At 40.0% G+C, this 72,089-nt stretch overlaps 1 protein-coding gene across 1 annotated transcript; it reads right to left on the reverse strand.

Annotated features, from left to right (window-relative positions):
- Window positions 1–2,701: 2,701 nt before the first annotated feature.
- On the reverse strand, window positions 2,702–55,339 carry MEOX2 (mesenchyme homeobox 2). Its single transcript, XM_086468273.1, has 3 exons — window positions 54,829–55,339; window positions 15,862–16,034; window positions 2,702–2,926 (listed from the first exon to the last, which is right to left on the reverse strand). The coding sequence occupies exons 1-3, from the start codon at window positions 55,337–55,339 to the stop codon at window positions 2,702–2,704; spliced, it is 909 nt and encodes a 302-aa protein (XP_086324399.1).
- Window positions 55,340–72,089: the final 16,750 nt, after the last annotated feature.

Below are 72,089 nucleotides of genomic sequence, written 5' to 3' on the forward strand. Positions count from 1 at the left end.
CTTGCTTTGTGAAATGTCAGCTCAAACCTGGCTGATCCCTTTTCAGATCCAGTCATAAACTTTTTGTGAAAGACAGCTACAAACAGTTCTGCAAACCTGATGCCTGCATTCAGGGCTAAAGTATACCAGTCACCTGACAAGCCCTCACCAGCCAGAGAAGGGAATTGGGAAAAGGAGAGCAGACCCGTGGGTGGAAGTAAAACAGATTGAACGAAACACCACCAATACCAACAGAGATAGACAGTTATACTCAGCCAAATGAATATCCAGTTGCCACAACCAACCAGAGAGCAGTCCTCAGGAGAAACCAGAGGATGAGCAGGAGGAACCCTCCAAGAGGAACCCCACAGGAGCTCCCTCTCCTCACCAAACCTTCCCCCCCCTTTATAACGACCATGACATGATGGATGGGCTACCCCTGCAGCTCACTCAGGGCAGCTGCCCTGGCTGACTCAAACTGCTAACGGCCTGCCTGGCATGGCTGGGATGGGGTTCGGTCCCAACCAAACCAGGACACTTGAAAATGCATTTTTGGCAAACAGGTTATTTGAAAGACCATAATCTTCTCTCCCCTCTTTACTAGCAAAACAAGTCACGTTATATTTGACTAAATCTCTGGTTTTAAAAAGTGTTATTTGAAAGTTCAAGATGGTTTTTTTCAACCTTTCTTTCTAATTTTTCATTTTGAAAATTTAGCTATATTTCATTTAGGAGGGAAGAAAAAAACCAGCCAAGAATAAAAAGCTTTAGTCTGAATCGCTGAGCATTTTTTTTTCTGTTTTGATAATCACTACCACCCAAAAAACCTTTCCCATCCAGCCATGAAATCAAAAATATCAAGTATTCACAAGAAGTTGTCTTTTCTCTATCCTACTTCCCTTCTCAGCAATTTTGTATGACAAAGGCATTTGAAAAAGAACGGAGAAACAAATGCAAAACCCCTTAACTGCTGGAATCAATAAAATGCTCTGAAGTCTTTAAAGAAATGAATTACCCATTGCTTGGATATTTTAAACTAAAATGATCATGACAACAATTAACGTGCAAGAAAGATCAAACCTATAGAGGAAAGGATTTGGAAAACAGACATGGAGTTCTTGATTACATTTAACTTTTTTGATGCCCTGCTGCTCCACATAGCAGAGCTCCAGTGAATGCTCACCAGCATTTACTAGGATATGCACATTTCTTGCTTGCTCGCTCTTTCACACAGCTCCTTCTGTCTCACTACCCAGTCCAATTCATCTCTGAATTGTTTGGAGATATTTTGTTTGTTTCTCCTGAACAGCTTTATTGAACAGAGGCATATTTATTCCCTTTCACCCATTTCAAGAAGGTCCAACAAAATAACCCTTTATATTAGCTCTAAATCTTGAAAAATGGTTCAACAGATCATTAGCTGCTAGATGCCTTCTTCCTGCTAAAGGAAAGTGTTTCCCAAATGGATCAAGGTAGAAGGTTTATCCAAGATCAAAAGCCTAAATTTGAAAACACAGCTTTGTATTGTCCACAGACAGACTGTTCTGCAAGACCTGAAAAAGGTAGAGCTGCTTAGGTCTTTCACAAAAAACACTTCAGGTATCCTATGAAATCACTGTAGAGAGACCAGAATTATTTAAAAATGATTATTTATTAAACATATTTCTTTACAAAGTACAATCAATGGTTTGCATTAAATTTTGGGGTTTGGTATTTGCCTGTATGTACACAAAAGCTTATAACAGAAAATGTGTCGTGATTTTACACTTGGGACACAATGCTGAGTTACCTTCATATTTTGACTTCTACCAACATAAGCAGTTGATAATAATTTTCAGCTTATCTGCTGTTTTTTTTTAAACTGCAGATGAAGCGACAACATTTCTGCAGAGTGTCAGTATTTATCAATGTACTCAATTATGACAAAGTAGAAATGAATAATCCTTTGGGAAGTTTCCACCGAGCATGAGTGGAACGTGACATTTTTCGGCAGGTTACTGGACTATCCTTATGATCCTAAAAATCGTTTTTTGCAGTTATAAGATAAGAAGAATTGAGGAGCTAGGTAAGTTTAATAATACCCTATTAGCAGCAGTTGATAGTAAATGCAACATAAGGTTTGTTTTGTCTGTCATACAAGGAGGTGTCCTAGCAGACACTATTGTATTGTTCTCTACTTGAACAACAGTATCTGCATGTATTGTATGTCTTTGGAAAACAAAACAAAAATAAAGAGACAAAAAGCCATTTATTGTCATGAGTGACTATTGCCATCAGCTAATATGAATGCATTGCTAAAATTAGTGAAGACAGGAAAATGCTGTAAGGTAAATATATACAGAGTTAAAATACATTTCTTATCCACTAGATAGTGATTTTGTGGCACTGTGGTTTTCAGAATATAACGTCTGTTGAGAGCAATGTAATTTTCAGTGCAAGCTAAAGCAAAAATACCTGCCCGCTGTCATAAACATGACAAACAAATCTGGAATGTTCAAGGTAAGTTCGTCTTCCACTTCTCCACGCTTGAGGCACCTTTAAGACATGGCACTTACTGTAAACCATCTAAAAATCAAGAAAAGCAGACATAATAAGCCTGAATTTTCCTTAACAACTTTAAAAATCACTGCCAGAGTCACTTGCATACGTAAACGATGCCTGTGTAAGGCTTGCCAGCAAAGCATCTTTCCTGAGAACGGAGCTGGGACACTCTCTGTGTGTATCATAAGTGTGCGTGCTCAGAGCTGTGATCGCTGTCGTGGCTGTCGTCGTTGGCTAGTGAGTCCCCCGTGTGCTGGAGACCAGCTGCGCCGATGCCAGAGAGCTCGGAGGGGAGCAGCGTGCCCTTTTTCACATTCACCAGTTCCTTCTCCCGGGCCGCTGCCCCTTGCTGGCCCCCTTTTACCCGCTTCCACTTCATTCGTCTGTTCTGGAACCAAACTTTTACCTTTGCAGAAGACAAAAGAAAAGAAAGATGAGGTCATTGAAGGTAATAATGATTTTTCTAGCTGTAGTGCAGCATTTGGGGGTTTTTTCCTTTCCTTTTTTTTTTTTTTTTTTTTTTTTTTTTTTTTTTTTTTGATGTGCCTTTCTGTCCATATGGTAAAAAACTTAGCAAGACTTCCCTGAAGAACAGGTAATCCAGTCTTGGATAGGACACAAACCCCAGGGATGTGAGGATAACAACTGCAAAGGAGGGAGCGGGGTTACGGCAGGAAGGCAGCTGGGCTATCTGCAGCAGACAGCTCCACGGGAAGACCTCAGAGCCCTTTAGAAAACATTAAAAAGCTCACCTAACTCTTGAAAAATGTATTAATGCCATTTCACAGGCAGCGAAACAGAGGCAAAACGGTTCCTATCGAGGGACTGCACAGAAGAACCTACCTTTTGTGTAATAGAGAGCCAGTCTGGTGGCAGGGACCCATACTGCTGCCCCTCCTGCTCACAGTGCTTTTAATTACCCTTCAAAGGGGGGCAGTTACTTTGGAAAGGAACTTGCACTGAAGAGTTTGCACTGCGTTCTGCACGTTTGTTTCTATAAACTGGTGGTGAGTTTCAGGTGGAATGCTTTAAAAGCCGTTTTTTTTTTTTCATTTACTTGCTGAAGTATCTTTCAGACATTTCTTACAATCAAAACTTACGACTTCCCTGTCTGTTTCACAAAAGTATTGAAGTGATGCTTCACTCAATTCTCCTACATTTAGCCATAGACCCTGGTCATTTTTTTTTTTTCAGAAAAATGAATATCCCCAAAGCCAGAGGGCAAGGTATTTATAAATTTGAGTCAAAATCAGCAAATAATTTCCAATGAGAACGGAAAATAAATTTGTATTATGAAAGATTAAAAATGTATCTGTATTTAAGTCACATTAAACCCCAAGATTTTACTCCAGCTGAAACTCATTTCCCTTCCTCCCCTTCTCTGTATAGAAATATATGGGGGGGGGGGGGTTAAACCTAAATTATTTGCACAGTTCTAAAGTACCAGCACGGCAAACCACAAGAACTTTTTTTTTTTTTTCAATAGCCAGAAGAAAAGAAAAAAAAGAAAGATGTGCATAGCATCTGTCAAATATATTAGACCAGATTAAAGGCTGATTTCAAATCGACTTAAAATATTGTCACTGAAAACAGTATGAATAGAGGACTGTTGGGTTTGATCCATTTAGAGTTAATGTTGCTAAAAAACCTCGTGCGTGTGTGTCTGTGCAGCTCTTCACATGAAGGTTCCACAGAAAAATAAACAATGCCTGCAACTTTTCACTTGGAAGGAAAGCAAGAAAGCTTGCAATGTTGGTGTATCCTCTGCTGCGTTCAGCAGAATGTGTTTCAGCGTTTTAAAAGAAACAGCAAGGAACAGGCACAGCAGGATATATTGTACAACATGAGTAATAGAGCCACAAAAATGCTGTTTTGCTGAATCTGTCTTACACATCCAGGAAACATCGCAGTGTTTAACCTTTACTATCACTTTGAATTTTACATTAGAAATTTACTACAATTGAACTGATAAGTTAACGTCACTATGTGTATGTATGTATGCGGGAAGGAAGAGAGGTATATTTATCTTTTTATACTCTATATTCCTGTTAAAGCCAATGTTAATGCCAATCACTTGGGAACAGAGCAAAATGATTCCAGGTTAGTTAAGAGCCTCAAAGCACGGCACATCCTTTCCTTCAGTCAACTCATCAGAGCCAAAGAATCTGGCTTGTAAAGTGAAAAGAGTGTAAAGGGGAAGGTATTTATTACTGGCTGCTGTGATGTTGGGAGTTATCATACTCGGGTCACGTATCAGAGGTGTTCATGGAAACAGTGTCTTCAAAAGGGTACAGCATTCATACAGCCTTGGCAGCTTTCTGGGGGAAGTGAAGATGTCACTTTGATCATTTTTCTGTTTTAAGACCATGAAGTTTCTCTTCAAAAGACATTACTGGTGCGAAACGGTGCAGTAGAAGCAACTGCAGTCATAATCTAAGTACCAAAAATCATACACTTCAGATTCAACCCAATACCACAGAATATTATCACTCTTCTTCTGAAATAAGGGCCGAGAGAATTTTATTTGTTAAGAAGAAATTATAAGATTGGAGTAATGTTTGGAAGATCTAAGGAATTTTCTGGATATTTTGATGTCCTTGAACATTCACAGAATAAGCCACAGCAGTGAAAGCCTCAAACAAAATAATAACGTATACAAAAAGTGGTTTCAAGAAAAATGACAACGATGCATTTGAAGCGAAAATTTCAAAGCACAACCTAGATTCAACCTATTTTAACTTACTGGAACAGGAGAGACCCAGGCAAACCACCTTCTGGATGTGTCCATTTCATTTTTGGATACTGGAGAAACTGAGGCTAATACTCCTACAATCATTGTCAGAAACTGTTCCGGCTGGGACAGAGGTGAGCAGGATGATTACTGCCCAGCTCCTGATATAGGTGCTCCTTACTTTTCTCCTCTCAGAAAAGTTAAACTCTCACATCTGCTCACCTGATATTTTTTGACTGTTTTCTACTCCAATGTAATAGATTTATTCTTTTCTGTTTTCCATTTTTTTCTACTGCATTTTGTTGCTGCTGCTTCTTATAATTCAGGTCACTTCACGAAATCACGGTCGAGAGCAGGCTCTCTCCTTGAGCATTAAACCCAAGTGAACCGATTAGCACCAGCTTCCAGGTAATGAGTAGCTGAGGACAGGCTGGGGAGTACCTCTTCACTCAGATCACCTGCCCTCAGACCAGCTCATCCCACCATGCTCTGAAATGCCTCCACCAGGGATGAGTCTAGGTCAGTGTCTGTATATTAGCTGATATAAATCAATTAAAGGATGGTGATTTCCCTTTTCAAGAATAAGCACAAGATAACATTTATAAATTCCAGTGTGCGATGCTACACCTGCACATGACCCCCATCTGGGAAACATGGCATTTAAGGAAAGTAGGGCTGAAAGGACTCCAGCTACCTTTGCGTGGACTCTCAGGAGGAAGAGAGTAACCCTGAGGCTCCCATAGGAGAATATATACTACTGACTGGCCTACAGCCAGGCAGGCTTCCCATAAAGAGAACAATAAACAATTTAAAAAACAAAACCAAAAAAAAAGGTTAAAAAAAAAGCTTTAGGCTTTTTCATTGATGGCTTCAAATAATCTGTGTCTGATTTACTTAGAGAATATCAAATAAGAAATTCCTTTATTTGGTATGTCAAAGATTATTTTCAAAAGCCACAAATCAATTACAGTGACGTTTATCATTGAAAACATTACGATTTTGATTTGATGTCATTTGCTGCATCAATGTACAGCAGGACTCTTATACAAGGGAATACGTTAGGTATTTTTGATATATATTTCTTTATGTCCTCCATTATAAAATACTGAAACCCACTTTTGACCTGATCCAAAGTACACTAATGTCAATGTGAGTTTTTCCATAGAGTTCAGTGGGCTCTAGATGAAGACTTTAATGCTCATGTGCTAATAATGTGAGACAGATCCTTCACTTGTTATTTCCTCTAGAGATCAGATTCAGATATCGGAATTCTGAACTTCCTTTGGAGCTGAAGAGTCAATTATGGAGGGTATAGTTGTTACTGATATGTGATCCATCTATATTTTAGTAACGGGAAGGAAGTGAAGCAAACTTCGTGTGAAGTACTTCAGAGTGTCGGTTTATCCGGCTTCTTGGAAAACTGTGCTTTTCAAGTGCACAACTCATTTGAAACTTATGGGTGTTGCGCAAAACAAGCATCAGAACAAAGCACCCTGAGAAACAAAAAGGAGAGAGGAGGAAGAAAGAGGAGAGAGAAGAAAGTGAGACAGAGCAAGAGTGAGAGAAAGGAGAGAATGACTGAGAGAAAAATAAAGAAAAAATTAAATTAAAAAAAGGAGAGAGAAAAAGCCCTTACTGAAGTGAACTTGAAAAACTCTTGAACTTTTTTCCAGAGAAAGCTTGTGCCATTTACAATGTTTGCAAAACCGATGTCCTTTTCGAGTTAGTTTAAAGATCTACTACGAGAACTTGATACCGTAGGTTTTATGCACCTTTTAATGCTGTTTTTCAAGTCCAAGTTAGCTCCAGGAGCTGAGTGCTCACCACCTCCCAGGATTAGGTCCTGATTGCCTATTACTTATTAAAATGCACTCCCTCTTCTCCACCCTCTGACTAGCATAACTTAACTGTATAGAGCAAGCATATGTATGTATGTATGGAAAACAAAGGAAGTGGAGGGAAATGAACTATATTAAAGATGATGGTAGCATTAACAGCTGTTTCTAAATCAGCACTTATGAGCCAGTCTATTGAGCACATCTGCTTACTAGCACGAAAGCACAGTTTCTTTTCCCTTAGTCAACAAGTTGTTTAGCATCTGCATCTCCACATCTGATGATTAGGCTGTTACTTAAGATACGAGTAAATGATTTCACATTGTGCATCTCCTGAGGTAGAAACTGAATTTTTTTGCTGAGACCACTTTATTTTAAGGTCTACTCTGTAGGAATCACGGGAGGAGATTCCAAACAAGGAGGCTGACATTATCGGTGTCTACATTACTACAGTAATCATGATACACTTATGATATATAGGTCCTTAGTAGGCTTAAGGGCCTCATAATGTGCTGTCTCGCATGTATATTTTTCATACAACCTCATGATGTGGACGTCAACACATCATTTTGGTTCCAAATGAGCATATCACCTAAATTTCTGATTTAACACTCATTCTTCAGCAGAGCACTCCAGTCACATTGATTTTAAGAATAACTGACTTCTACCATGTTCTGTAGAATGCAGGTACTTCCTTTTGACATGGGATTTTAGCGTTCTGTACTTACAGAGAAAAGCTAAACAGATACCTTCTATAATTAATGAATATTTCTTAATAAAGACATTCTCATGTGAAAAGTTAAAGCGTGACTGACTTCAAATTACCTTAGTTGCATTGCCTGCTGTCTTTCTTCTTTTAAGAAAAAAGACATTTCTCTTTAAAAAAGATCTTTTCTAAAATCAAAGATTCTTTCCTAAAATTAGGTTTTCTATTCCAGGTTTTAGTGGCATGAGTCCCAAACGAGATTAAATTTTGAGGCCTGCTATCTTGCAAACCTTAAAAATTAGAAGAGCACTGTGCCAGTTGAAACTGTTATTTTGCTATAAGGCATGCATATTTCTAAGTATGAGTCTTTGAAGTCAGTATCCCAGATTCCATGTTTTATTATACCTAAATGATGTGTCAGGAAGACCAAGCCACCAAGCCTTTTAAGCGTTCTGCCCCTGGTCAGCCATTGTCCGTCTTCTTTTATTACTATCTTTGTTAATCTGTCAGTTTACTTTCCTCTAATGCAGACAAACATATGGATAACAAAAAATAAGCCTGTCTTTTAAAATTAAAAAATTCAAAAAGTTTAATTCTCAACTTACTTTGGCTCTGAAAACGCTCCCGTTATTTTTAGATAGTACACTTATGCTGCCAAGTTTTAAAGAAAGTCAAACTTCTGAACTTTGCAGAAATCACTGGTGTTATACAGCTGAAACTTATCTTTTTTGCATATATATAGGTAGTATTTTCATGATAGTTTGTTCAACAAACTTATAAAAGCAAATAGGAATGTAAAACCAGAAAAGTTTCTTTTCCTATTCTAGACTGAATAAATACAAGGGTTGGAAGAATCAAATCTATTAGTTTAAATTATTTACAGAAGTAGCAGTCAGAGTTATCAGTTCACTTCAGTAACTAAAGATAACAAGATTTTAAATAGTTCAACTGGATTTCAGTCATGATGGATACAGGGGAGAGTAAGTTAATGTAGTTTTATTCAATTAAACTTAATTTTCTTTCTTACACGATTTAAAGGAATTCCAATTTCTGTTCCAAAAAAGCCCACTTAGAAATCTTAAATGTATTTTGAGCTTAAACCATGTTTAAATAAAGCTATTAAATGTCTTCTTAGTTATTATAAAATAGTACCAAAATACATCAGCTGGAGAAAATTAACTTTTCTTTGGAAATTAATGAGTGGCACCAGAACCTTCTGATTAAAATTGCCTAAGTCACCTGCTCACTGATTTAAAGCAAACTGCTCCGTGTTACGTTACAGGACTTTGCACTCAATGTGCACAAGTACTTTGCAGCAGCTGTTGAGAAAAAGGGGTGGTTTTGGCAGGTGCACAAAGGACAGCTGGAGCTTTTGGCACCCAGGAAGGTGTAGGAGTGAGTTCTGGTTTTTCGTTACATAGAAGTCAGTTGAGGTTTGGGTATTGCTTAGGTGATACATTCTCCTTTCTACCTCCCACGTTTAGACAGGGATGGAATAGACATTATATTTCAGAGGAGAGCAGTGATAGGAGTATTTCATTCCAGTTTCAGAAGTCTTTGAGAGTGCTCAGTTTACCTCCTTCCAAAGCACTGCCACCTTCTCCACCATGATCTTCAAAATTCATTTCATGACCAAACAGCTAACCCTTCCTATTCAAAACCTCTCTCAACTAGGTTTCAGGGTTAACATACCTTAAGCAGAATGGGATACGCTATTTCACGTTCTTTCCTACTCCTGGTTTGTTGTACATAATCTAAGGGAGTATTTTTTATAAAATTCATCTCTCTTTTTTGTCCAGAAGCAAAGAAAGGCAATCTGTGGGGCTGCTGCTAGAACTCCCTCTACTTATTCTCCTGTAATATATCTTTTCAGAATCTACCTTCATCCAATTTCTTTGCATATATATAGAAATCTACGAAAGAAACATATGGTGGAAAACTGATTTGTGGAGATCACCTTTAGCTAAACTTTGCCTCTGCTTTGTATAGGCATTTACCTGCAAGAATTACTCACATGTAGAGCATTTTATTTCATGAGCAAAAAGTTCTAACATGCATCATTCTGCACCCATTTTGTACCAGTCAACTGAGTGTGGTAGTTAAAAGACAGTGGGTAATCAAGACTGGCTTTTGGCTGAGTATGTGGATGCTTTTTTTTGCTTCTTTTTTCTTTAACTTCAGTATGAGGAAAGGCAAATGTCAAGAAGCAGGACTCAGCAGCAACCAACCTCTGACTACTGGCCTATGACAACCCTCCAGGGCTCTATGGCTATAGAAGCCATCTCCCTGCCCAAGGAAGAAGCACCCTCATTTGTATTCACTAAGACTAGTTCCACAGTTCATGACTTCAATTCTGGAGGGACCTTTTTGCCTTCCAAACCAAGCCAGTCTTGAGTCTTTTGATAGCAAACATCCAGTTTTAAAACTAGCAAGCCTCAAAAAGCTGCAGCTGTTTTCAGGAGGGCCTGGCCTGAGGAGAAGAAATTAGTGAAACCAGAAAGAGATTCTACATTTTTCAATGCCCTGCATAAAAAAAAAGGAAAAAAAATCATCTCCTTTATTCTACATGCTCATTTGTACCTCTCCAACACCACTTATTCCTCACTGATCTCTCTGTTTTTTATAGCAACTGTAAATGACAAACCTGAAAAGCTCCTATCTCCTTAAACAGGTGACAGAAGAAACCGCATCTTTCTTGACTTGTGTCTAAGAAATGGCAGGGGTAGGGGACAGCAGAGCCTTACTCGCTTTTTAAAAGCAGCCGTAGGAGCTGCTAATATTTCTGCCTGTATCACGTACACTGCTTGGCACGGACAGAGGTTTCTCCCCACCCAGAACCTCATGGGGTTTCTCTGCAGGTGTAGGGTCCACTCACAACTAACACCTTGAGGCACTTGGATCTTTGCACATGGAATTGCTGTTTGAATTCAATCAATACTGCAAAAGTAAATAGATGTTTGAAGTTTTGCCATATACTTTTTAAAAAAGAATTATCATACAAATCAAAATTACGCACGAGTTATAATTAAGTTTGCCAGGAGCATTCTTTCCTAAGAAAGAACAAACTGAGTTAGCGCAGTAACTCTTACTGCTGTATTTATATTAAGACAAATATAAAAGTATTAGTGAGTTTTATTTTATTAAGAGTGTTACTTTAAATAAAACAAACAATCCAAAGGATTTCAAGCCACACAGGCTCATTATTATAGTGTGTATAGCGAGTGCTTAACACATAGAAGCTTGGAATGAGCAGCTGCCTTTCAGAGAAGACGTGACAGCCCAATAAATCAGACAGATATGGTCAAGCTTGTCCTATCAGTCCATTGTTGAAAGTATACAGGGGAATAATTTCACCACGTAACATTAGCAATCTAGCTTCCTAAAGCAGGAAACTAGTCGTGCTGTGTGATACATGGGGAGACATTTACTCTTCCAGAGGTGGTTCAGAACAAACACCTATTTGAGGAACATTGAACTCCCTGGTTTCTCACCCAGGTGACTAAGGGGAGCTACTCTTACTTTAGCAGTCAAGCAAAAAAACTGCAGTGATTAGCCTCCCCTGAGCTCTGTGATGCTGGAAAATATTTTAATCAAGTCACTCTTGATGAAGGATTGCGGTGACCAGGTCTGGAGGAAACTTTTCTAATGGAAAACTTCATTTATTATTTGTATAGTCATAACGCAGTGCTACAGTGTGGGTTATGGTACTGTACCAACATTGCCCAAATGCAATGCTGCTTGCTTCTCTTCCTGACAGAAAAAGGCTTTACAGAGCTTCTTCCTTTGTCACTCGTCCCGTGTTGGCACCACATACATGGAAGCCAAACACAGATGCAAAAGCACTCTTCGTTTTGACAGAATTTTGTCCTTTGTCTATGCAAAATCAATGGCTTCAGGCCTTTTATAAACGACTGGTGGCTTCTGGGCGGGTATTGGAAATTAAAGTTCCTTCTCGTTGCCATCAGCAGAATTTAATCTGACTAGGTGGGATTTTCCATTTATGTTGGCAATCAAAAGCATCACATATTTGGACTGTTTATTCCGGTAACCTTAGCTAGCCTGCAGAACTGCAACATTACTCTTTTGATTAGCTCCATGCAAAAAGATCTTGCGAGGTGGAAAGATCTCCTACTCTTTCTATATTTGGCAGGACCAACTCCATAAAAATGTCCATTTTGCCACGCCTCCGATACCCCACTGCAGCTGCTTCCTCTCCTCATCCCACAGCGAGATATTAAAAAGTTTGCGTGGAACCTTCTCCAAGTTTATCTGGATGCACAAAAAAGCCAAGAATGCGCTTGTCAAGGTTACAAATGTCTAGGGAGCTAAGATAGTTTTTAGTTTAACTGGCTCTTCAAAATATAATAGAGGCCTGCCAGCTGAAAATTATTAACTGCTGGCTGAGCAGGGATTGTGAGTGCACTCTATAGGAGATGGAGCAGGAATTATATGTACCTATACTGCTGGAATTCTTACAATACCATAATAGAGCCATCCTACCACCAGATGTGCTTATAATGCTCTCAAAGTGCACTCTTAATATCTGGGCAATCGAGGCACTTATTTCATTTCATCCTCCTGTCTTGTAACTCAGGTTTCCTTTTTAGGGAGTGATAGGATTACTTCCTTCTCCTGATCCATATGTTGTGAGGGGTTTTTTTCATTATTATTTTCTGAAATGGCCTTCCATGAGTCATTTATGTTTGAACTGATCTTGTAAGTTGTTTCAAAAGTCAAATGGAGCTCTACTTTGATGACTGTAGAAAACTTTAATACCCTTATATAGCTTTTTAAATATGGTGAGACATATGTTTTTTCTACAGTCTGTTTAAATGCCAGAAAGGTAATTATGAAGTGTTAGTTGGTCAGTGCCTCTTTTAAGCTGTGGCGTATGGTTGAAATTATCACTATAGTCAAGAGGAAGATAGAGCTTTCTTAAGATAATAGGCTCCGTGATTTATCTCACATCTTGGGAAATAACTGAAAGTTCTAAGTTTGGGATGGCCCAACAGTACTTTCCCGAGATTATTTTTTGTTCTTCTGCCTTCTGAATAATATAACGCTTGTCATTTCTTAAAAACCTAATGAAAACAATTATACTAAACAATTCATTCCATCAGGGGTTAGGTCTGCTCTAAAACCTATTTTCTGAGCAGTTACATCAGTTCATCCAATACCGCTTGCTGGTTTTTGTCATTGTATTATCTGAAGCAGGTTTCAATTCTCTGTGTGCAAATTCAATGTTTCATGAGGGGTCAAGAGAGCTTTCAACATAAATAGGTCTACAGCCTGAGATGAGATCAAGGTTATCACTTTTGTGTTCACTTATTTCAAAGGAACTACTGCCTATCAGGTATCATTTTCTGCAATGCAGCCTTGGAGGGGAAAATAGTAAAGGAAAACTTGCAGAAATAGCAATTTTCTAAAAATTCTACCTCACTGGAGAACGTTTTTTTTCTTTAATTCCATCAATACATTTTAATTCAGTCATAATAATTTTAGAGAAAGGACTGGTTTTGTTGCATCCATTTCAGATAGCGACCAAATATGATCTCTGTTGGGACAGCTAGTAAAACAAAGTAATAACAGCAGTGAGTAAAGAAGTAAGTGCTGTTATCCCACTCAAGAATAATCATTCATTCTGCTAATGACGGAAAGACAGGTCCTGCACATGAGTTCAGTCTCTTAACTGGAAAATAAAGAAATACTTGTGTCACACCTGGTTCACCCTGGCGTATTTTTTTTAAGTCACTGAAGGAAGACTGATGTAAAACAAGTATGCAAGAAGAGTCAAGCCTTTTGATTTACTGCATTCAGCTTCTGAAAACTTCCATATACCGTGAAATGCCAGTGCCATGCCTATTTACACCATTTTTCCATCAAAGCAATGTATCTGATTTAAAAAAGGGGTATTTCTAATTGACGACATTGGAAGTGACATCATTAGTTGGCTTAGTATAATTCAGAACCTGAAAAATATGTCCAGAATTTCCTCTCAATTTTCTTTTTGTTTTCAATTAACAATACAGCTTTTATGCTATCTTTTTTTTTTTCTTTTCTTTCAGACCGTTTTATTGTGGCAAGATACAGAACTGGACTCTGTCAAGCTAAGCAAGGGTGGTTTTAAGGAGGAAGGCAGGAAGGAAGGCAGGGAAGCAGGAAGGAAGGAAGGAAGGAAGGGAGTTATCTCAAGCAGCTCAGTTGTCACGCTGTGATAATCTGGGAAAGCAGACAAGAATTAGATTACATAATTGGGTAGACTAATTATAATTCTATAGAAATTATCACAATTATCAGCAGAATGCTTAGAACCGACATTACGTGACAGCTAGAAAACAGCAAGTGCTCCCATGACTTAAATGAATTCTCTGCACTTGTGTAGCACAAGCTTCCTTTTCTCCTCCAGAGACAATAGTCAATATTTATCTGTCCCTTTTCAGTAGGTTAAATACTTTTAGTTTAACTATTTCCATTAAGATAGTGAACTGTCTCTTCATTTAGTTGTACTACTCGATTTGAAGAAGAAGAAGAAAGAACTTATCAGGGAGAAATTCCAGGCCAAATTCACCATTATTAAATATGGGCATCTGTTTTCTGAATTCACCTGACTGATTCCTGTCAAATTGGCCAACAGATATTTTTTAAAACTTACTTATCATTGCTCAGTTCCACACCACTGCACCTTTGTCACTGAGTCAAGAATACATTCCTCCTCTGCTTAGCTGTCAACATCAGGTGTGGAAGTTAATCAAATTGTCTCGGCTTACCTTATTCAGTAGAAATTAAAAAGGCAAACTTTTATCAATTGTTTGTGCTTTAAAAATATAATAAATGTATTTAAGTAACTGAAAATGAGCCCAGTGGAAGCTGGCAACGTGTTGAAGTAAACAAGAGAAATTACTGGCTTCTTCTTGACAAGCTGGAAGGCACAGCCATTCTCTAGAAGCCTTCCAATTAAAAAAAAACCCAAACTGTTTCTTTTGCTTGTGTGAGTAAATGTGTGTTCATATGTATAGAAAAGACTGGATTTTCACTGAGATACCGACTTTCGGCAAGTGTTAACAAAACTCAAGAAAATCGCAAAACTTCTCGTATCTAGAGGTCACAAAACATGGTGCTATTTTGATACCTTCCCTTGAATATATGATCATCTTACTGATTGCACCTAAAGAAATCCCCCAATCTAATATTGAGTCCTGAAGAAAGGATGACTGTCTATCAGTGAGGAAAAAGCTTTCGATTTTAATGATAAAACCATAGGTAACATTTCATTAGATTGGTGTATTTGGGTCCAGTATTCTAAATGTCTTTACTAAAACACATTTGTTAAATATGTATGTTGATGTAATTATTATTTGAAATGTGACTTGACTACCTGTTGCATGTGCTGGGATGAGATCCTGAAACAATTCAGTACATGTTTAACATGAATATTTCCATTAGAAATCAATGTGACAACATGCATGATGAAACTTGAGCACATGCAGGAGTGTTTTCCGGACCAGGGTTTGGCGAGCAGGAAACCAATAACAGTGATAAGAAATTCCATCATCTCCTCCGCTTTCACAGCGCATGGTAAGATAAAGTGGTTAAAAATGCCTGTATTCCAGTTTTGCTGGTGTTCCCATTCTTGCTGCCATCTGGAAACAGGATGTTCAGAAACTCTGGACAAATGGCAACTGCATATATTGAAGAGACTAAAACAAGATGCTCGTATTTGTTGCTTGCAGGCAAATCAACTGCTTGTGCATGCAGTGTTTGGGACCTACCACTTCTTCAGCCACATCAGTGTGGACAGATTAGAAAGGATGTGCACCAGTTTAACAGATATATTGCTCGTGCTTTTATCTTCCATCTCTGCCTAGTAGATGAAACTACTCTGTACATATAAAAATGTAAATTACTTGCATAGCAGAAAGATAATAAATGTGTATCATTTCACTATAAACATTCAATCTCATATATCAGCATATCTATTAGTAACATAAACAAAAGCTCTACTGTGAGGAGCTGCTAACCACTGGTAAATATTGGGCAAGAATTGAAAGTCCATTATTTTGCATCAGTACCTGTCTTTCAGTGAGGTCAAGGTTTACTGCTATCTCATATCGCCTCAGCCTGGTCAAATAGTTATGATGAGCAAATTCTGCTTCTAGCTCTCTGATTTGCTCCTTGGTGAAAGCTGTCCTTTCCTTCCTGGGTTTACTGTTGACCTCTGACTTGTAGTTTCCTTCTTGGGAATCTGGAAAAAAAAAAAAAAGAGGAAAAAATGGAAGTACTGACAAGTGTACAGCTAAATAGGAAACAAGCCCAAAGATAACAACATGCCTGAGTTACATTCTTTAAACTTTCTCTCTCAGAAGCGCACCCTTTCATACCTATGGATTCTTCACTGTAAATCAGGAAAGCAGCAGTAATTCTGACAGACGTGAACTGCTGCTTCCATTCACACACGTCAGACCTCAGCTTAAAACCTTGCAGTGTTTCATTTCCTAACAGTTCTCTGTAGAATTTCTGCGAAGCTTCAACTCCTTCCCACTTCTGGCAACTCTTAGTGCATCCAACCAGTACAGAATGTATCTTATTTGTTTAGTGTCTTAATGAGTAATGCTTCAAGAATCTCCCTCTCCTGTCATTGCACTAATACCTTAAGCCAAAGCTCTGTTTTAAAGAACACACTCTAAGGTTTAGTCCAGTTACACTTTCAGGGAAAGGTAACAGACAAAGCATAGGAAATTCAACCCACATCAAAAAGAAATTGGTGAGCACATCCCATGTGATAATGGGATCTCGTCGTGCTCATGCCATGGTGCAGGTAGGGAGGTTATGCCCCAGCTGGTAGCAGTATAGGAGATTTGCTATCACTACAGCTCATTACCTAAGGAATACTTTGGCCACAATCGGAGAAGCTTTGCTGAAAGTTTCATTACCACCCTCCTGATTCCTTTTACTGTCAGAAACAGGTACATTTGGTCCTGAGCCAAACTACTGAACTCGGTGACAGTCACTCTGTGGCTGTCAGTGAAGTTTGTTTAAATAAATGAAAAGAGATCAAACTGTGAAAAAAAAACCACCAAAGGAAAAAAAAAAAACAGACAGCAGAGAAAGAGTGAGTGGAAAGGTGGGGGGGGGGAAGACCAGACATTTGTAAGTTTGGGTATGATACAAAACCTATAAATCCAAAATTAGCAGGGATCAGTAGGAGGATCATTAGTCAAATTCTGGCCTCATGAACCATCTTAAAAATGTCACAGATAAATTCACACTTCAGCTGCTGACTTAAATAGAAACCTGCATCAACATCCAAATGCACAGGCCCGTAAGAAATCACTCCCTGGGACTCTGTGTCAGATGAATCATCGACATGCCTGAGACTGTCCAACTGGCCAGTGAGTCTGGTTTCAAAACTACAGTCAACTATCTACATTTTATAAAGGTATAAAAATGTTTTCACTTTTTGTCTGTTACTCCATTGCCTGGAAGGGAACTTTTTTTTATTTAACTGAAACTGTTGATGCTTGACTTAGTGCTACAGTCATGAATTTAAAATGTTTGAAAGCTAATGGCTTCAAATCACCAAACCTCTTAACTTCTGCTGACACAACACACAGAACTTTGCTTCAAACATGTAGTGTGCTTCTGGTTGTACGACTGAGGGTATCCACCAAAGTTGTCGAATGGGTTTGGGAGCTGTTCAGCCACAACTGTAGGGATTTTCTAGGATAGGACCCCATTGACTATAGTGTGGGGACAAGGTTCATTATCCAAACTCAACAGAGAAAACTTGACAGATCAAAACTACCTTAAACCTAGAAGTTCACATTTCTTCCTTCATACTGGTTGAAAACTAGAGTCATTATAACTTCTCTCCACATTTTTCCATTGCAGGAACATGCACATTGCTTTTCTTCCTTGAAATTTCCTCATCTGACACCTCACTATAGGGTCCAAATACTATGTAGGTGACCTGAACACAAACACTTAAACCCCTACATCAGCATTCCAATGAATCACTGAAGAGAGATACCTAAACAATTTTTCTTAGCATTTGGACTTCCTGTTCTTAGACCACTAGACATGTGTTTCATACCTGTTTGCAAGCAGGTGGGTGTGCATCCTCCTTGCCTGCAGTACGACACAGAAATGTATTTCACGCAAGTCATTGCTAGTGTCCTCTTAACTGTCTTGGTGAACCTGTGCCTGTGTGAGGCCACGAGCCAAGAAGTCTCCCCATGTCAGTACTTGCTGTAAGAAAGTTCTATGGCTCACTCGTTTCCAAACTAAGCTTTGCAACCTTAAATAAAAGTAATGCACCTACGGGTGACACTGATACCACATTGAAAATTAACTACTAGAAATGAAGACTTATGCCTGGAAATGCAATAGAAAGTGGAGTCAAGTATGTAAACCCCTGGTAGCTACTAGGATCGTGAATGGTCAAAGGGAAAAACTTCAAGAGTACCCATCCAAACTTCTCTCAGGAGGATACTGATCTCTGTAAGTGGCTGAGACTTACAACACAAGCAGTTTTTTCTGCAAGCAGATGGTTCCATGAGGAAAACAGAATTACTGTGCAGCCCGTAAAACCGTAAGGAGCCAAGTCATTGTTCAGGTTAATACTCATGGTTCTGAGTTCCCAATTGAAAAATGCCATTAGCATCTAAATTCCATGTTCCTGGGATACTGATGCAAGGAAAGGGAAATGTAACTGCATGAGTAGCATTTGTGCATCATCTTTGCCAGCACAGAGGATTCAGCACTGCTAGCCCACACAGATCCTGTGCGAGTATAAGCATGCTTGGACAACTGGTTATTTAGATATTTCTGTCATTGCTGGATACTACCTTTGAGTCAATGTTGGACTGCAAGTCCCTAGCAGCCACAGTTTTGTCAGCAGTATGTTTTCATCAGCAGACTGATACAGTGGAAAAGATTCCAGATTTTATTTATTTGTTGTGAATGTCATTGAATGCATTTGTAATAGTCAAGATACTCTGAAAAAAAAAACCCACATGATATATTCAAATATTGCTGAAGGCAAAAGTTGGAGAGGTACGCAGAAACCTGAGACAGGTACACAGAAAGCTGACTCCTCAGTACTGAGGCTGACGTAAGAGAATAACTGTAATCCTATGAAACCTGTTTCAGCAGATAACTGGCCAGCAAGACAATGGTAAGAGGATTGAAAATATATCTAAAAAGAGACTTAGATGGATGCCAGTTAGGTGAACACCAGTTATGAACTCTTGCTGTCAGCTGACTTTCTCTGCTGCAGTGTTGCTGTGGTTCATGTACAGGTTGCCTTTTATTTCCCATTGACACTATACTACTTCGAAGAATAACTTTTAGAAATGTTACCTCCATAAATTTGGGTTGTTTCAATTTCCAAAGCAGTAAATCTAGGTTTTCTGATTGCTTCTTTTTAACAGTCTCTATAGAGCCAGGATTGGGATCTCCCATCTCTTTCTGACCTTCAGGTCTCTGTTCATATCACCTGACTAGCTTCTCTTTGGTGGAAAATGGGTGGGAGACCTGGAAGAGATTTTTGGCAGAACTCATGTCAGCCTACATCTGGTTTGCAGCTGTTGCAACTAAGACAAGAAAAAAGTCCCAACAACCTTAGTTTTCTTCTACTGGCTACATCTTATGCCAAATGGTAGGTGTAGAGGCAGAGAACAAAGCCCAGGGGGATGTCAGTTACACTCCTTGCCTCTCAAAAGGCACATGTGAAATATATACAGACGGTACAAACCACTTGATGAAAAATACAGCAATCTGTATTGTCTGTCTTCTGCCTTCGCCCAGACAAATTCTGGCACACTCTCAGAAGATAGAGCCTACATGCAGGTATTAGTACCTTATCAGTCTCTCTTTTGCAAACCTTTGTTCTTTGGATGTCAAGTACTGTAGGCAGTTAAACACTGCTTTGAGGGATGCAGGTCATACCTCTTTCTTAGAACTGTTTTCATCAATTTTCAAAAATTCCAGGCAGCGTCCTTGATATCTTCTGATAGACAAAAATGCTAGTTGGGAACTGATGTAGAAGATACCATTTGGAAAGACATTCAGAGTTAAAAATGACTGTTCTACAGATCATTTGGAGGCTTAGATTTTTCGTGAGTTTAATAATAGCGCTTTTTTTTTTTTTTTTTTTTTTTTTACAAAAAATCATTACTAATCACCCTATTCCCCACATTCAAAAGTTACTTCAACTTTACTCTAAGGAAGGGATTGCTATTAATCCCAACATTTGTATTGTCCTGCCAGAGTTCATATTTCTTCCTCTCTACATCGTTGAGAGATGAAGCACACCAAGCAAACGCAGAATCTAACTCCTGTGTGTAGAATACGAAAAGTCGACATTTTGATATTTTTGCTTTTGATGCATGCCTAGGAAAAAAGGACTGCTCACAGAACAGGGAAAAGGGACTGGTCAGAAGATCCACGACACAAAGAGCTGCTGCTAACTGGGTAGAGTCAGAATCACAGGCAAAATATGGAAGAAGCACCCTCTGTTTTTTCTTGGGTTACTTCAACGGCTGACGTCCCTTCATTTCTCAGACGGAAATGAACTTTCAATTAATACATGCAATGTAAGGTCCCAGACAAGAGTTTTAAAACATAAGTCAGATTAGTAGCGCTCTATTACAGTTCCAGATGGTTTTCAGGTCCTAAGAGTGAGTAGTGACAATAATCACTAATAATTTGTGACAAAAGGGCCATCGGGATTTCAGCCCGAGAACTGTTATTCAACATCCAAGTTTTCAACTTTGACTCAAGACTTTCAACACTTATTCTCAGAAAGCCCTTACCATGAACAACCTATTTCTGAACCTATTTCACTATAAATTTATAGCGAAGTTGGATAAATTAAATGCTTTCAGTTGCATACGTTCCCATAAATGACGTTCGAGTGTTTACAGAGAACTACTGCATGGTTATTTACTTTCAAATGAAGCAATCCATACAAAGTAATCAATGCAAAAAGCTTGTTATTTTACTAGTTTAATGTTACGTGAAAGAATATTTCTTTCAAACTTAATTCCCCTACATTTTTTTAAATCACTAACATGTACAGAAAAGCTTTAGAGCTTCTAAAGATCAATAGGACCCAATGATATGTGATTCAAAGCAAAATGCCTTTTTTTTTTTCCTTCTAGATTTTACCAATACGAATTTAGGGAAAAATACTTTAGTATCAGGGCAACAATCTCGCAAAATATCGTTAGTCTGAAGTACACATATGAAGAAAATAAGCAACTTTGTGCAATTACAGTTGCAAAGGGATATTATGAAGTAAAGGACAACTTTATTTTTTAATGGTCAGAAGCACATCCTGGCATGCAGCTGAATTGCCTGATCTAATTGTTTCTGATACTTTATAGTTCATTATATTTTCTGACAAAATGAAGCAGTTCACTGAGAGGAGCTGGCATAAAGGTGTCCATATTGATTTGCCAGGAACAACATGTAAGAAAGGATTTAGCCAGAAATAGTCACTTTCAAACATTTTTGACATTTAATAGAGAATACTGTGCAGCTTTTCCGTAACATTTTTTTCTATGTTCATTTAAAAGCTGCTCAGAAACTTCATATGTAAATTATCCTGCGTCCAAAATATTGCACATTGCTTTGCAGGATCCTAATTAAATCCTTACTCCCTATTCTTGAGTAGAACCTTTGTACCAAAAAATTAAGTTAAATCCAGGGCTATACAAAACTACACAGCTATGCTTACTTTGATGCACCTACTCTTATTTGCACCAATTGAAACTACGCAACCAAATGCCGTAGACTTAATTAATCTATTTTTGTGTCATAATTTTTCTTCTCTTTAGAGTCATTTGAATAGTCTTTGAAGATTTTGCTCAGTTAAAAGTACAGTTCCAAAGCACTGAATATATTCAATCTGAGTGCCTCTTTGGAGGATGTCATTAAAGCTATTTCTGGAGCTGCAATTCACTACATGTATTTAGAGAATCCTTTCTGAAAATTAGAACAAATGACATCGTCATTTCCATAATTCACAACTCTGCATGTGCAAACGGGCAAAGCTGCACAGTAGCACAAGTAAAACACCAAAATTACATGAATCCTTCTTTTCATTCTAATGAAAGCACACTTTTGTTTGCGTATTGAGTCAATGCTTTCTAACCCAGTCTGTGACAATTTACAATTTAAAACAGCCTCATATCCACTGCCAAAACCAACATGAACTGGCAAAACCTGTGGGTATTCTGAAACACATTATATACCATCCTAAACCATTACCTACTAGCTGTTGCTGCCAACTTTTTTTGTTATTAATGCCTCTTGAAAGTACAAGTCTAGGAATTATACTGCACTATTGGAAACACTGATTCATAACACTGTGATAGCTAATGCTCCGGATTCTTGGAGGTACCTAGGCTGGAGAAGAGGTGTTTCTGCCAGGTCATCTGATCGATCTATGTAGCATGTACATGTCACTTCTTTTTCAAAACATGCAAATATGAACGACAACATATGAATTCTCTCATATGAAAAATTACACTAGTTAGTAGATCTTCATGAGGAAGATGCTGCTGTCAGTCCCAAATGTTGAATTAATACAGCTTATGTTAGTAAAGAGGACTTGAAAGACACTTTAAGAAACACCTGAAAATTTGCCTAAAAAATCAACACAGGATTCCCCTTAAAGAAACCTCACAGGCTGCATTTTAATGTGACTTTATCCAGTGGGACTTCCCACTCCCATTTGGAGTTCCGGAGGTACACCTCTCACGGGCAGCATCGGATAGGTGCATGTGACGCATACATGTGACGCATACACGTGACGATTGTTTGCCTATTTACCAAACCACTTTTATAATTTACTTTCATGTAAAGAGTTTCATTGAATGAAGGTGAGATCTGCCAGCACCATCTCCCCACAGATCAGCAATCAGCGCCCCTGAGTAAGAGTTAACCTACGAAATTAAACCAAGACATCTTCCATGCAGAAGCCTCTTAGAACAAAGACATCCAAGTGAAGAAACCAGTAGCTGAGACAGGAGTTTATATAATCTTCCTTTTCTTGAGTCTCACCTCCTAGACATCTCCCACAGAGGCTCCTTCCTACCCAAAGGAAGCAGAATAGACGAAGAGCGACCAAACCCACCCCAAACACTGTGCATGCCTCAGTCATCATCATCAATCTGATGAAAGCCCTTCCCTGGGCAGCAGCTGTATCGGAACTCCAAGGAGGCATTAAAATACTCCTTTTGGCCCTACTTTATTGCAGAAAAATAGTTAGGAAAACAGATTTTTCCTGCAAAGATGGTGCATGAAAGATCTAAAGCACTGCAAACTGTAGGGAAGTGGCTGCTTAAGAAAAGAAAAGAGCATATGACACATAGAACTTATTTGGATAATCACCTGTCAACAAGCCTTATCTCCCTAAAATGCTGGGTTCTAGTTTTCATTTTAGCTTTGTGAAGCTAGAAGACCTTTGTCCTGCCAAAAATACTAGAGCAGTTAACACAGGCAGTGTTCTGGGATTGAGATTTAACAAAAGGCCGTATTTAATTCCTGTCTGAAAAAGAAAAAAACTAAAATAGTTTAATGGCAAAGAATGTATTCTGGATGTTTTAATCCTTTTGACCAGTGAGCTTTCTGAGGAGGTGCTTTCTCACAAGTAGATCCACCTCTTTGTCATAGTTAAAAAATAATTAAAATGTTGTTCAGGTTGCTCCAATTTATATGGCATAAAATACTAAATATTTAGCTTAAGAGAAAAACAGAGCCAGCAAAAACAGAGATGAGGCTAAGGAGTGGAAAAATATGTTGCAATGAGTTGCTGCTAAGAAATAGAGAGAGAAATTATGCCAGTATTTATCCTGCACGTGCTATCTAGAATTTAAATATCATGAAAATAGTGTTGTGTTTTTTTTTTTCTCTGTAAGGCCAGACTGCCACTGTTAATATTAAGAATCCAAAGTACAGTGGGGATGGGAACATATGTCGAGCAATGCATTTTAGAAACCTTGTTTCTAAATTAACTTCTTTGTATAAATGGCCATTAGTTGGAGGTGTTTTCAAATATACATTCAAAGTCCCTTAAAGCAGCAGTCCATTCCCCTGCGAGAGCAGCTTGTTTGCTTCCCAAATGGCTGTCAGCTCTTGCTAATAATTCTGTTGCTTAGAAAGTGCAGGCCTTCTGGATATTATTCTTAGGATCCGTGACTAAAACACTTTTAATGAGGCATTACAAGTGGTTACTCCACAAAAAGATCTCAATTATTTAATTTTCAGGTATAATTACAACAATCTTCATTGTGAATTTCCAAATTATCATTCTTAAAACCAATCAATGTGTTTTATCCATATGCAAACAGACCTCAATTTTCTACACATAGTAGCTATAGTCACTTTATCCAATGTTTGCTAAAATCCAGGTGTAATGTCCAGACTTCACTGACTGTATAGCCTTATGCCCTTTCTTCTTTGGCTAACATGCTGTGTATAGACAGTGCCATTGACCCCACTCCTCACACACAAGATATTACATTAAAAAAAAGCAAAAGCCAAAATCTAAAGTAATTCTTGTAGATCTTGTAACAGACCACATCATTTTGCCAAAATATGTACCTTCACTGGAGCAAATGGCCTAGACAAGAGTGTGACGTTTGGGCCAGCTTCTAAGGAGAGACCAAATTACAGTGGGCAAGCTGGGGCACGCTCAGGAATTTCAGTGGAATCACTTCTCACTCACAAGGGTGTCAGAGCCCATTGTAAGCCCCAGCTTACTTTGTGTCTGATCATGAGAAGTCTTGAGCTGCTTAAAGAAAAGTATTTTTTTAGGCTCCTACACATATATTTTCTCAAAATATGCATGCAGAACTTACAGTCAAAATCTTGCTGACTTCTAAGTTTGCCTTTAAAAAAAATTTTATTGCAATTGCATGAGCTCCCGTCCGAACAAAAAAATAAATAGTTTGCACATAAGCCAAAGAATCCAGGCTTTTAGTTTTCCATACTTAGCAATAAAAGTTGAAACACTTACAGAAGTTTAATACAGTTGGAGTTTCTTTAGTGCTCCATATTGCCTTACTCACCCATCTTTCCAAAGCAGGTCTTCAGGATACAGTTACACAAAGGAAAATATAAATGGGTACCAACAACTCCACTTTAACTCTTTCTAAGAATTATTTTGCCGCTACAGGAAACAGGAAGCCATTTCACCATGGTATTTTTCAGTGTAATTCTTCCATATGTGTTACACCAGCTAATTTTTTTTTCCATTCATCATGGAACAGATTTCTTTGGAACTCCTTAATGATGTAGTGACAATTTTATATATGTTGAACACGTGACAGAAAAAAACAGTGTCTGGAGCAAATCTAACATCCCATATTTCTGCTTAATCCTATGGTAGTGTGCCCTTTCTCCATTCCTTTTTTTTTTTTTTTCCCAAGCAGTCTGCCTCAAATGTTTTTATTCTTTCTAAAACCTGTTCTTTTGAAACATTCACAACTGGCCTCTGCAGTGTATAGCACCTTGCAGAACTGCAGGATCCCAAATCACCTTCCGTTTCACAGTCCTGATGAATGTCGTGGTCCTCACGAGCCATTTCACGTGGTCTTTCCCTGCCTTGGTGGCTGCCCCTGTCGGACATGTTCCATTACGGCTTTCAGCGTGAGGCACAAACGTAATCCCTGTTTGGATCTTTAAGAAATATCATAGATTTCTGCGCAAATGCATACGTCTGCATATGTTTTAATGACATGTTTTGTAAATCTTACTATCCCTCAGAAAGCATTAAAATGAAGCCAACAGGCCCAGCTGTGCTCATAACATACCTTAATAGATATCCAGACTTTTTTTAAGAACAGAAAAACACACACACACTCCTACCAAACAGGGTTGCTGTTCTGGGTGTATTCTACTATTTCATTCACAGTTTACTTTACAACATCGTGCTGAAGTATGACACTAACTATAAAAATGGAAAAACAGTGGAAAGTACTTTCCCACATGCAATTAAATGGAATTACCTGTCTTTCAGGGGAAACCAAAATAAAGACGGGTTATAAAATAAAACTTTTTCAGATGTTTAAACTATTTATACCATTGGCTTTCAGAACAACGATGAAAGTTGCATTTTTCACTTAAAGCTATTACTATCTGTTAATACTAGATAGAAAACCTCCTAATGGCTACTTTAGAAGTCCTGACTATCAGCTGGTTTTAACTTACAAGTTCTCCTACCTAGTGGCACGCCACATTTTCCTTTCTTTGTGTTTTCTCAAATGATTATCGTAAATGGCAGAAGCCATTAAAAACACCCAAAGGATTTGTCATGTTTGAAGCTAACACAATTTCCTTTTTCGAACTATAGTACGATTGTTAACGGATGGAAAAATGCTCACATAATTAAACAGAAAATCCCAAATAGTTCTCTAAATAGCATATTGGGTAAAGGGAATAAATCTGTAAAAGAAATAAAATCTAAAAGTGCAGGTTTAAGTTTTCTGCTAAATCTATTTTGCTATTAATTTTACAGTCTAGGAGAGCTTTTTGATAAATAATTTTTCGTGATTGCTAACAATCAAACTTGTTGTACAGTTAAAGTTGGTGACTCATAATGGAAAGCTTTGGCAGGGTGCAATAAAAAAAAAAACTTCGACTTTGATGTGCACAAAAAGCCACCACATAATTGTTTGGAGTACTTCCTATTATTTCAAGATTAGAGCGCAAGAAAATATTTACTATATGTCTAAGAGGGGAGGTCACTTCAAGTACAGGTTCAAGTATAGCTTTTGAGATGGCAAACTTTTATGCCATACTTGTACTGACCTCTTTTTTATGTATGATATTGAGAGACTATAGGTAAAGTAAGAGGTCTAAGCCTCCTTTAAACCGCTATAATGGACTGCTACTTCCCAAGTAGTTGATACTGCTTATATAGTCTTAATTTTTAATTTGGAAAAAGAAAGTAGAGTAAAAAGGGTCTACTTTTGCAAACTTGTCAGTGTGTGCATAAAGTTCATGTCTCTCACTTTGAGAACAGATATAGCTAGGAGAAAAAAAAAAAAAAAAAAGAAAGAACAAAAAGAACAACAACAACAAAAGATTTCCCCAAAACCCAAGAGTGTCCAATAATTAAACCACAAGTCCACAGTATATTAGTTAAATGAAAAGATCATTTTGTCCCCAGCTTCATTTCCAACTCCTTTTCAGTAATGGAAAGTCTTCCTGTGATCACTACATTACTACAAAAGTAGAAACTTTTGTTTTCCCAAATAAGAGAGGCCATTTGGCACACAAATGTTAAATAATATGGCCCAACTCTTCCATCATTCACCTCACACAACTTGCTGCGTATAAGCCGGAGAAGAAAGGCCTTCCTGGTAAAGTAATGTGCTATTGAAATAGCCTGACACTGCATGTCAAAGCATAGTAAATCCTACATATGTTTTACAATCCCAGACAGTATTTGTTTTACTCTTTTAAACAAAGGTCATTTTAAATACCTACCTCTACTGGAATAGGAAAATTAAGAAACATTCATTACAATTGAAGATAGAATTTGGGTAGGTACAATTTCTTTCTCCATCCTAAAAGTTGTAACACCAAAAACAAATACAAAGGTTATTTAATTCTTCTGTAAAATAACCCACATCAGTCCCCACATTCCCTATTGTGATCGCTTGTCACCTCCAGTAATGGTTGGCAGGCTGGAGGTAAGACATCATCTCCCCTTTTGACTCTGAAAGAGTTGAACTCCATCTTTCTAAGAAACGAAAATCACTGTTTTATTTCCTTCGCTTTTGTTCCCATCCATATAATCTAGGGTTGGATGCTCTGCAGTAAGTAGATGCAATACTTGAGATTATCAGATCACAGAAATAGTGGCGAAAAGAGCAATAAAATTATTAGCACACCTACTGGAGGATGTAGGAGTGTACTCTAAAAAGCAGACTTGAAGCAACAATGAAGTGCCAGCAGATACACCAGTAACCAGCCATTCCAGGGCTGCACTTCATGCAGCAGCAATGAATGCTGCATTTGCCAGTGCTAATGGGGTGAGGGGTGGGAGGTAGAAAAATCCCCCTCTGAACCTCAAAAATACCTCCTGAACTCTGGTCTGGCAGCTCTGAAAAAGAGTATGTAGCAGCTCTGAAATAGCACAAATTTGAGAGATATATTAAGAAGTGGAATAAAGGTCTGCAACGTTCCAACAAAATGAGTTATAGCAGTTAGACACAAGCTCTGGGGCGTTACTCTTTTCAGTATAAAACTTTATTCCATCTAATTTTAAACTTCTCAGTCACTGAGTTTCCGCCCAATTAAATGAGATGATTGGACATTATACGATTTTTACCAAGGGTATCTTATTTTAAAATTGCACAGCTCTGAAAAACCTTAATGCCCAAAAAGGAGCTTTTCCAATCTTTTTACTCATTGATAGCCACCCCGAACACAGGGCCCCTCGCATCCCTGCTCAGGATCTTGAAGCAAAGGCGACGCCTATGAACAGGGGACTGTTTGCCTGGCATAACCATCCCTGCAAAGTACTGGCTGATAGTTTCTACTGATATCAAACAAAACCTGAACCATCCAATCTCAGTTGTCCGTTGTATGACCAAGTTGTGAAGTACTGAACAACTTCATTCCCTCTCTTGCCCGCTCTTCTGCTGAGAGCTCCTTCGCAACACAGCGCTTTCCGGATTCCTCTGCTAGCTGCCTGGTTATTTAAAATGTCCAGCTAGCACGACTTGCATCTCCCTTCCTTTCTGCAGTCCCCAGTGACTCCAGTTACTGGAACAAATGTCACTAAGGCTTGGATTTATTGTAGGTGCTGGACTGAGCATGCTCCGGTACGGTACAGCCCTATAAAAATGGTACTTGCTGAACAACTGCGCTGGGTTGGTTTATATTGTTGCAATGTTTTCCAGGGGATTTATGGGCCTCTGAGGCACTGAAAACATGGAGCAATAGCTTCTTTTGCAGATGTAAACATGAGTTTGAGTAAATAGTTAATTTATGCTCGTGTTAGAGCATTTGGCGGATGTTCCTAGTCATAAACAAGCTTTCTCCATGTTTCAAAACAAAAACAAAAACTGGATATTGACTCTCTCTATCATCCAAAACCTCAGCTTGCTTCTTCAGGAAAGTTGGACCCAGTTCATTTCGCAAATCTGAGACAAAATTCAAAAGGAAAGGAGGTTAAATTTTTGGTCTGTTAGGGTTATAACTACGCTGAACTCACATAAAAGATAAAAGAGCATAACATGCTGATGTATCTGATGTTTTTATGCAAGACTGCCTTGTTTCCATTAAACAGCTAAAAGACAGCTACTGTTTAACTGGAGAAACTGATGGAAAATCCTCATTACTATATAAACAGTGGTTTAGGCATAGAAAGTGTTTAGTTTATGCATCTGTGCATTTAGCTGAACACTAAGCTTTTTCTAAACACAATTGGGTGCCTTCCTACTCCCATATATTTTCACTTTCTTTTTGAAAGCAGGAAATCTGTGTCTCCTCATGCCTCAAAATGTAAAACAAAAAGAAATTAATGGTTTTCGCATCATGTGTTTTTACCAAACCCACCAGAGAATCCCAGTACATTCCTCCTACGTTTTACTTCCCTTAGCTTTTAAGTCACATCAATAAAAACGTACACATAAACCATTTTTTTCAGTGGTGGCTTCCACTTCTGGTTCCACAAATTTCACCTCTTTCAAGCTGATCTAGTTCCTATTAAAAATCTCAATACCAACCCCTTTCTCTCTTCATTCACTTTATGATGTCAGCCCTTCAAGCCCTTGACATAACAAAAGTTGTCTTGCAGTAACTGCCATGCAACTGAGTCTTCAGTTTTGCAGACAAAACAAGATGTTGATAAGACGAGGCTCAGAACTTCAACAAATCACTGGTCATTCCTTCTCAGCTTGCATTAATGGTGACCAGATAAGAAGTTCAGGTTAACCATCCTCCTTCAACACATTAATGAGCATTAAATCATCCATATATTAACGTCAAACAGGATTATTTCTGTGGATGGCGCCCTGTTTGTAAACAGGACCTGCCTGCTGCTTTCGTGCATCTTAATACACCAAAAATGCCTTTTAATCAGTTAAGAACTAATTCTGATTTGGTTTTATTTGACTTGTTTTAACTTGCACAGAGAGATAATAGCCTATTTCAGGTACTTTGCTACTACTTGAAATTATTCATCATTAATTCTCAGAGAAGGGACATTATCAGGTCACTAATGCATGACCCTACTAAGCCTCAAAGGGACATAAATAAGCAAATACATTTTTACAAAACTACCTGGAAAAGACTACAATTCAATCAAAGGCTGAAGAATACCTGCCTCAGCCAGGAAAGCTAATTCCCTAACTAGGAGGACATTTGTTTGGTTCAAACACTGTAGAAAGAGCCCAGAAGCTCTTTCTTTGAATAAAGACATGTATGCACAAACAGAATGAGACAGAGAAACTTCCAAATATATTGTGCTTTAGTATCAGCGCAGCAGTGTTGCTTAAAGGGCCTCCTCATTATACTGGGCACTGCATACTAAGAAATGAGTGTCTGTGCTCCCAAGAGCTGACAATGCGTTTATTGTATGCTGCACCTCACTTCTTCGTGGTGGTAACAACTGAAAACATTGATCACTGCATCCCAGCTATGCTCATCCTGGATATTGTACCAGAGCAGGTTCTAAGGAAAAACTGAGGGAAAACATGACAGTTGTGACATCCTTCAACTTAGGTCCCCCACTTCATCTCACTGAAAACAGCAGTTCCTATCTGGAACATGCCTTCGATCCTTCTTTGAGTCAGGCGTGGCAATAACTGGACAGATTTGTATAATTACATATGGTTTTGCATATAAATAATACCACACAAAATTCACATTTTAAATAACAGGCCTAGGGGGAAAGAAGGGCAAGGAGGAGTCAGATTGTGTATGATCTACTCAAAGGTCAGGTCTTGCAGAGGTACAACTGCAGAAGCAATGGCAACACAGTCAGTTCCTCTGAGTCAAAACGGTCTTCTTAAGTGGTGCAATTCTGAAATTCCTTACAGTATGCTTATGACAAAAAAAAAGGCATAAATTATCTCAAAGTTTGTGGGAAATTAAAGAATCATAAGAAAAGCTCAAAACATGCAGTGTCCTCAGACTTGTGTTCAGCAAAAGGCTAAGGAAAAGAAACATGTTGGGGTCTAAACGAAGAGTGAAAGGACAAAAGCAACATGAAAACCTATATATAGTTCTCAGCAAATCTTTGGAGATATTTGTGAGAAGGTGAGCAGAGCTACGTCAACGGATACTCATATCCGCTGAGCTACGCAGTAATTCATATGCTTTAACATCTGAAAGCACCAGTCTTCGTGGGTATAAATCAGCTTGTCTTCCGCATGACACACTGGTAGTATGCAATGTGGGTATGATCTATTCCTTTTATAAACCAGTAATTCAAACAGATGAAGACTCCTATAACTCCAGAAATTTATTTAGGAAGCAGGAATACAAGCCACAATCACCCAAAAAAGGTTTCAGGGTGGAAGGAATTTCTGAAATTATAGGGGCATCATTGCAAATGCAAGATAACCATTTATCAGTAGGAGAGCTATGAAAATCAGACATTTGTTTTTAGGCAACTCATACATCAGGTTGCCCAGGGGTAAAATCAGTTATCAGTATTTAGACTTTAATCTCCCTAAGCATATTTAGAAAACAGACATTTTGAAACTCCCTCTGCACACAGGAGATGTTTAGGGGAACCAAAATCTTTTTTTAAAACTTGGTAAAAGAACACACATAGTGTATGCAAGTCACTAGCTCACATCCAGTTCTGAAAACCTGTTTACAGATCACAATCCCACAGAGCACTCATACAGGATATGAGCAGTAAGTTGTTTCACAACTCTCAGCAATGTGTGTGTGAAAAGAAAGTGGTAGAAAGGACTCAGAACTAAGTACACTGCCTTTTTTACCCATTCTTCTAAGGAAAATACCCTTCAATGACCGACAACGCTGTTCCAAATTAGTTATTCCTCTACATCTCCTGCTGCTATTGATCATCAAATTTATCTGTCCCATTTTTAACTGGTTATTACACACAGGTTTTCCTCTCAGATCCAGGACCTTGTGACTCATTATGAATACCATGTCCTGGAATATCTATACCACTCCTTTCTCAAAGCATTCAATATTTCTACAAAAGTAGTTAAGAACCAGTAAGGCAATAATGTTGAGATGACAAAAATGATGTTCAGCTCCTCATTCACTCTAAATCAATGTTAAGAAAAATGTAGGAGATGGCAATGTGATATCCGGTACAAATCATCACTTGGACAAAGCATAGCTGACTCTAGACAGGACCAAAGTACTTGTCTGAAATGCTTCCTTCTCTCCGAATGCCTTCCGCCTCACCCCCCCGCCTCCTGATGTTAAGACGTGCAGGCAGATGCCCCTGTCACTGCCTAGCCTCCGTGCATTTGCTTGGGTTGCTTCTCACTGTGCTTAACTCTCACTCCAGATGATAAAGATTATGCCCCATCCAACCCGAAACAAAGCAGACACCAAGGAGCAGAATTTGCTGACTGATGTGATGCATGTGCAGGTATTAAGTCAGTCATCCTGAAAAAAAGTTTGAGTTGATGCATAAACACACAAGTAGTCTGCTTAGCGTGAAGGTTCACATGACATACCACTTTCCTTTCCTGCTCTGTGCACTGGCTCCCCCTTGAAGTAGAGCCCACCTCCAGGTCTCTCTCTAGCTGTTTAAGACCCCCCACAGAAACAGCTTGAGCCATGTGGCAGCTTTTTCTCCCCAAGATACGACTTTTCTAAGACAACTGAGTTCCACTGAAACAATTACAAAACTTAGGAGTGTGAGAGGCTCACGAATGCAGAGCCAGGTCTTTTTTCCCTCCAAGACTGAATCTCCATTCCCGTAAGAAAAACGTAACTCTAGAATTCAAGGCTTACAGGAGCAGATACAAAGCTCTCCTAGCTCTGATTTAATAAGTTATAACACACGAGACGAACAAAAGCTGCGTAATACACACAGGAAGCAGTTACTTCTTTTCTGCCATATTAATATACAGAATTCATGGACATGAAATCTTTGGGTTCTTGTAAACTAGCTTCAAAACTGTTTATTATTTCAATTCTTCACACACTAAAAGTACTCGACCAGCATAAATATAGAGAACCAGCCTCGAAAAATTGACTGTAGCTTTTGCTCTGAACAACCCTTGAAATTTTTTGATGCTTACCTGGAGCTTGCCTAATCATTCCAAACTTCGGTTTATGTGGCTGGATTAATTCTTAGAAAAGAAATGTCTTTCTGATTGGATTTATACAGTCTGCATGAGACTTTTTTTCAGGTCAATTTTTTCTGGAAGACAAAGTAAACAGGAAACTCCCCAGCATTTAACTGTTACAAAACTAGCTGTCCAACCAAAGACAGAAGTTTCAAAGTTCTGAGTTCCAGGATTATTAAAATGGCTTGAAGATCCCATTTTAGCACTACCTCATCCTACTATTTTTGATCTGGAAAAAATCTCTTCCTTCACTGCATTCTTTACAACTTCAGAGATATTAAATGAATCAACAGGGAAAGTGATCCTTTATTTGCTCAGTAAAATGCAAAAGCATTCTTTACAGTTGTCATATAACTAAAATTCCTTGAAGTTCATGTCATGTAGAGCTAAGTGTTTAGTAGCCCTCAAATTTTCCTTCTTCCTATAGCAAGGTGCTTTAGCAGTTACATAAATAAATTATCTAAGCACATAATCCAAGAACCCTTATGGAATTTTTACTCACACATCCTTTAAGGTATACCTGTGCTTATTTAATCTTACGGGGTTTTCCCCTCTATTTCTTTTACTGCCAGTCTTGAAAGTGGCAAAACAGGACTCCTGTCTATGCAGAAGTCTACGTGCTACCTGAGTGATACCAAGGTACAGGTGTGCAGATGTTTCTTCGCATGAACAGCCATCAGCCTTTATTGTTAATGATGGGCCATAACTCTTGGGGAAACAAACAAACAAACAAACAAATGACAACTGGAGGAGGAAAAAAAAAAAAAAAAGGCATGACCAGACTTTGTATTTCTACTTCATATTTCCTACATTACCGCCAGCTAGATTTCGAATACAGCATTTTCAGGCAATTGAACTTTTTTAATCTTTCCTGTTCTCTCCAATTCTTCCCGCAGTTTCATTACTTATTTCTAATGGCAAATTATGTTTGTAATATATAAGGACCTAAGAAGTTCTGTAGTGTCAACAAACGTGTCTTTTCAGGACTTGAAGCTATCAAAATCACGTTTGAAAAATCATCTCTAAGCACTTTTTCAGAGTGTATATGCATTCATTTCAGGATATTTTGGCAAATTAATTTGGAAACTAACCCCAGTTTTATGAACAAGGAGTGTATTTTGTAGGAATTGAACTGTCATACGTTTGGCAGACAGATACATGTCTTTCTTTTCCTTACTTTTGTTCTGTTATTGACAGAAGCACCACTTACATGAGATTGAACGTGAGCCAGGAAACATGTTGTCAACTGGAGCCCCAAGTTACAGCCAGAAGTTTTCCAAGTTAGATCTGGCATCTGGCACCACAGCAAGTGCCATACTCCTGTTGGTTTAGTTTTATACCGTTTTATCATGGGTCTGCTGTTACATCTCCCTCTCACTAGTGCCATCAACTATAAATCCAGAGAATAAGAAGGAAAGGAAGAAGGGCGGCCCCATCCCACCCTCACATGAGGTTGTGTGACCGGGGGAGCTCCTGGCTCAGGACAGGGTGAGGTGCAGCACACCTCCCCGGCTCTGCACAGCACTGTCTTTCTCTCCAGTTCTCTTCAGCCCTTCAGTATCTCCCCACCGAGGAAGGTAGAGACACTTCAGCGCTGCGCTGGGAGCATGCAAACACTCAGTGCATGGCAGGAAAGGGCAGATAAAAGAATGTCCCCTTAAGCCAATACTGGTAAAAACACATACATTTTTTTAAAAAGTCCATATTAATGTATAAAAACAGTATATACACAAAGCATCAGAGGACAATCTGAGTACGGGGGTTAGAATAATGGTTTGGAGAGGATACAACTGAAGCCTGTGTTTATGCTTGCAGATATTACAAGAATAGTTTCTACCTTATCATGAGTTCAAAATGTGAAGTATTAAATTTGCTAGCAATAAAAAAAGAGAGTGGAATGTCAGCACGAGCCTGAAAATAAGCCATTTAAAAAGATTTGGATAAGAACAAATTAAATATTTTATTTATAGGACTAAAGGCAAAAAAAAAAAAAATTACTGGCTGTGGCTCCGAATCCAAGATAGAACTCTTACTGAAACTGTAATAACATTGTTTTCCAACAAAGAAAAAATGTCATTGGAAATACTGATGTTAAAACTCTTAACAAGGATCAAATTATTTAGAAACAAGCATTAAAAATGGAATGGATAAAGAAATATGAAAGATTTTTCAACACTATTTATAAACTATGTTGTAAAGCTGTCCCATTTAAAAATTCTCATTAGCTTTTGCTGGGCCAGAGGTCCACCCCTAATGAAGATTCATTAGATTTTCCTAAAAAAGACATCTTTCTTCTATTATTGATTGTTCCTGTCATGAGTTCAGCTTCCATTAGCAGTTTCTTGTAGTTATCATATTCACAGACATTTGTAAAAGTCAAAAGTCAGTTTTTATTAGGATGAAAGCTTAAAGCTGCTTTGCTGAAAATAACTGCAAATTTTTAATAGGAACATTTTCCTTCACTTTTAGGAAGAAGTAAACTATACTAGCTAACCTAAAAACGAGCTACAGAACCTAAAACCAAGAGGTTTTTTCTCCTTTCACAGCAAATACGCTCACCTGTCAGACGCTTAACTTCCACAACCTTTTTCAGCAGTGGAAGTAGTTCAGCAGAGAACAACCAGAATGAATTAAGGACTTTACTAGCTTTTCAAGACTCAATTTTCACATTGAAAGAGGTAAAAGATAAGACTTAAGCCACGGATTGTTGGGAACCAGAGATCACAATGACATAAATCCCAGCTCAGGAGTAAAGAAAAAGCAGATGCAAACTTACACATGAAAACACTCGGTGCTAAAGACAGTCAAGTCACAGAGAGGTACCCTGTGGAATCAAACACCAAGTGCAGCAAGCAGAGGGCCATCTAGTTCAAAAAGGGAGCCAGAGAAGCGTGGAGGTCAGAAATACGGCGCCAGGCAAACAGCAGCTGACTCAATGGACCTCACGGACCCAGAAGAGCTTCCTGGACTCTTTTCCTCCGTCCCTGTGCAACTGGCTTTCTTTAAGTAGTTTCTAAGGGCCTGCAATTCATTTCTTGGCTAGGCAAGCTCACTTTCACTGAACACAGTGATCTGAGGTTTGTTTGAATTCCTGCTGTGTGGAAATCTACTGTACTTTCTAGCAGGTGTGAGAACACTGGGGCTCCTTCAGTTGCAGCTCATTTCCACTTACTAACTACTTTATCTCCGTGGATGAAGCAAAAGTGACTTTTGTGTTTCCTGGCAGTCTGCTGCTTCAAAGAACCTAATAGTGATTTGTTTATTTCAGAGGAAATGGAGACCAGTCAGTGATGACAGATTTATTGGTTAAATGGACATCACAAAAAAATTTTCATGCAGTACAGGCTGGCTCTAACCACACTATGAGAATTCATAGTAAGGGGTGATGTGCATTCCAGAAATCCAGTCCTATTTAATCCACTCCACTCTAATCTGTACATTTATATAGCACCCTTCACACCATTTCCGAGAGCTCTGTACAGAACTGTAATAACCACTGTACTGAAAAATATCCAGGTATATTGATGGCCTACATTTAGACTTGGAAATACAGCAGACTGTTGAATATCTCCTGGCAATAAGTCAGTCTGTGACAGAAAAGAAAAAAATGGGTGTCTGATCTCTTCCAATTACATCTCAGGATAGAAGAGAAGTTCTTAGTTCTGGAGAGACAACTCACAACATGGCAATACCTCCTAGTGCTATGGAACGAGATGGAGGAGAATTTTACATCGGAGCAATAAAACATGAAAACTGATATGAAACTTTAGTAGGACCCAGTACAAATTGTACAATACAGCTGATCAAACTCAGTCCAAGAGCAGGAAAAGGCACAAGGTTTTCCACATGGTAGGTTTGCAGTCCATGAGGACTGCAAACTCGCAGAACTCTGCGGTCTCAATGTGAAAAATAAACAAAACATTATAGAGTGAGATTTTATGTCACTGTTGTCTTCAAATGCTAACTGGATGTGACATTTGCATCTGTCAAAGAAGGTAAAACAGATTTATGGATAACATGTAGGAACCTGTGTTGAAAATCCCAGATACCCTGACAACTGTCCGTTTTCTGCAAGGGTGAGGAACAGTGATCAAGGCAAATGCTGAGAGCCAGCCAGTCAGCAGGGCATTCCATTTGATCTGGATTCAATTTCGGAAAAATATCTGGCTGAGGTCGTGCATCAGCCAAACAAACACACCATTTGGAAAGAAGCTGGAGTATTTGTTGCGGCAGAGAAATATATCTGTACATCACCTCTATACATATGGTTGGCTAAAGCACATCTGCCAATAATTGGCTCAAAAAATCATCAAAATGATAAAAATGCCTCTATTTAAGATGATAAAATCAAAACTGTTATTTATTCTTTGGAGCCACATACCTGCTCAAAAATACCTTGATCGATAATTCACCCAGTATTTAGGAACTGGAATTACCATTGCATTTTGATTCCACCTACTCCCCAGTCTGGCTTGACGTCCTGAATGGTTTAGCTCTGTTTATGCACAAGGAACTGTAAGCCACTTTAGCCCATCTTATGGACTGGAGATCTGAAGTATGGAATAACTACAGCACTGTGTAAAGATTATTGAAATTACTTGGAAGGAAATGAAACTAGCGGGTCTACACAGGGACTCCTGTAGGGAGCACGGTCAGGGTGATTTGCCCAAAATAACGTATTTGCTTTTCAGCAGGGGCAGTCTGCCTGGCAAAATTATGATGCTGACCCGTATGTGCTAACTTGCAGCCCTGGAGACTGCCTGGGTGCTTCTGAGCAATGTTCTAGTAGACAAATCCATACCAGAAGTCTATAGCAGAGTTGGAAACTCAACTTTTTTCTCCTTGATTTTTTTTTCCAGTGTCTTATTTCAAAGCTATGCATATTCTCTACTTTTGGGGTGCAGGGTAGCATGGTGGCTACCCATCAGTCTTCTAAGCCCACTAACAGTCCCCTCCTTTTAGTAATTATATCTAAATTTTAAAAACTCGTAATCCAAGAATGAAGTCCAAAGGCGCTTTTGAATCACGTACAACATCTTACACAGCCCACAGCAAAACAAAAGTTGAAATGGTACTTTTATTGTGTTTGTGTGTGTGTGTGTACGTACACAGAATTTATGTACAATCAAGACCTAATTTTTACTAGATGCCTTGTTTGATCTTGATTTAATCCAGTCCTGCAATTACATATATCATGATAATCTGTATATTGTGAACCTTAACGTATAAGCACAATCATTTGCAAGCATCCTGTACACTAGCCTCACTCAAGAAATGTTCTAGGACTGGGAGCTTACTTTATAGCAGAAAGTGCACAGCCCTGGCTTCTTTAAAATAAGTTATATTTTACAGTATTGCCAGCCTAACGCAAACAAAAGCATATCACCATACTGCATTTTTAAGAGAGTCCACCCACTGTTTGAACTCCTTGCAAATGTTTTACCCAAGCAGTAGATGCAGAGAAGTAGGTCCCCAGTATGAAAGCAACGTGAGGGACACATATTTTTAAAACTCAGGGCACACTGAAAGGGTTGCAGCCCTCCAATATTAATAATAGATCTCTTAACTATAAGCAAATGCTTGAAGGATACAGATGAGGGCCAATTCTGGAATAAAATGTTTACAGTTAAAGTTCTACAGCCAGGAAGAGATAGGCTAAATCCTGAAAGCTGCCTCAATACAAAAGGATCAGCTTTCAAGAAAGCTGCACACCCGACTGTTACCATTTAGGCACCTAAATGAAGAACAATGGGGGCTGCTGGGTTCTGAGCTCTTTCAAGCATCTGGTCCAAATTCTTTCCTTCCATATGAATCAAAACAAATGTTTAGGCTACCAACTTTCCATTGCCCTTTCAGTGTAATGCCAGCTTTTCTAGCTTATAAATTCCTTAGTATAATACGATGAATAAAACACTAACTTAGCAAAATGCCCAGTTAGGGACTATTTGCAATATTTTCTTTTTTATTAGTAGCAGAAATAAAGTTTGTATAAAGTCATTGTAAAAATATATCTTTCCAACCAATATCTTTTGGAACAAGACTGTTTGGTTTAATACATCTTTAAAAATATGAATCCATCTTACTTGGCTATCAGAAAGAGCCACAGATTAACTCACAGATTTGAAGACAGAACAGACTGAAAATCAGCATAAACCAAAACACAGCGGCAGAAACGGTTCAGAAAATTACCAAGTAAATTACCCAAGAAAACAAAAAGGAGATCACATCATGATGGGGAAGTAGCACCTAAGTCGATGTGCTCTGTGCCACACCATGCTAAGGGAACTTTCAAGGCTACACAATTCCTGCTGCTCAGGACAACGACGTCCAGTTTATGGTGGCGTGGAGGCTGATACGGGAGCTGCAGTGCTCTGGGAGAACCCAGGCTACATCATTGTGCCTGGACCCTAATACATCCTCAGATGGCTGAAAGCTGTGCTAAGTAGCCATAAGGCTTTGTGGTTAAATGTTAGAAGGGCAACTCTTTGAGACAGACAGGCAAATGTTACTACGTGGTAGTGCCACACCTCTGCAACTAAAACTGATGGCATGGAAAATTCAGAGCATTACCTGACAGGAACCCTGGGAGACTAAAGGTCCATTCCTAGTCCCCTTCCCGCCATGGGAAAACCCGCTCTGCAGAGCTGTGCGAATTCAAACACCTTAAGAAAGTCTCTGTTGAAGAACAGAGAAGTTTTGCAGGCTTATCACAGTGAATACTGACACATTCACCACTTTGAAGCAGGTTCATGGATAAGTAGACTCCACTGGACCAACGTAAAGAACTGGATATCTCATTTTAGTTTTACAACACACACAGCAGCAAAGGAAACTAGTGAAAACACAAAACCACGGATGGAAATCTGAGGTTTTTTCCGACTTGAATGAAAGAAAGCTGCTTCAAGAAGCACGTAAACAGAGTTGGCAGGAAACATCTTTACTAATTTACATGAGCTAATTTAATAAAATTTGGGGGATGGAAAGAAACATACAGTCCATTTTCATCTTTGCCTATACCTAATGAGCATACTTCTCACCAGTTTTTCCTTTCCAAACTATTTTCAGGTTTAATGTTTCTACTGCTTTATGATTCTTACAGCAATTACTCTCTATAAGTGATACTGTGCTAAACAGCCCTTATGCCAAAGTTACTGCTGATCTTCAGTTGTAGAAAGAGTTTTCATTAAGAAAATAAAAAGGTTGGAACGAATGACTTGAAGATAAGAACAAAGACTCATCCCCAAACTAATCCTGTGTATACGGATGCGTGAGAATTGCCTTCTGAAGCTGGAAAGAGAAGGGATAAATTACTTAGGACTGTAGCAGAGCATAAGACAAGGTTCAGAAAAAGAAAGTTCGGAGTATTTTAAGATGAGTATCAGGCCAAAATTCCTGCCAGTGAGATTTATTACACCATGGAGTCTGTTTCCTGAGGCTGCTAATGAAGGCAAGCTATTTTTTAAAGTCCAAATGAGCATTTAATAAATTAGTACCACACTCACGAACCATATACATAACCCGCTTTGTCATACTGAATTGAAAGAAATCAACCCACACTCAAGCCTTTTAGTCATCACTACTTCACTCCATCTGTCACTCGTCTAATAAAAGAATATAAATATGGATTGCTGTTGGGGGGCTGGAGTGTGTACCTTTTTCCCTGCAAATAGGATTCCTCTAGGTGAATTATGTGTGAGGTTTTAGTGAGGTTTCCTTTCCTTCTTTTTTTCTTTCCTTTTTTTTTTTTCCATTTTTAACGTGTACTGTTTTTAATGTACTTCCAATCATTCAAAGGTCTGCATAGCTAGACTGCAATGTAATTAATTATGTTGTAATTAATTCTCTCAGGAGGATTGTTCAACCACCATCCACCGGACCATGTGACCATCCTCCACTTTCATTACACTGGAAATATGGCATCCCCGATGGACACTGCAGAGCCTGCAGTTCCTCTCCTTTTTGGAGACAGAGAAAGCTTAGCCCGGCACAGTGTAGCACGGAGAAGAGAGGATAAGAGAGAGAGGGAGAGGAGGGTTGTTTTCTCCTCTTTGTGAAGGCTGGAAGTGAGGTGAGGAGGGTAGTGATGAAAGTCAGTATGATTATGACAAAAAAAAAAGCTTTCGGCCATGACAGTTTTGCAGCATTTCCCGAAGGGGGGTGGCCTCTTGATCCTTTTTAATATCCTTATTAGTCTCCAGTTCAAGAAGCGTGTGTGAGGACTTGTTTAACTCCCATTGAAGTCAATGGTTCTTAAGCATATGCTGAAATTTTTTCACCAATCAGGACTTTAATCTGTTCCTTATGTACATTTAGGATTACAGAGAAGTCTTCTGTTTTTGAAGTTGCTGGAAACATCAGCTTGCTGATGGGAGGTGGGGGAAGGGAGCAGGACTCCATCACTTTCAGAAGTCTGCAACTTTCTCATTCAAATTTTTTCTAATTTTGACCAGAAAAATATGTGTTTACTAATTTTTTTTTAAATCTTCTCAAATACTGTTTCTTAGCTTCTAATGTGTGCTGCAGAAATGTGAGTTACTGACACAACACGCTTCCAGGTTTTCATTAGTTATAAAGTCACAAATACTAAGGTTAGCATCTCATTCCTCCCTCCTTCCTCTATAAAGCTGACAGAACTCTTACCAAAACCCGAAGAAATTTATTCCTAGCAAGGGGAAAGAAGAGTTGAGACAAAAGCTGTAAAACTGTCTCCGTCCTACACTGCAAATGCACCTCAGTTCTGGCGTCTAGTGCTTTTGGCTATTTCAGTCCTGGAACAGAACCCTCTTCACTGAGCCTGAAGGTTGTGCCAAACTGTATGGTGATTTTTGTGATATGGAAAAAAGCCCACTGGAGACTAGCCGGAAAGCAGCCAATCTTGTGATCCAATCCTCATGTGAATTTATGTCTCCAGAGTTCCGATTTAATATCTTCTGTAATTTTACCATGCGCTCTATTTGCTGATATTACACTGAAAAACTCTAGATATTGAAAATCACTGCAAAAGTGCCAAGCCCAAGCATTCAAAAGCAAGATTTCTGTACCTTTTCTCTCCCAGCCTGCAGCTCCCTCATTGTCCCTCAATTGTTTTTTAAAACACATTTAGGAATAAAATAGCACATATCACCAAATTCTGGTCCAGCCAAATCATGTGGACTATCCAGGTCCCTATCTGCTGTTATTTTAGATTTGCTACACACACACATGCACACACCCACACACATAACAAATGTATGTTTGTGTCTATTATATCAATGAAATGGAGTCAAAGAAAATATTTTACTATTTTCAGAACCCTTCTTACAGAAAAGTGGAGTGAAAAGACAAATTGCCAATGCTATTTAAAGAGTTTACAGGCCCCTTCAAAATGAGACTTTCCTTTCTTTGAAGCACATTCCTTCTGGCACAAGTAATTATTACCTAAAATCTTGGAATTAAAAGAGTGCATTTTAAGCACGTTAGATTCATTTTTTTTATCACCCATTTGGCTTAGCTTCAAATAATCCCTTTTTTACACAAGGCTCTGCTCAACACTGGGTACATCACTGGTATTAAATATTAACCATCAGCATTGTCATGTCTGGGTCATGCTTGATTCCCACTATAGCTGTTTACAGAATCTGCTCTGTGATACACACCCTTATGAAGTTGAAATCTCAAGAAGAGAAGAAAGAGCACACAAAACATCTTTTTCTTTCCCTTTTTTTCCCCCGCTGTTTACTCTCAGCCTTACACACTTTTCTTATGCACCATAAATGCAGAGAAGAGTCATGACTGTTACCAAAAGTCAGTTCACAGTAAAACAGTTGATGGTTTGGGGACGATGGGATAATGACAAGAATATTGCTTCTGGATGTTTTTTGCATGTACATGAGCATACGGAAGACAGAGAAGAGTGTGAACGGAAAAAGGAAGGACACACTTAAGACAGCACAGAGAAAACACTGAGGCAGATAAGAAACAGGATCCAAAACATTGGCTGAAGAGCAGTTGGGCGATTCCTTGTAGGGAAATAAGTTTAACTCTGAGAGGATAAGCTGGAATCAGAAGGATTCTAGGAAGGGAATTTCCAAAGGATACGACTGAAAGGTAGGCTCATTTCATCATCTTTGGTTTTGGCAGCGTTAAATTAGGAGCCAAGAGAGGGCCCGGGCAGGAAAACAGGATTTGATTTCTGCTAAGTGGCATAAAAGTCGTTTGCAAAACAGTCTGAAAACATGTTGGAGAGAGAGAAGACCGGTAAAAGCAACTTGCAAACCCTCATGGCAAAATAAGATCTTCTAAACCATAGTTCTCACCCTGTTCAGAACAAGCAGCAGGACATGGCCCTGTAGTGGCGAAACCAAGGACAAAGTTGTTTTGCCCCTGTAAAAAGATGCTATATGCTTACCCAAGGTCTCTTTTGTGAGCATTTTTTCCCTACATCTGTGCGTTTTTGCCCTGGAAGGAAGGGAAATGCTGTCTGCTTTTGCAAAGAAACCGACCTTAACTGCATGAAGCTAGCCCTGAGGCTTTATGGAGAGCAGAGACACACGAGACATTGCACGACACGGCAGGGAAGGTGCACAGGCTGATTAGCGAGACCTTCTTTTTGTGCTACACACATGCTACACACGTTCCCTGGACCTGCTTCGGTTCCTAAACTTGCAGAAATGCTCTTCCAGAGGTATGTAGGAACCACGTACCCCCCACCAAATAACTTCTGAACTAGTAGGGCTCCATGGAGGTTCGTACGAACACCTCAGCTAAGAGCAGTACTTCTTGCATTTCTAGCTCACTGTGGATTTCACCTACGCCTTTTGTAATAAGTCTGCTGATATGTTAACAAGGTCCTTTTGGTTAATAGGCCAGCAATAACATGCAGCCAGACTCCACTATGTGGGTAGCATCAAGCTTTCTACTTATCTACATGACCAAGTCAACCATATGTTTCAATGTTAACATGGATGCAGCTTTTAGTTTGTGTGTGTGTGAATTAAGACTATCAATTAGTTGTGGAAACATGCTTGGAAAACACAAAGCAAGCCAGAGCCTCCATAAATAATATTTTTATGGTATCTGCCCATATGTTGTGGAACTACAAACATTTCTTAGCCACACACCATCGAGCTGAAGGATTCAATGACAGAGTAGCAACCAGCATGCCTGTACTTAACTTTTTCGACATTATACTGTTAATTCCAGGAGGATTATACACAGTAACCTAAGCTTCGACAGGATTAGAGCATCAGTACGCAGGCTGGCAAAGCACTGGGAGAGTTTTACAGGAGGGAAGGAAATGGCTTTCCCAAGAACTTTGAAGGATCGGGTCATTCTGTAACCAAACATACTTCAAAACGGCTGGATGCATTTAGCCACTGTACTTGGAACACACCATCTCTATCCAAAAAAAGTGTTTGTTTGGGTGTCATGTCTGGCAAAGACCTCCTGATATGTTTGCAAATACAAAAACCTTAAATCTCCGATATTTCTCACGCCAGCAGACTGCAAACTTGATTGGCGCCTTCTCTACATGGCTAAATTTCAGTTTGGAACCAGTGAAATAAAGATAGCTTTACAGGGTTCGAATACTGTTAGATTTCTGTACATACCCTCATATTAAAGCAATAAAGATGTTTGCCTCGTAAAGCTGTAGCAGCGTATCGAAGTGTAAAAAGCAAAGGGGTCAGAGTAAGTGGAGAAAGAAAATTAAAATGCAAAGCTAAACCAGAGCTACAGGAAAGTTTGGCAGCGTATTTCTTCATAATGTAAACCAACCCGAAATACTTGCACCCTTGTCTCCAGCTTTTTCTCCTGTGCATATATTCACATCATTTTTTTTTTAATTTATACTTTGTTCTATTTACTACTTTTAATAACAATATATTGTTTCATAAAAACAAATAATACAGACAGAATAGTCACTCTTTTCATTGGCTCATTAATATGATCTATTAGAAAAATCATGTAAATCAAAGTGGTAATAATACAAGAAAAAAATACTGCTGAGGATTCAAGATGCCTTAAGGACAACTGCTGATGAAGCCTCCTATTTTTAACTGACTCTGCTCCACTGATCTGTAACTGTTTCATCTCGCACTCCCTAACAGACTAACATCACCTGGCAGTACTGTTCTATTTAGCGGACCACTGCGGTTCTTGCTGTAGCTTAACATCTAATGGAAACCTGATTAAGGTAAAGGGTGGCATTTTTTGGGTTGCAATAAAGAAAGTGCTCGTTCTGCAAGGGTGGGTGGAAATTGAAAAGACCTAAAGGCGTGCACTCCTTCAGAGACGGACTTGTGTAAAAACAGCAAGAGAGGGAGGGAGGGAGAGGGAGCCGGGAGAGAGACCATTAGTGTGTATTGTTCTAATGTCCTCAGGAACGCAAAGACTCAACACGCAGCTGCGGCTTGAGGTCATTGCGGTACTCCCCAAACAAGAATATAGAAAGAAAATAACAAAGGAAAAAAAAAGAGCTTAATACTACTATGTCACTTCTGAGTCAATCACATCCGTAATTCCACAGTGCAGAGGACTTGTGTGTTCTCAGTTCTCCCTAAGCCCTCTGTAAGGCGAACAGGACTCGCGGACTTTTACTAGGTTTTAAAGTCTAGTTCAGAAAATACTAATTCGAAAGGAGCCAACATGCCTCTGCCCCCATTAGACTGCTGTTTTCTTCTGGCGGAAAATACTGTCTGGCATTCTAAGCACAAAGCTTTTACGAGGCATCTTCGGCCGGTCGACGTCGCCGTACCCACCCGGGCTTCCATTGACACCGTTTTTACCAGCTCAGTGGACCAAAGCCTCGCAAAATATGCCATCGTATAGTTTATCAACACATCTGGCTCCAGTTCTCTTTCCTTCACTACACCGATGGATATTTTCATGAATTTAGGAGACATCTAGTCACTGTTCCTACCATTCTTTTTAAAGTCATAAGCACATTTTAACAAGGAGGTTTTGTTTGTCCTCATAACCTATGAGGATAGGGCCTACAGCGTTCTGGTATTCTGCACCAGCTGGAAGAAAATGAAAGGCTTGAAAAGCTACTGAGACCTGTGTGCCTGAGGAGCCTCGGTCGCCCTGCAAAACACCCCCGTGCACACTCAGGGTACATTGCATGCTTCTAGGATATGCCATTTTTTGCTTGGCAGGTAGAAAACACCACAGTTCATTCAACTCTCTTCAGAGCTATATTGTCAGTCCACATATGTCCAACAGATTTTTTAGTATCTATTTTTAGAAGGACCAAAGTGGGAAACAGTTTTTTCCGCTTGGTAAATTTAAGTGACTAATGCCCCCAGTTCCACCAAAATGTGTAAACATACACTTAACTTCAGGTGTGTTCGTATCAAAGTGATGCGACTACTTCTGCTGGGAAGTCCTGGCTCCACTCCACCGTTTTGACTTCACACACCCAAGATTTCATTCCTCTCCCAACACGCAAAATTAAATGCACACTGGCATCATCGTCTAAGGATCACAGTCTAAGAGTTAACACTCACGACGGTGGCGGAGGCTAGTGAAGTGCATCTAACGCAGTTTATGTAAGGCAGCATTTGTTCAGGCTCACTTGCTAAAAATAAAAAATAACTATTAGAGATCTGAGAGAATGCAGAAGGAAGAAGGACTTTTAAAAGCCTGCAGTAATCTGTTTCAGTTTTAGTTTTTCATATCCTATTTGCTATAAAATAATGTTCAATCAACCAATTTTTCTCTAGTCCAAGAAGCAGCTTCATAAAAAAAAAAAAAAAAAAAAAAAAAAAAAAAAAGGAAGAAAGAAAGAAAAAAGATTCCTTGGCTTCCAGTTAGGGTTTCATAATCCACTGGATTTTATTGGTTTAGTAAAACTATGCTCTTCCATCATAAATGAAAGATTTGACTCATTCCTTTGAGACTTGTTTCTTCTGCTGTTTGGTCAATTATTTTGTTTCATTTGTTGAAAAGAAAGATAAAAGGAAACATAGGTTCAAGTACAAAATAACTTTTCTTTCACATGACCGTTAAGTTTTCATGTATGTTTTCTTCTGTTTATGTATTTTAAGGGCCCCTTTTCCCACCACTGCAAGGTTTATTCAGCACAGGCAATTGTCAGTACAAAGTTCATGCTGCTTTTTCATTTTGTATGGAGCGAGACGCTCCGGTGATTCCAGACTGCATAGTATCGAAGCACTACATTCATCATTAAACAAGAAAATAATCAGTAGCCAATTTCCAAATGTGATTTCTGATTTTTCTTGTGATGGGTAATCACATGCCAGTTTAGGAATATCCACAACGTCCAGTCAAGTAACCTGCCCCCAAAACTATTTGTAAAATCCACAAATTCATCTGGAAAATAAACTCACGTTCCAAACAGGAGGTATGCTACTGTCTTCTGTAAGTCCAAGATTTCAAAATGATGGACATCCTCCCTAATCTACAGTGAATATTACATCTTTAATATCATTGATGTTAACAAGTAGGATTTTGACAGCCTAAGTTGTCTATTTATAAAGTTTAGTAGAATACTTCAGAAACAACTTTTCATGTATGACAGCGAACCCTCTACTACTATTTCCCATTATATTAATGATTTTTTTTCCACTTTGCATCACTCAGCAAATGCTAGGATACAGTGATGCAACTCTGCACAAGTGATATTACAGAGATATATACATAAAATCAGCAGAGATGGAATTACATGAGTGTGATTAAATTTTTGTCTGTTAAATATTATTTTAGATGGATTTGGTTTAGGTAAATGTGTCGAAGGGCACAGATTTTGTTATGTATATTAATAACTAACAAGGACACCAAACACTAGAAAATGAAGACCGATGGCAGCAGTGGTTTCTTAAACAAGTATTGCTTTGCTGTGTTGGCCGCTGGAAGCAAGCGAGACGGCGTATCACAAAAAGCATGAGCACTAGCACGGCTAACTGGTCTATCTCCTTCTCCCAAGCTAGGCTACATTCGTAGTAAGAACACACGTCTTAAAATCTGGTGCTACCCAAAATCAGTGGGAGTTTTGTCATCAATACCTTCCAGGTGAAACTTCCCTTAGTGTGTATGTTTACAGACCGTTTATTTTAATAACTTTTTGTAAGTGATTCAGATCCTGAAAATCCATACAAGGCGAGACTGTGTGCGACCAACACAATCACATCAGGCTACTTTTGAGTACAACCGTTCATGAAACACAACAGAAAAGCAGCTCTCCGGTCATCGAGGACCCCAGCCAGCCACCCCAGAAGGCGAATGACTTCTTGCAGCCACACAAGCCCACGCTGGGAGAGGTGATGCGATCTGTGACGCCGCGCTTCTGCGACTGCCCTGCTGAGCAAGCGGGAGGAAGGCTTTTGCTGTGGGGTGGCCGCGCACCGTCTCGCCCCTTCCCTGCCACCAGCGGTGCTTGAGAAATGGGGACGCAGGTCTGCAAGTCTTTAAAGCCTGCTAAAAAAGGCACACGCACGCGCAGGCACGCAAAGCTTTCCATGAACTCAAAGCTCCGGGTGCTTTACAAATGGAAGGAAAGCCCTGGTCCTGCCAGTGTGTAGGCTGGGGAACCAGGCATAAAAGGGTAGGGCACAGGCTCGAGTCAGATCCTAAGGCTGGGTTCAGTGCCCAGCTGTGCGCTGATGTAATGAAGTAGCCTCAAGCACTGTTTATCAAACTTCTCCAACACCACGCTATTTTAGTTAGAAACCTTATTAGCGACATATGCAAGTATTTATATCTAAAAAATATGACTTTCCTTTCGCGTCCTTTCAAGTTGCATTCTGAAGCGTATTAGAACAAGGACACGGGATAACATAGCAACAATAAGGATTAAACCCAACCCCACCGTAACGACGTTTCACTGATGGATTTAAACTTTGCTCATTCTAGCAGATGAAACCGGATTTATTTCGCTTCCTTTCCGGAGAGCAGCACAACTGCTTGGTAGGATACATTTGCTACTGAAAGAAACGTGCTACAGCGACCATTCATACTGCCGTGTAGCACTGCATTTGCTGAAAGCAATAATCCCGTGAGCAGCATCAGATTATTAGCAGACAGCAGCAAAGATAATGTCGTCACCTTCCCTTGAATTTCAAGACACAGAGCTCAATCCTACTCTTGAGGACTTCAAAGATACAGCATATCGAATCATGACATCACTAAAGAATGAGTATTTCCAAACAGCAAACTATATGAAGTTTAGCAGGCTCAGTTAAAAAGCACTTATCAAATAATTAGCATGTCTAAAAAGGGCAACAAGTCTGACAAAAAATCTGGAATCTGATGGCCTGCTATGCAAAATACTGGAGAAGTTATGCTAGATGTGTTAGGGCAAATTTTATCCCAGGATTTAAAACCAATTAAATTAAAATTCAATTTATATGTAGAATGCTGAATTGGCAATGGTCAAACACTCAGGCAATCCTAATATTTTATCAATAAATATCTGCAAGAATTATAAAGCATTTCTCTTTCCCTACCATGCAACAGCAGTTTAAAAATCCTGAAAGGTACCTACAACCGTGATTTTTTGAAAACTTCTAGTGACATTTTCTCCAGATATTGCCGAAATGTTTGGATTTTCAATCCCCATGCGTCCCTATCTCCTTCTGCATTTGGTTCTGGTACCACACTTACTTATCCAGACCCCTCGGTGACTTTGCTTTGAAGACTGAGATCCCTGATAGTGCTTAATACCAAATAATAAAAGAAGAGCATGCAATTACATTTCTGTGCCAAAGACTTAAAACACAGTAACAGGATGAAGCTCCAACGGCTTAAAAACCCTTGAGCACTTCAATAGTTCCACTAGAGTCAACAGACCTTCTCACAAAAACATTTGTGCTCCAATGAATGTCTGGACTGGGATCCTGATGCTTCTAAAAGGGCGGGTTTGGGGGGGTGTGGGGGGTGTGGAGTGTAAATCCCACTAAATTATATATATAGACAGACAGAAATACATGATTAGAGGCCGTACTGATTTCTGCCCACACAAAATTACTCTATGGCTATGGGCAAAGAATTCTGAGAATGTATCAGTGAAATAATGTTTAAAAATTTTACAGTCCTAGAACAGTTCCTGGTTGTATCCCCTGAGAGCAAAAGTGAACGCATTGCAAATTTTCATGGATTAAACAATCCAGCAAGTAGCCCACTAGGTAGCCCAACATTTGCTAAGCAATCAGCCTTAAAAGTTTTCTTCTAAAACTATGATTATGACTCATCAGATTTTGAACTTGTTTCATTTATGAAATCTACAGAGATGGGGTTTTGTTGTTGTTGTTGTTTAAGCATAAGTGATGCTTTGATGCTGGATACCAAATAGATTAACTCTTTCCAGAAAAACTATGCTTTAGTATGTATTTCTTCCTTCCATTTACAACCATGCTGAAAAGCACAGACATATTGATGAATCAGTTACACAGTCCTTTTTGACTACAAGTGTGCAGCTCATTTTTCTTACTGATGTGTTTCAGAAACCAATCAGAAGTCCTCAAAACCCATGATTTTGCAGTATTTATAATCATTTATCAAAATGACCTGCTTTTTAGAGACCATTTCAAACAAGTACATATGATTTATGATATTTAGATGTGTTTAAAGTAAATTCCCTGGAGATGTAACTTATTACTGCTTGCATGTTGAGAATAGGTAGGCTATAAAAGATGTTAAAACACTGGAAGAAAGAGTATTGTTTTCTTTTCATGTGATTTGTCAATGAACAAAAACTAGCAGAACAGCTATTGAAACACTGGATTCCTGCAATGTTTTTGTAGGTTTAACAGGAGTGTTTCTGTATGATACTATTATAAATACAGTCAAAAACATGAATAGTTGTTATTACCTGCTAGCCTTTCCTTGTAAATCTGTGCCATATAAAAACATTTTTCAATGACAAACTTTTAAAATAAAAAAATAAATAAAAAAAAAAAAAGGCTTCTCATGCCTGAGGGCATGTGTTTAATTACATTAGACTTGAAACTGGAATCAAATTTACTTATAACATATATTTATCTATCGCAATTACATGTTTGAATAGCTGTAGTGCTCAGAAGAACTCCTTCAACTGTACTCAGCCTCCCCCTCGTCTTTTCAGCATAGTACAGATATTTTTTTTTCGCCATAGCATTTTAGGCTTCCTTAAGGCTACCAGATTCACTTTCTTTTCGTATTTCTCAGAAAACCTGGGGTTACACTTTCTATGTGGGCATTACTATGCTTTTCTCCTGACCGAAGTTTTAAGAAAACTGGGACCTAAGTAAGCCAACTTAGACAACTGCAGTAGTGGTTTTGCATTTGATGTGTTCTGCATCGTCTGAGAATCAAAACCTACTTTATAAATAACAGAAATAAAATGGCCTCAAAAGTCACAGGCAAGCAACAAGAAGGGGAGGCATTAGAAAAATCCAAAATATTCCATACAGAACAACTCGTACCACAAAGCAACAAAGCACTCCAAGAATATGTTTTTTATACACTCAGCATGGTTTTCATCCGCACCTCATTAGCGCACAGATAATTCTGACCATTAGTGCACTCGAAACGAGGCGATTTTATTTGTAACCTATCCTCAGATTTAGCACGGTCTTTTTACTCCTACCTCCTCGACGGACGCGGAGCTGGGTTACAAAGGCAAGGGTGCAGATGCCGTTACTCACTGCGAACCGCTAACATCTAAAGATCTGTGTGCATCACTCCTCAACGCGCAGGCTAGCTTGCTGTCCCGCTTCTGGGCCTACGCAGGTTGAAAGGAATGTTCTGAAGATAATGAGGGAGCAACTACAAAACCTGGAGACACTGACAGCTGTAGCATGCAGGGGTCGATGACTAAGCAAGCAGCATTTCCCAGTCCTTTACAACAAGACCAGCTGACAATTGCACCCTGTTCTGTAGCAGCCTATTCAAGATCTTCAAAGGGAACTTCCCAAACTGCTTAAAACCTGGGTTAGGGCAAAAGAAAACTGTGAGTCAGTTTATAAAGCTACCACGAAAGCACATTTCACCTCGCTTTCTCAGTCCCAAACAAAACTATCACAGAGTGTAGCGCGAAGTATTTCTGTCCTCCCATTTCCCTGCAAGACGTGGATTCCAGGGAAAAAGAGCAAGCGCAGGGACGAGCACAGTCCATCGTCCAAAATTTTGCTCACCCTCTGGGTTTTTGTTAATAACTTTTAAAAAAAGTACACTCCCGCCATCGTAACAAATAAGTAAAATGGGGTCGCTCTGCTGGTAAATTTTCAGAGTATCTATACGGCTGAGCAACAGTCACTAGCGTGGGAGATAAACGATACAAGGAATGGTCACGTTTTACTTTCTTTAAACTCAGCTTCATGAACGAACGTTCCTGAGCTTAAACAACCAGAAATAAAAGCAGAGTAGTGCAAGAAAGGGTAGCCTAAGGTTAATTCAGCTCTGAAATGCGGAACAGATTCAGTGCTCGAGAAAACACTGAACATTCTGTGGCTTTAAGTGATATGCTTAAGAAGAGGAAATATATCTGTAAATAAGCGAGAGCATTAATAATTGTCTCAGAATGCTGGCACTGAAACTTATGCAGTCTCTCTTCACTCCTTAGTTATTTACTATTAGGTTTTTATACAAATGCCTATTGAAGTAGTTCCAAGTGTGATGAATATGTCTCCAGAAAGTGGGGAAGGCGTGGATGAAATTCTTTCAAGTACAGTAATTTGTTTGAAAAAAACAGACTAAGGAGAAACAAAAGGGATGATTTTTAATCAAATGAGGGGCAATTATGGGCGACAAATGTAGAAGTGCAGCGCCTTAAAAACAGTTCTCGCTGCCATACGTTAGAAGGGCATTAAATATCTAGCGCCAGAGTTCAGGATTAATAAAGGGGTGGGGTTAAATGTTCAGTCCAAAACTCAGGCTTTTCCTGAAGGAAAAAAACCCAAAGACAGCAGCTACCCAGCTGTTGTTAAAAGATGCCCGTTTTCAGCCTGAAAGAGTCACGATTGTGTGAACGGCCATAATATTTTTTTTCTTAGGGGAAGGGAGGAGGAAATAGTTACCTGCCTTGATCTTCAGAAAGAAAGTGAGGTTCAGAGTGTGGCGGGAGATAAGCGTAACCATGGCTGAAGGCTCAAACCCTTGTCCACTAAACCCAGCGGAAGACCCCGGTCACCCCAGGGTAAGGTTTGGGACATTCCCCACTGGTGGTTTTGCATTGCAAAAGGCAATGAACAAAAAGAGACAGAGATACTTCCCTGACAGTGAAAGGGACCGATTTCCTTTTTTCCTTCAGCTTTAAATAGACTGGCAAATACGATAAACCCTTACACCGAGAGGCGTCCAGTTATTTTCCTGGTAGTAATGGGGACTCAAATTTTAGTATTGCTCACACACCTCACGAAATCAGAGAATTCCTTTTTATCTCATCAAATATAACGAAGACACAACAATAGGTTTCGCCACCAGTGTTTTAACTAAATACGGCTTTTAATCTTGGAAGCATTTTCAGCCTGTGTACCAGCTATGTAAGATGAAATTCAGTTAAACCCATCCTGAATTCCTGTAAACGTTTCTCAGTGTAACGGACAACGAAGAAAACGACGGCATCCTTGAGGGTTATTTTTTTAAAACAGTTTCTCTTGCTTCCCACTTCACCACACTCACGACATTTCGAGTCAAGGTCACGGCTCCAGTTGTGAACCTCATAAATATCTGGAAAAGCCTTTCGCTTTCTCTTCCCCGATAACAAACAATACGCTACGCCTGCTCTTGAGTTTTCAAACTGTTGAGCCCTCTCTTTTTCAAGTGCCTCCTGCCTGCCTCAGTGTATTTTCGATGACCCCCCCGGTTTCTGCGTGCCCTGACGGAAGTGCCATCAGTCGCGTCGCCTTCGCCGAGTGGCTTTTGTCAGAGCGGGACTTTGACAGGCTTTGCCGGTCCAAAAAGCGGCGAATATGTCAAGTTTTTTTGCACGCTTAGCGACGCCAAATCATCGCCCTGGAACGACTGCGGGTCTACATGTTTTTATGCTCGCCTTCAAGTCAAAATTGCAGTGATTTTAAAAGCCAGACAGCTCCTTCCTTCCCTCCGCCCCCGCCACCGGCAAACTGAAGGGAAGCAGCTTTCTAAAAAACTCCCATTCCCCCGTCTGTTTTACAAAAAACTCCAATTTTTGACCCTTCCAGGCTGAGGATCGGATGCAGGCGCACCCAGCTCCTACGGGGCAGCAAGGCATCAGCCCCTCTCCTCACTCTCCGCTCCCAAGCCTTGTGCAATCGCCTCGGAACCGCGCTCCGCTCCGCGGCGAAGGGGCGGAGGGGAAGGAGCGCGCTATATTCCGAATTTTGAAGCAGAGGTGGCGTATCGAGCGGGTGGAGGGGGGGGGGGGGGGGGGGAGGGGGACGTGGGACCAGATGCTAAAATCCTCACCCAAACTACAAACGTTTCTCTCCTGGACTTGTAGAAAACTCTCCCCCCTCACCACCACCACCACCTTGAGTTCATGCTCTACCACGTGCTGGATTTTTCCTTTTTATTTTACACACGCACACGCACACCCCCCACCCCCCAATAAAGCTTGTTTTAATGATGGAGACCCCGAGAACGCGATGGAGGGACGGAGCCACCCGGCAGCCCGGTGGCAGCGGGCGGCGAGAGCCCCGCGGCGACCGGGGCCAGCCGAGCCGAGCCGAGCCGAGCCGCGGCGGGGGGACCCCGGGGTCCCGCAGCTCGGCTCCCCCCACCCCGGCACCCTCCGCCCGGGGGTCCCGCCCCGCAGGGGAAAGGGTGAAGCTTTACCTGAGCTGTCGCTTTTCCTCTTGCCGGACCTCTTCTCCGTTTCCACCGGGGACAGAGCCTGCCTGCCATAGTCCCCCGGCGCGCAGGCTGCCCCCGTGGGGGTGTTAGTGCCCAGGCTGGAAGAGTTTGAACACAGGACGGGGGGGCTGCTGCCCAGCTCCGGGGGTCCTCCTGAGTCGGGCTGAAGGCAGAGGCTGTGCCTGGCCGCGGCGGGAGGAGACGACATCTGAGGAATGTGCCAGTTCGTCTGCAAAGGCTGGTGCTGCTGTTGCTGGTGGTGGTGGTGGTGGTGGTGGTGATGGTGGTGGTGCCCCCTATGATGCTGGCTGGCAAACATGCCCTCCTCATTGGGGTATCCCGCTATTATGCAAGAGGAAGAAGAAGAAGACAGATCAGGGTAGGACATGTGGTCAGATCTTCCATGCAGGGCAAGAGAAGACTGGGAGAAAGGGTGCAAGCTCTGCGCGGTGGCATGGGGGCTGCGCAGGCAGCCAAAGAGTGTGTGATCCATGGCATGCAAGTCTCAGGTTCCAGGCAGGAGAGTTTAGGAAAGATCCAACTTCACCACCCTTTGTCAACTTTCACTGTAAACAGATCGGGGTTGGGATGATATTTTTTTTTTTTTTTTTTTTTTTTTGTTCTCCCAAAAAACGGCAACGACAGACTTTGCAGCCGGCGGCTGAGCTCAGATAATCCAGGTCTTTAGCCCTAGCGGCCAGTCTCCGCTGCATAAACACTCGGACCTAGATGAGCCTTTCTCCAGAGCTGCTCAGATGTCAAGAAGCGGCAGAGCTCGAAGCCAAGAGAAGGTGGTCCCAGAGAACTGCTCGGAGGGGGAAACAGCTCCGAGAGGTTATAAATACAGTAGTGTGTAATGTGAGCTGGGGGCTGGCTTAGCAAACACGGCACTGACCACATGCAAACTCCCTCCAAAAAACGCCGTCCCCGCGCCCAGCCGCTCCGTCAGCGGGCGGCAGCGCTGCGCACCCGCGCCCCGGGCGCCCCGCGGCAGCGGCGGGGGGGGGGGGGCGGACCGAGGAGGGGGGGACACACGGACACACACACACACACAAGGGGGACGGCCCGGCTCCGCGGGGGCGCATCCCGCCCCTCCCTGCCCCCGGGCGGGCCGCGGGGAACACGCCTCCCCTCCGCGCCGCCCGGCGGGGCTGCCCCGGGGCTGGAGGGGCCGGGTCGGCGGCGGGGGGGGGGGGGGGGAGATGGAGAGGGCGGGGGGCGGCGGGGGGGACCCCCCCCTGCAGGGCCAGCAGCCGCCGGGGGTGAGGGGGCAGCTCGGGGTGCCCCCCCGGGGGAGAGGGCAGGGGTGCGCAATAAATAGCGCGTTTCTCAGGGGTGCGGGGGCTGCCCCCGCCCCGTCCTCCCGGGGAGCGGGGTGGGGGGAAGCGCTTAGCAGCGCCTCACCTGCGCGCCCAGGTGGGAGGGGGCAGCGCGGAGGAGCGCGGAGCTGCGAGGGCTGGGGCAGGGACCGAGATGCGCGGGTGCGGAGCATCCCGCCGCTCCGCCCGCACCCGCCGCTGCCGGGCTGAGCCGCACCGCACCGCGGGGTGGGTTCTGCGAGGGGACCCCCGGCGCTCACCGGGCGGGTAAATCCGTCCGAAGAAAGCCAAATTTCCCTTCTTGCCCCCAGCCCCTTCGAATCGAGACCTCGCATCGTTCGCACTCCCCGTATCTTCATTTTCTTCGTTGAGGTTTCAGCGGCTCAGGAGGGACAACCTGGAGAGCCCGGGCTTGGCTGGTTTGTTCTCCACACGGGTGGAGTGGAATTAACAGGAGCCACGCGAAGGCGGCTCTTAACTGGTTTAAATTAGGAGAACTCATTTATTGATCATTGACCGAAGAGGTGCCCACGGCGGAAACGTTTTGTTTCCCAGCCCTTCCTCCCCGCCGTACCTTCCTCCTCCTCCCCCCCAAATCAAAATTTAAAAAAAAAAAAAAAAAAAAAAAAAGAAAAGAGAAGGAAAACCGTCGCGCTCCAGCAATTTAAGTCTAAATCCTTGGGTCCATGTGCGAAAGATAAAATGAATTTCAATTGCTATTGGAAAAAATCAGGAATTGTATGACATTTGCAAGAGCTAGTTTCTTAAACGGAAATTGAGTCCTATTTTGTGGGAAATTAGTTTTGCAGACTTTCTAAAAAAAAAAAAATCTAAAACTTTTGTTCAGCAGCTGCTCCACTTTTCCCTGCAGTTTCAGACTGAGCTGGAACCTGCAGCAGTCTTTCGACGGTAAGATTTTCCCCCCTTTTCTGACATCTAATGCTTTTTAAAAATTGTCTTTAGATTTAACTGTAACAATGCGGTCTTTAACAAGCGAGCGGCGTCCAAAGCAGAAGTTGCTGCCTCTGTGCACTGTTCAAAACTTGATATTTCTTCAGAATAAAGGAAATATACAGTTACAACACTGATGAAATATTTTGTGCTTTTCATTGTGTTTATCGTTTCAATATGTGCTCTAATATTAAAAGAGAGGAGTACAAAGAAAAGTCAAGGGCTGAACCCCTCTTGGGTTCGCTCCCCGCCGGGCTGCCCGCGGAGGGGTGCCGGGGTCCCTCGCACCCCCGCGGACCCTTCAGCCGCTCCCCGGCGCGGAGCCGGGCGCAGGCGGCTCCAGGTGGCAGCGGCCCCGCTCCGCACCCCTCCGCACCCCTCCGCGGCTCTCCAACCTGCTGCTGTCAGCCCGCCCGCCCCGGCCGGGGGGGCGAGGAGCTGTCGGGGGGGTGGGGTGGGGGTGGGTGGGCCGGGACCGGGACTGGGACCGAGACCGAGGGGTGGCGGCGGTGGCAGGTCCCCTCCTGCGGGGGCCGCCGCCGCTGGAGCCCTGACACCGCCACAGCTGCGAAGGGGCCGGGGAAGTCCCAAACCCAAGGAGAGGGGAAGGAAAAAAAAAAAAAAAAAAAAAAAAAAAAGCTTTTTTTTTTTTTTTTAAATTCTAGGGGATGGCCGCACAGGATTTCTCGCATAGGATAAGAGGAAAAAAAAAAAAAAAAAAAAAAAAAAAGGTGAAATAAGTGAAGCACAATGAAGAAAGTGAGAGGGTGCGAGGGGGAGGGAGAAAGATGACTAGGTTTCCAAGAGAAATAAGAGATGGAGCCAAATAGCACTTTTTAGGGAGAGGTAGGAGAGGCTCCAAAAGGTGAAGAGGGGGAAAAAAAAAAAAAAAAAGGACGCAATAGCAAAGTTGTAACGGCACGGCTAAGTGTCTGCTGTTAGCTTCACCATCAAATCTGAGTGTTCGGGACTGTGCTTCCTTGGGCTCCTGAGTCCCCTAATAAGTACTCAAGTCCTACATCAAGTGTTCTTACTACTTCTTTAATAATAGGCTTTAAGCATGCAAGAACTGGAAATACAAATCTCTATAGAGCTTTATGCTTTCATTTTAAACTATATGAGGAGAATACAAATGTAGGTAACTAATGCTGAGGCAAACAACCAACCTCAAACACTTACTGAAATGATTCAAAAAGTTTCTGTGCAGAGTTATCAAATGACTATGGCGATATGATACCGTCCTTTGTAAAAAGCTGTAACTTCTCAGTTAAAGAAAGCTTCAGCACGAAGCTTCTCAGCGAGCTGATTACTGAGGAAAGTGTAAGCAGTTATTACCTGTCACTATTAATGAGTGAATTCTTGGTCGTATTGTGTCTTTTCAGAATGTGCGTTTGACCTACATGTGGTACAAAAGCATGACTTAAATCAATGCCAGCAAGTTTGCCCAAAGCTTATAACATCAAGTGAAAAAAATAGAATGTTTTAAATATAGAAAAACAGTAAACGGTTTAACTCATAGAAACATCTGGAGGCAACACAGTTTGGAACATCATTTATATTTTCATGTATGGGCTAATACTTGCATTTACTTTGTGTTTTTCCGTTTTGGTGGTGTTTGGTTGTTTGGTTGTTTTTTTTTAACTTACAATTTATAGGGAAAGAGATCATATAAAATTGACCTGAATGAACCAGTGTACAATTCCTCCTCTTCAGGACTTTGTAGTCTTGCTCGTTTTTTTTACGTTGAGGGCTGAAAGAACCATCTTCCTGAATATTTATCAGCATGTAAGCAGGCTTCTGGAACGGTTCTTTCTAGTGTGCGGATTGCACATTTGCGATGTGCCTGTTACAGTGAAATCAGACAGATAGGCATACTTGGGGACCACCATTTCAGGGGTGTAAACTGTCATAACCTTGTGGAAGTCAGCAAAAAGATGGCAATTTACGCCATTTACCAATATTCTCCTTACTGTCAAAGAGAAGGCTTACAAATATGAATTCAGTTTATTTTAGCCAAAGATTTTATTGTACTCAAGAGCCTACCAAAGCAAGAGGACGAGGTTTTATTGTACTGTAATTATGATCAGTTCGTATTTTTCCATGGCAATTTGGTGAAGGCAGGCATCATTATTTAACCTTAGAGTCAAGCCAGATTCACAACAGATGTATGTTTATTTTCAGTCTTTTCTTTTTTTTCCCTAAATTTTGCCTGTTTAACTCCCACAGAAGCAATATAATTCGTTTCTCTTGATACCTGCGCTGCAATGGCAACCTACAGATATAAGCAATACCAAAGCCTGGGGATTATGCATCATTTCAGAGATGCTCAAATGCCTTAACTGAAAATCCTCGCAGAGAAAATGAAGAATTTGTTGACTTGTCAAAAATACTGAATCCCTGACTGGTTAAGAATGACGATAATCATATTTACCATTCGTAGACCTGCTGTATACCAGTATCTTCACTTTGCCGTAAAAACATTTTTGTGAGAAATTACACTACCACGACACGCACCACACAGCTTTCGCAGTGCATTTCTGCGGTGTACTTCCATTTCACTCTTTTTAACGTTTACATGTGCCATGGTTTAACACTTATCAGACACAATTTTTCCTTTAAAGACTGCAACATATCTATAAAAGCTAAGCCTGAATCCATATTTTCAGCTACTTCTCCCGGATACATATGGATTCTGTTTTAATTTTCATGATCTCCAAGCATTACAAAATTTAAAGCTATGCCAGCAATTTAGTATATTACATAAAAGTTGTGCTGAACTATGAGGCCCTCACTGAAAATGATTTACAAGTTTGCATTACATCATTAAAAGTTATTTGAGTTGCCAGCCCACTCTAGTCAGTAAAATATCTTATGCTTCCTATTTAATTTAAATAAACCGATGAAATATTAAAATGGTTAATGTACTTGAGGCTTCACACCTGAACTGTGATGTTTCAGGAATGCTTTTAGAGTTCAAGCTCTGGGAAACTTGCATTCCACATCAGACACTCAAAGGTCCCAGAACAAGTTCTCTTCAAAACTTTGGTGTGTGTTTGTTTTAAATAGATAATTTCTTTGCAAACTGAACCATCTTGCACAATACTATTTGTTTCCCAATCTGCATGTTATATTGCAATTTAACAATTGTTTCATTCTTTCTAGTATTATCTCCACTGAAGAACGCTGAACTAAAAAACAGTTATGACAAGCCTTGTAGGGTACTTTAATAATACATCTCTTTCATTTGTATTTAGAAATGTATTCAAAGTGCCTGTGCAGGCAAGCCAATGATGCCTGAAAAATATGTTTTCCATTTTGTTTTCTCCAGATCTTGACAGTTAGACACTACACTCAGCCCATTCTCCTATTAAAATTACTGATCACAGAGGAAAAAAAAAAGGCTTGTATTTTTACATGTTATTCATTTGATTATTTGAGACAGTTTGTGTTGTCGATTTTGATCTGTGTATGTATTCCAAAGACATTTTACCGGAGCTCCCATTGAAAATACAGGCACAGTTGTGCACAGAAGAAAGGCGAAGTGTACTTTCAGCCCTCTGTACTTTAACCGTGCTTGCTTCTCACTGTGCTGCGCAGTTAACATTTTGCTGATTATACTTCGAGTTTTAGTCACCCACAATAAAAAAATAGGGATGATTCAAATCTTTGTGCATCAACTGGTTTACGCTATGACTTACACCCGTTTGCTGGGTAAATATGTGGTATGCTTACATTACAAACACCAGGACAGACCAAAACAGAGAAAGAACCCATACCATTACCAGAAATACTTATTGTCCCCTGGCTGACATTTCCAGGCCCTTGCAGGACCAGCAGCAGGGGGCATATTGCATAATTCTGCCTCCATCAGGGGACGTTAGGAGAGTGATAAGTCACTAATCTTCATCACATCTTTTACACGTTAATGAGCAAAATACTACTCACGGCGTGCATTCCTACTCATTTCTAATATTCTCTGCTCTAGAGGGAGAAAAAACCCCACATATGCATATATCTATGCACCAAGAATGACTACAAAATATCTAGGGTTTAATAGCTGCTGGGATTATGTCACTTACATTGCAGGTGTGTTTGCTTTTGATTTATAGCGTGATGAGCTCTAGACTTGGAGCAGAAACCCCTAACTAGCAAGTATTCGGAATAGAAAGAGATTCACTGCCCTGAAGAGCTCAGGCTCTATTCGTTTCACCAGTTTCACGTGGGAGTACTCCTATGTTTTCAGAGTCCTGTTTGCATTCATGGTGATTTGCTTGACTAGAAGCATTTGCAGGACTGGAACCTTAATTAATAATAGCTGTAGGAAACAAAGAGCTAAAAATTGCATAGACTTTTTTTTTTTTTTCTGCATAGCTGCATCATCCTCCTCAAAGCCTAATATCAGATAATGCTAACAACAGATAGTGGGCAGGAGGCGTTAAATACAACGTAACAATTGTTTGAAATGTTCATTTTAGAGTAAACTGGGTTTTTTAGATGCAGATATCACGGCTTGTGGAAGAATGAGAAAGAAGGAAAAAGAAAAAAAAAGGCAAGCTAATTTTCCCTAAAAAATACGTGCCAAGAAAAGCTTAATTTGCAGAGACATCACCAAAAGACAAAATCGTATCTGTCTCAAAAATTCTGATTCGGGAAACTCTTTTAAGTTTTCTGGTGTTGACGGCACTCCTGACGTTAAAAAAAAAAATAGACAAGTTCTTAACTGCCTTGAAGAAAAGTCCAAGTGGCACACCTTAAGGAGACTGACACCTTCCAAAAGCACATTTGCATAAACCCCTTTTTTGTGTTATTTCCCCCAAACAGAATGTAGCTTTATTGATGAGCTGTGAATATATTATACTACTTCTGGAAATGGACCTTTCCAAGACATTTGTGTTTGTTATGCTTTGCTAGCCATCGCACTTGCATGTCCTTTGATACAATGCAGATAGGTCCCAGGGTGGGTTCAATAAACTATTCCAGCAAGGGACTGTCTTTGAGGCGCTTTCACATCATCTAAGTATATGTATATATCAGACTTTGGTGCCCTGAATCACTCTCAGGAGCCACCTTCCCCTCTTCATCGATGCCTGGCTCACGTATTTCATTTAAATCAGATGCCCACAATAAAAGTGTGAAGCCCGTTGATTCCTACCCCTTCTTTTCCAGACAAAAAGCACCATGGGCTCGGTGAAGCTCAGCTGTCCAGCAAAGAAGAGGTATATTGTTTGGCACACTTTGCAGCTGACTGAGACACAAATGCAAAATACAGCACGTGGGGACACTGTCTGGATTTGTGCAATTCCCTCACAGGCATTTTGTCCATGAACTTGGCGCATTTGTGCATTTGAGCTGTAGAACGTATCACTTAGGGGTTTAGATTTTATTTAGTATAATCCAAGTATATTTCAATACAAGATGGTAAACTGAAAATATTTTCCATTTAACTGTTTCAAAACGCCATGTGCAAGAGAACACAACAAAATGGAATTAACTCGTAACATATGCAACTCTTATTTGTGCAAGAGCAGTATATGCCCCTAAATCCAGACTGCAGCATCTGGAGGCATAGCATGTCGCTAATGGAAGAGAAAGGCACGAGACATGTCAGCTTCTTGGCTATGTTAGACTGAAAGCCGTGCCTTTTCCTTCGTGATACCCAATGCAATGCTGATTAAAACTAATAAAACAGACACTGTCCAGGTAAACTGCCTCGGAAGCCTTTTGGATTTTTCATCTCATTGGTTGTAGGCAGTAGCATTAAGCCGAGATAGATATTTACAATATCTATATAAAAAAAATCTTATCTAAAGCCCTTTCGTTTGAAACAATCAAGTTTGAATGAAAACTAATATCCCATGGCATGAATCATGCATTCATAGCGCATCCAAACATACGAATTCTCGTTTCTACAAACAGGTTTTGCTGTAACCAAGACATGAGTAGTGTCTCTTTCTTATTACTGCTTTTTACCTCCAGTACTGTTATAAACAATGGATTCTTCATATACTTTTACTCCTGCGATCAGCTTGGTAGAGACTCTGAAGACATTTTAGAGAAACAGTTCATCCTTTAAATGTTTTACAATGTGAACAGTCTTCAGACTTGACCCTGAGAAGTGCTGAGCCTTTTCTTTTCCCCATCGGCCTCACAGGATCAACTTCATTGTCAGACTGTAACAGCAATTTTTAAAAGTGCAGCTAAACATAGATACTGTTCCTTGTGGTTACAAAAAAGCTCCATCCAAAACCCACTGAAAATTGCATTTTGAAACAAACGTGTGAAAGACACCTGAGGGATAAAATTTTTTGCTAATGCATTTTCAGATTTTTATTGCACTAAAATCGTTAAATGACCTGCTATAGAAGTTGAGACTCTAACTTTACATTTTCTTTCATTCATTTTTATCAGTTAATCTCCTCTGCTATATTAACAGTAAGCAAGGGAGAAAATATGCCTCTCTATTGTAGTTATTCTTATTTGCTGAAAATACAAGTAGGAACTGAGAAGCGGCTTTGACACAAAGATTTGTTTACTAAACTTTGAAAATCCTTATCATGAACAGCATACTGGATGTATAAATACACACATGCATACACTAAAAGGGGGTGTTTAACCATCCAAAAATACGAGCATACCTCCAGGCTCAAATCCATAATGTACGATTAAAACAAATTAGGTTAGGGCCGGCTTTCTTTTAATGATAGGAGAGTTCTTAGATGCATTAAAGAAAAATAGAAAGCCTCGCATTAAAGCAAATGAAGGAGCAGAAAAAGCTCTTTGCACAGATTACCAGACAAAGTTCTGACTTTGCTTCCTAGCAGAGTAAAATGTTTGGGAATGTGTCTAATCTAACACACCCTATAAAACTGTACAGTAGTCCCTGGTACAACAGCGAGCTGTATGAAAGAAAAGGTCACATCCCAGAGCAAAATTCCAAGATTTCAGCCTGCGATCCAAACCTGCCTGTTTAATTTCTAAACCGTGAAGCCGCGCACCCTTTTGGGAAAGCAGGCAGGTAGTCTTCCCTTATACGTGTACAGTAATTTCATTATGTACGACCCCCTGCGGCTGTGGCAACGAGGCTTTTTTTAAAACATACCTTGACTTGATGATGCAAATATTTTGCTCTAAAAATAAGTCATACATTTAATTTCTAATACGGCAGGCGTGGCGCGTATCCAGGGGTGCACGCAGTAAGTTTACCCTGTACAATTTGTAGTCGATCAGACTTGCCCAAATGAAGTCCCATAAACATGAACACACGTTGCTTGTTTGTTTTCTTTTTTTCTTTTTTTTTTTTTTTTAAAGTTTCCTTTATTGGTATCATAATAGTATGACCCAAATATAAGGAAATAACCGTATCATATTAAACACAGGAATACGCTTTCACAGTCGTTTACTGTGCATAGCTAGTAAACATTTCCTGGCAAACAATTTAGAGAGTCCATAAATTCCATCCTAACGCTACTTCCGTAGCTAGATGCAGTGCACCATACACGAGGGTATTAGCTCAGTCTCTCTCATCCGGAATGGGTGGATTGGAATTGAAAAATCCCCACCCCCCCATTATAGCACCATATGTCTCGAAAGTCTATCCTCTCTCAGGGCAAACGGCTCCTCTCAGATCCGCCTGATGGATCACGACTAAAACGCTGCTGTCCCTCGCTATTTAATCTAACAGCATTTCTGAAGTAGCGATCAGGAGAGCACGATGAGCCAAGCATCCCTCCGGCGTTAGGGGCTGCTCCCCACGCAGAGGATTTCAGGGATGTGGAACAGCAGAGGGAAAACCTACCGCACCATGCCAATTTGTATGGAAAATTTGATCCTCAGGCTAGGGGTAGGGAAAAGAAGAAAGCCTCTTGGCTCCAGAAAATTGAGCTGTGCTCATGATTCCCCGGTTCCTTATGTAACCAGTTAACCAGTGTCAGTAGACCAGCTTTGCAGCATCTTCAGAGGTGCACAGTCTGTAAGAATTTCAAACAGTTTTCTCTAGATATCTTATTGAGGTCTTTATAGATTGAGGGATTATTCGGGGAGCAGTTTACCCATAAAGAGGATTAGGTTTCTGCTCAACTTTTTTCTGTTCTCTTTCTATGTCAATTTATAATTTAAAAAAAAAATAAATCCTTTAGATGACACTCAAACTATTTAGTGCTTGAAAGAATTTGTGTGAGATGATCATGTTGAGGTAAAGTTCATATCGTTAGTAGAAGAGACTAAGCTGACACTTTTCCACCAGTTTGTGTCCATATTACAGGTATACGTTAATATCATTCCTGTTACAGGTATTATTTCCAGATTATTTTGGATTGAAAACAAAGAGCAAAGATCTGGACTCCTCCCAAGTTTCCAAAGACCAGCTCGAAAGCTCAAAGGGGTTCACAGTCACCACGCCAATGTTCTGCTTTACAATCCTTAATTTTACAGGATATAACATCAAAACCTCTCCGCTTTACCCCTTCAATCAGAATCTGAGGAAGGGCTGTGAGATAGCAAAGACGACTAAGGGCAGAAAGATTTTATTTCACTGGCATTGGAATTTTTTTTTGTTTCTTAACTCCTTGCTTTTAAAATCCTCTTCCATTTCTTTGTATCAAATGGAATTACTATTAAACAAATAGTCCTCCTCTTAGTGACCAGCTTCATTATATATATTTGATAATCCATGTATATTATCAGAATCTTTCATCAAACGTGCTCTCCTTTGGAAGACTATTACATGAACAACCAAAGGCTTTGGAGTAAAAAAGTACAACAGATGACTGCATCTTTACCAACTAGTTACAATGACCAGGACTCTAGGGCTCTAGAATTTTAGGTTTTTTTTTTTCCCCTGTGTTCTCTGCCCACTGCTCGTCAGCAGACCTTGCACAAGCACCCCTCGTTTTCTGGCTACTCATCTTTACGACCTCCCTGTACTTCCTCCTCGTACCTCTAAGGCACCGAGTTCAGCCACGAGTCCTTCAGCGGTCCTCTGAAGAGAAGTAGTTTGTGGTCTGCAATTTGCTCAATGTATTGTCTGATGATAAAGCCCCTAATTCCTTTCCTGGACCAGGACCTCCGCCAGCTTCCTTTCATTGTGCACATGGGCAAACAGAGCGAGAAGAAAGATAACGCTCCGCTTGTTCAGCACAACTCCAGCAATCATTTTCTCTTTTATGTTTCCAGTGAATCTGATTGCTGGCAAAAGCCACCAGAAAAAGCCAAGTCTGATCAGAAAGAGCATGAGCAGAGAAAGTCCAGTTTCCCAGATACGCAGCTTCAAGGACTATTTTGTACTGGCAATGGGGTGTATTAGTCACTGGGCCCGGCCAACCTCAGCCTCTCCCAAATCAAACAAGTGCTCCTGCTCATGTCAACGTCCTCTAATAACCATTTTGCTGCAAATACTTTCCTGATTGGCACAGTACGCTAATTTCTCGTATTTAGCATTATGCTCATGCATGGTTATATGTTTTTTTTTTTCCCTGACTCTCCTCATGGTACAGAATACCAATAACAAATTCAATTCATGTGTTTTATGTACATTAAATAGTAGGAAATACATCTGTGTAGAAAATGTAGCTAGTTCCCGTGCTTGCAGAGTCTCTCTGGATTTATTGTATTGAAGCCAAATCTATTGTTAATCCATTTAATACTGATTGTATTCTCCAGATATGTTTGGTGTTTCCTTTCCGAACTGTCATATACATAAGTCACTGTTACACATTCATAAGGTACTGGAGTAAAATTACTGAAAACAGGTAATATATTGTGTTCTTGCTGATAAAATATTTATAACCTCACCGATTAATTTTAGATGGTGACCAGCTGAATTAACAGCAATATTTTAATAGGATCTCTATGGAGATCGCGCCCTTTCGCATCAGGTGCTGTGCACAGGACAGGAGAGCTTTTCATCTAAATAGGCAAGATAAGGGGTAAAACAAATGAAACCAGATCGTTATAAGGCAACTATACCTAAAATTAGAAACGTATATTGTAGTCATTCAGTTCAGGTCTGTCGTTAAGAATAGTTTGCTTACGACCCAAATAGGAATGCAGTATTGCTCTTTAAAAATGCTCCTAGGGAATCATGTAGCAAGAATTAGGGGATGCATTCCCTGAAAGCATTCTTATTTAATATCACGTTTTAATAGCGTTCACCTATTAATGGGATTAAATCAGGGTGAGGTAATTGAGAGTTATGGTCCAGTTAGTGAACTTTACCACGAAGCCAGTGGCAACTTAAATCGTTATAATATGGAACAGCATTTCGTGAAGAAAACTGCTGGAAGTCTAACGGTTTGAGTGCTTCTGACTTCAAAGAGGCTGGAATTTCAGACCCAATTTCCAGAATTTTATAATTTGTTGTAATTGTAGCTGCATTTTTGGTATGTTATGTATTTCTGCTTGAAGCATTGAAGTGAGCAATCTGTGCATGATACTGTAAATAAACAGAGGCTACGAGAGAACACTGTGAATCCAGGTTTGCACTTTACTCTTACCAAAAAAACCCAAACAGCTTCTGTGCTTCAAATCGTTCGCACCTCTCAGTAACTGTGTGATTTTTAAAATCACACTATATTATGAAGCAATAATTCAAATTGTAGTTGTATCAGACTGACGTTTTGTATCTGGCTTTTTGTGCCTCGTCTGAAAGATTCTCATTGCTGTCACATTTAAATAATATTTTTAAAAGTCTGTATTTCTTCCATACAGGTCATGAAATATCTTAATATGGAAAAAATACTTACGGGGTATGGAAATAATATTAACATGAGCTGGAAACCTCAGAATGTCCATAATAAAAGATCAGCTACATTAAACTAATCAAAAATGACAATTTCCCTAACTGCATCCAACACGGAGGAATTCTCTACTAGACTTCGGTGTGACAGAGGAATCAGATAATTAAAAATTAATTGCTTATGTGCATATAGCTACAGCTTGATTATATTTGTTATGAGCAAATAAATTAAAACCCAATATTTATATCTGTTGATATACAGCAGACAGCTTGGGCAAAGTGTTAAAGGACAAAGTTGATTGACAACTTCAATCTGCTGAACACACTGTGAAGGACACCTCAGAAAAGTCACAATCAAGGAAAGACCTCCCGCACGTTTGTTGAAATAATAAAATGACTTTGTACGTGAAGGCAGCTACTAAAAAACAAAACAAAAAAAACCCAACAAAATAAAAGGGAGATGCAGGGGAAAATGTAGCAATTGATGTAAATTCAGAGCTGGGAATTACAGAGCATTTTTTTAAAAAAGCCAAAGATCGCAAAGAGAAAACAGAGATAAGGACAACACAAAGACAGTTTGAAATTATATTATGATCAAAAAAACCTAAAAATTCCCTTGCACCATTATTAAATGGAAATGAGTAGGACTTTTTGTAGTAGCATTTTTTAGAAAAGGCCATCTCAAATACTTTTCTTCTGTATTTTGGGAAAAAGTCAAGTGATGTATTCATATCAGATAATTATGATGAAGCTCTATTCCAGTAGTAGCACAGGAGAACGTTAAATAGCAGCTAATAAAACTAGACATTTTTAAAATCAGTAGACCTGAATAATTTGCATGGAGGTATTTTAATACATTTGGCAGAGAACCTGTCTGCATGGTTAGTGAGGATTTTTAGTATGTCTTGGAGAACTGGGGAGGTTCAAGAGAACTATGCAAAAATTTTTGTGAATAGTTAAAAAGAATACATCCGATGACCTAAATGTCCATAAGCATTTCAGCCTCACACTGATCTCAAGCAAAGTAAGGAATGGCTTCTAGGAATATTAGTTCATTTTAGTCAAAGCAATGAGAACAGAAGTTTATGGAAAATTATCTTGCCAAAGCTAACTAGATATCTTTTAATAAGAATATATATTTGGTAGGGTAAAGGTAATTTTAGTATTATTAAATACGCAGAGGAATATTGGAAAGTCTTTTAGTTGTTAATCATAATATTTTGATGAAAAAACTTATTAAAATCAATATTGTACCTATTACATAGAGTCAAATCTCAGTCTCAAGCATGTAGTAGTGGGGAAAAATAATCAGTGGTGTTTATTTTAACGGTGACCCAAAAAGCATGGCCCTGTGATAATTTTTTTTCTATCTGTGGCACTTTTATCAATGATAAGAAAACATATTTAGAAGGTTTGCATTTGAAATGATTGGAAGATTAGTAAATAAAGAGCGAGCCAAGTCACTGTGGAACCCAGATCGCTCAGGAAACTGGCCACAGTTAGTTAAACAAACTGTACATTTCGGTCCAGGCAAACATAAGACACTGCTCTAATAACAAGACTGTATGTCACTGCTACAAGGTAGGGACCCTGCCCACAGGTTGAAGTCACTCTGAAAAAAGCCTTGAGAGCAGATAATCAGCTGGGAAGAGCTGCGCATACAAGGGGGTCGTCACAAATTTGGTACAACCCATGGGCACATCACCAGAGAAATACACAATATGGTTGTGTTACCTCTGTCCTTGGCACGCATACAACCAGTTCTGGAAATGCTGTGTCCACAATTCAAGAGAGATTGTTGAAAAATTGGAAAAGGTTCAGAGGAAAGCAGTGAGAATGATGAAAGGATTGGAAAACATTCCTTGTAATGAAAGACTCAAGGAGCTCAATCTATTTAGGTTATCAGAGAGACGTTTAAAAGGCTACTTGATCACAGCTTATAAATAACTACGTGAGAAACAGAAATTTAATAACACTAGAGTTTTCAGCCCAGTGACAAAGGTATAACAGAAGCCAGTGGTAAGAAGATGTAGTTGGAGAAGCACAGCGGAAGGTTTAAATCAAGACTGAGTGCTTTTCTCCGTTAAAATCACACACACAACACACACACAAAAAAAAGAGTAATTCAGAAAAGTTCTGGTGCCCCTCACACAGGGGGGGCAGACTGAGTAGATGACCATAATAGCCTTTTAGTTTTATAGGCCATGAATCTATGGCTTCAACTGCAGGCTCCTCTGCTCCGGATTTTCTTACGCCATCGCTGGGCAGATCCAACCAGTGCAAAGTTAATCGGAACCAGGTGGAGCCTGTTTTTTGCAGCACAAGGGTGCTTCCCCCTGAAGCTACATTGGTTAAGACCAGGATTTGACCGGACCAAAGGAATTACTACAGTACAAAGAGCACATGTCTATCATATTGACATCTATCACTTCTAATTATTGCAAAATGGATTGATATCTGAATTAATATAAAACACTGTCTTGAGGGGTGAAGTATGGTAAATCTTATGGCAAAGTTATTTTAACAACCCCCCAACCCCCCCCCCCCCCCACGCACACACCTTATTGGCTCCAGAGAAATAAAAGGAAATCGAAAATTATGCACAAACACACAGAGCACGGTTTAAGTGAGGCAGAGTACTGGAGAGAGAACTAACTCACTTCGCGTGATTTTTGTGCTCTTGAGAATAGCCGATGTCCGAAAACTTTCCTTCAACCACAGAAGTTTCTGAATTAACATTGTCGTTAGGAGAGACTGCAGGAGGAGGTGGAGCAACAAAGGAAAGAGAAATGCTAACGGAAAAAACACATATAAACAACATACCATATGTAGGACACTCACCATATGCCAGCCTCACTTTTTTCCTCTCTCTCTAATGTGGTCCAATAATTCCAGTCATCTAGAGGGTTATTCACACTGTCTTCAGGCATCTGATTTAGGTGCTTTGAATTGCAGCTGCCTCCCTTGCCTACAGCCCCCCGGCACCTCTGTCTCTCTGCCAGCTACGCAGGGAAGTCCAAACACCTAGGTTTAGTTCTTAAAACTGTGCCTAAGTTGGATATCTAAGTTAGCCTAAAGCTGTTGTATAAATACCACTCCTTCCTATTAATTTTTTTTTTAAAAAATAAAAATCATTGCTATGGAAAAAATTACTTGTTTAAATTAAACGGATATAAAAGCGCAGGAACGTTTACAAATTCAAGGCCAGCTCCTTAGCTGGTACAGTTCATATACTGGCATGCAAATAAACAGACCGATTCCCATTTGCCCCAGCAAAAGTGCAGCCTTCAAGCTGGTTTTACAAACCAAGTCAGCCACCTGATTCTGCTGGGTAAAGCACATACGTTTTCATAAAATACAGAAGAGAACATTTTACAATGTAAGTCCATTAAGAAAAAACCTCAGAAGGGAAAAAAAAACTAAAAAGAAAAAATTGTGTAGGAAATGGCAGCTACTGCCGTCTGCAGAAAGCACTTCTCTTATAAAAGCAGAGAAAAAGTGGTGAGAGATCAGCATCAGGCTCAATAACAATTGAAAATAATGTATTTTTCTGAGGAAGTCTCTTACTTCCCTTCCTAAATAAACTGTCATTTTATTTAAAAAGCATTCTAAATGCTTTGCTGCCTCATATTAGCTAATAGCTTCATTATATACTTCATTTATATCGTGTGGTACTGCAGCACATCGAAGTAAGCAAAGCATGCAGATCTCAGCTCAGCACAAAGCTAGACGTTTCACGACAGCAGAAAGGCAACTTTGCATAAATATTGTAGAAAGACAGTGAGGAGAGAAGAGGAAATTCTGCATCTTTAATGCAAGGTCTTTAATACTAATATATATCAAAATGCTCTGTATGCTCCTGGAACCCTTCTGTTAAAATGTCTCTAGCTCTAGGGACACATTGTATGAGGCAGTTATGCACCATTTAAATGTGAAAAATGCACACTTTACTTGGAAAAAGATGTGTGATGTGAAGTGTTTTTAAGAATAATTGAATGATTTTGTGATTCATTAAATGCTTTTTCCTCAGCAAGCAGGTAATGGCTTTTCCACTAAGCACCCAAAGGGTGAGAAGTCAAACAGTTAGAAGGAGTAAAGCGTCCTTAGGAAGAGGATCATTTACAGTGCTTTTTGGTTTATTCCTTATCTCTTGTTTGTTCCCAGAGGTACACAGCAAAGAAGGAGGGGGAAAAAAGTGAGTAACTCCATGTAGGAAATTAAAAAGATTGAATGCTGCCGAC

The sequence above is a fragment of the Leptosomus discolor genome, chromosome 7, assembly GCF_034619465.1.
Source record: "Leptosomus discolor isolate bLepDis1 chromosome 7, bLepDis1.hap2, whole genome shotgun sequence".
Taxonomy (NCBI): Eukaryota; Metazoa; Chordata; class Aves; order Leptosomiformes; family Leptosomidae; genus Leptosomus; species Leptosomus discolor.

What these genes read in the sequence shown, in the direction of transcription:
- MEOX2 (XM_086468273.1), bottom strand. Translation starts at nt 55,339, where the DNA reads ATGGATCACACACTCTTTGGCTGCCTGCGCAGCCCCCATGCCACCGCG. An exon ending in GAGGAAAAGCGACAGCTCAG is followed by an intron (nt 16,035 to 54,828) that starts GTAAAGCTTCAC and finishes TTTTTTTTCCAG; the next exon opens with ATTCCCAAGAAGGAAACTAC. An exon ending in TTGACCTCACTGAAAGACAG is followed by an intron (nt 2,927 to 15,861) that starts GTACTGATGCAA and finishes TCTTCTGCAAAG; the next exon opens with GTAAAAGTTTGGTTCCAGAA.